The following is a 69,628-nucleotide window of genomic DNA, read 5'->3' as shown; positions in this document are numbered from 1 at the left end:
CACATCTGAAAATTTTCCAATCTTTTCCACTTAATTTACATTTCTTACTTTCACTATTACATTTAAATATCATAACTAACATCTCTCTTCTTTGCAATATTGCATATATTCCTCCTTACAAAACTTCTTGCAGTCCCACTAGCGTAATTTGCTGATTACAGTTGCTCTTCAAATAATTCTTATATTTCTTCCAATCTTCTGTAAATCTCGGGTCCTGCAGATTTCGAATCCTTCCAGTCATTTTGTCCAATTCTGCGTAGTCCATTAATTTCGCCTGCCATTCTTCTTTCGTCGGTATTTCTTCTTGCTTCCATCTCTGGGCCAACAATTCTCTTGCCGCTGTTGTTGCGTATGAGCAATAAACAGTGTCTTGGGGGGGGGGGCGTTGAGAGGTTTTCCACAACCTGATTCCATTCAGCTTCCCTGCGTGGTAATCCAAACATCTGTTCGCAGGAAGTAGCACCAAGCCGTGCCGTTTCGAAGGTGGCGCGAGCACTGTTTTCCTGGGACTTAAAAAATCCATGGGATTTCTTTCTCGAGAGCCGTGCGCATGCGATATATTCCCAATGCTCTGCAAGAACCTGCCATGTGGGTGTGGAACATGTGGCCCTCCATTTACTTATTTTTAAACTAATATTATTCACACCGCACCTTGCAGGATACAAGCTTATAAGAAACACATTATGCAACTTTTTTTCTTTTGCAAACTATGCCTGCCTTGGCTTATAAGGAACAATGAGGACCCTTAACATAGGTAATAATAATAATAATTTTTATTTATACCCCGCCCTCCCCAGCCAAGACCAGGCTCAGGGCGGCTAACAAGCAATAATAAAAACAAGTTGAATGAATACAACTTAAAAACAAGATTAAAATACAACAATTAAAATACTGAAATATTAAAATGCAGCCTCATCACAGGAGGAGAAAGAAAAAAGAAAGAGGGGGAGGGAATCAAATTGGATCCAAGCCAAAGGCCAGGCGGAACAACTCTGTCTTACAGGCCCTGCGGAAATAAATCAGATCCTGCAGGGTCCTGGTCTCATGAGGCAGAGCGTTCCACCAGGACGGAACCAGTGTTGAAAAGGCCCTGGCTCTGGTTGAGGCTTCCTTAGGGCCCAGGACCTCTAGGGTGTTGCTATACGTGGACCTTGAGGCTCTCCGTGGGGCATAGCGGGAGAGGCGGTCCCGTAGGTTCGAGGTTCCTAGGCCATGAAGGGCTTTAAAGGTCAAAACCAGCACCTTGAATCTGATCCTGTACTCCACCGGGTGCCAGTGCAGCTGGTAAAGCACTGGGTGAATATGCTCCCATGGCAGAGACCCCGTGAGGAGCCTCGCTGCAGCATTCTGCACCCGCTGGAGTTTCTGGGACAGCTTCAAGGGCAGCCCTGCGTGGAGCGAATTACAGTAGTCAAGCCTGGAGGTGGCCGTCGCATGGATCACTGTGGCCAGTGATCTGACCTTCCATAAGAAAGGTCGGTTGGATCAGGCCAATGGCCCCTGTTCTCATCATGGCCAAACAGATGCTCTTCATTCATTCATTCATTCATTCATTCATTCATTTCCTAGCTTTTCCCCAACAGGAACTCAAGGCAGCTTACAAATAAAAATAAGAACAGCTAAAACCATGGGAAACCAGCGAGTGGAACCAAGCACAAGCTCCCTCTCTGCACCTGCAGTTTCCAGCACCTGGGATTCAGAAACATTGCTAGCTCCAGCCGCAGAGTCCGACCACGGCCATCCTAGCTAGCAGCCAATGATAGCCCCCTCTCCTCCCCCGTGGATTTGTCTAGCCCTCTTTTAAAACCATCTGATTGGCCACCCCTCCCTCCTGTGGCAGCGAGTTCCGCAGTTGAACTCTGCACTGCTGGAAGAAGCGCTTTCTTTCTTCTTCTTTTTTATACATTTTAATTAATTTTTTAACATATCATTTCCAACAATCATTTAACATACATTCTTATCTTATATCATATTTTAGACTTCCGTCAACTACCTCTGAAGATTTTTCCATTCTTTATCACTTAATCTGCATTTCTTAATTTCTCTATTACTTTTAATTGTCCTTAACAAATAATTCTCTTCATAGTCTTCCTTGCAATAATTTGCATAATCCTCCTTACAAAACTTCTTGCAGTCCTACTAGCGTAATCTGTTTATTACAATTGCTTTCTAAATAGTTCAAATATTTACTCCAGTCCTCTAAGAATCTCTGGTCCCGGAGGTTTCGAATCCTTCCTGTCAGTTTGTCTAATTCTGCATAGCCCATTAATTTCATTTGCCACTCTTCTTTCGTCGGTAATTCTTCTTGTTTCCATTTTTGTCCCAATAATATTCTTGCTGCTGTTGTTGCATATAAAAACAATCTACAATCCTGTCTATTAATATCCTCCCCTACAATGCCAAGTAAAAATGCTTCTGGTTTTTTTAAATAAATGTATATTTCAACATCTTTTTCATCTCATTATATATCATTTCCCGTAAGTTTTTTACTTTCTTACATTCCCACCACATGTGATAAAAAGTTCCTTCTTTTTCTTTACATTTCCAACATTTTATTACTTATTTTGTACATTTTAGCTAATTTCACTGGTGTGATGTACCATCTATAGAAGAAACGCTTTCTTTCAACTGGCCACAAATCTTCCAGCATTCAGCTCCGTTACCCTTGCCATGGGGCAGCTGCTCAGAAGGAAAGGGGGGGCAAGGGGACCAGCCTCGCCCTCCAGTGGCATAGCGTGGGGGGTGCAGGGAGGGCCGGCCGCACCGGGCGCAACATCGGGGGGGGCGCTCGCCACCTCCGGAGTCGCCGAAGAGCCTCAGGTGCAGGCTGTAGCAGAGCCCCATGTCTCGCGGAACCAATGAGCTGTGCGTGCGTCCGGGCTGAAGGCGTCCGGCAGGCAGCGGCTCTCAGCGCTGGCCGCGGAGGACGCACCAGGCAGCCCCTCCTCACAGCCCCGCCGCCGCCGCTGCAGCTGCTGGGCCATGTTGCATTTTCCTCGCCTCTCTGCCCTCCTCCTCCGGGCAGGCGTCGTCGTTTGGGCGGCAGCGCCAGTGGCAACTCGCCTCAGATCACCTGACACGGACCCGCCGCCGCCACCGTGGCTACCTTACCATAAATACCCCAGCCCAGGCAGCAACAAGAAGAAGCTGGCAGCGGCGGCAGGTTAGGGGTTAGGGGCGCAAATTACTTGCCTTGCCCCGGGTTAAGGTAAAGGTAAAGGTACCCCTGCCCGTACGGGCCAGTCTTGACAGACTCTGGGGTTGTGCGCCCATCTCACTTAAGAGGCCAGGGGCCAGCGCTGTCAGGAGACACTTCCGGGTCACGTGGCCAGCGTGACATCGCTGCTCTGGCGAGCCAGAGCCGCACACGGAAATGCCGTTTACCTTCCCGCTGGTAAGCGGTCCCTATTTATCTACTTGCACCCGGAGGTGCTTTCGAACTGCTAGGTTGGCAGGCGCTGGGACCGAGCAGCGGGAGCGCACCCCGCCGCAGGGATTCGAACCGCCGACCTTTCGATCGGCAAGCCCTAGGCGCTGAGGCTTTAACCCACAGCGCCACCTGCGTCCCCTTGCCCCGGGTTAGGGGGCGCAAATTACTTGCCTTGCCCCGGGTGCTGACAACCCACGCTACACCGCTGTCGCCCTCTCTCTCTGGGAATCCTTCCCATGGGACCGTGGCCGGTGCATGACTCTTGAGGGGGCAGCATGTGTGTATGTGGGGGGGGGGTCCTGTTGTCACACCCCATCTCCCATCAGCTCCAGGCTGTCTGCAATAAAATGTCAAAATCCCACATAACTGGACCCTGTGTGCTCTGTTGCTTACCTTGCGGCTAACCCCGGAGGAACAGAAAAAGGTGCTACAAGTAAGAATTAGGATCAGAGTTGTCCACAAGGGCCCTTCTCTCTCTCTCTGGCTGAAGTGCTGTTCTGTGGGCGCCATTCTTCCTTGCAAATCGTCCATGACAAGTAATGCGCTGGCCGTTGAGAGGTGGTGTTGACAGCTGCTTTCCTGCTGCGTGCAAGGATTCCACCCTGGCTCGCTCCGCTGTTGTCGACGTTGCCACTTCTGGCAGAGCCACTGGTGCTGCCCAACTCCACTTCCGACAGGCCGTATGAGAGATGGAGTGGGTGGCGGCAGCAGGAATATCAGGCTTCTTGCTCAGAGCGAAGCCTCTCCCTTCCTCCCCTAATTAGCAGAATCCTTTATCATGACTTTCCAAACAAGGACACCTGAAAAACTGCTATTTACGCTTAGTTTACGCGCACAGCAGGTGCGCCTCTCCCTTGGGGCGGTTTCCTTGAAAACGGGGTGGAAGCATTCCTTTGAAACAGGTGTCATGGTGGGGGTCTCTTTCACCAAGGCAAGGCGACTGATGCTGGGTGTGTTCCTCCAAGGTGGCAGAGGAACGAGGCCAGGGAAAGATATCACCAGAAGCAAGCCAGGGTTTCATTTGCTCTCAATTAGCCAGATACCTGGGACGCGGGGGGCACTGTGGGTTAAACCACAGAGCCTAGGACTTGACCACCAGAAGGTTGGTGGTTCAAATCCCCGCGACAGAGTGAGCTCCCGTTGCTCTGTCCCTGCTCCTGCCAACCTAGCAGTTCGAAAGCACTTCAAAGTGCAATTAGATAAATAGGTACCACTCCAGCAGGAAGGTAAACGGCGTTTCCATGCGCTGCTCTGGTTCGCCAGAGGCGGCTTAGTCATGCTGGCCACATGACCCGGAAGCTGTACGCCGGCTCCCTCGGCCAATAAAGCGAGATGAGTGCCGCAACCCCAGAGTTGGCCACGACTGGACCTAATGGTCAGGGGTCCCTTTACCTTTAGCCGGCTACCTGGTTCCCTGTCCATGACATCATCATGGAAGGTTACAAGGAAGGAGATTCTGACTCAACATCAGGAAGACCTTTATGATGGTAAGAAGAGGTGTTAGACAGTGGGACGGTCTCCCTCGGGAGACGATGGACTCTCCTTCCTGAGAAGTTTTTAAGCAGAGGTTAGATGACAGCCTGCCAGGGGTTCTCTACCTGAGATTCCTGCATGGGAAACCTGCTGCTGCTGCTAATATTTAGAAGACTGTGCATGCACTTCCAAACTTCAGCGTGTTGTAAATTATAGCATAGACACTGAGGTAGGGGTCTTCCCTCCTGCGCTCCCCCCTCCCAGTTGACATCCATCACCAGGGCCTGCCCCCAGGTCTCAGGTTTGGGCCCTGAAATGGCAGGATCTGGGATACTCCTTAACTGGCTCCACTGGGGAGCAGGCGATGAGGCCGACAGGGAGTGGCTTGCTTTAAGGCTGCCTGGCGAGTTCTCTGCAGAGTTGAAATTCCTAGTCATGGTGCGTGATGGAGTAGAGAGTCAATCTCTTAACTGCTTTTCACCCCCCCCCCCTCATTCTAGGAGAACAACTTCCATCAGCCTGCATCTCTCAAACGTCGTCTTCCCTCTTGTTTCTGCAGAGCTCTCAGCGCTTGGGTTTGCGACGAGAGGGAGGGGTGATGTCTTGGGATCTGCCTTGCAGAAAAGCATCCTGTGTAAAACTACCTGTCATTATTGCCTTGACAGGGAGATATCGCCTAATGCTTGTTCTCAAATGAATGCTGCTGCTGCTGTTTTGCGTAGTGCAGGGGGACCAGCCTCTGCCCGAAGGAGGCTACAATCTAAGATTCCACCCAGGGAAAGCAACAAGAAGGGAGGGACACAGATACAGGTGAAAGTAAACAGCTGGCAGATACGCTGGCGGATTTACAGGTATTTTGGCTCAGGACTGAGCATACCTTGGTGCTGATTTGTTTAAATGCAAATTGCATCAGCTGATGGGTGGGGCAGGCTTGGTAAACATGGAGATGGGGGCGTAACCTTTCCCCTATCTGAGAAAGATCCTTCCTCTGAACCTGCTGTTTGCACTGGGAGGAAATCCCCCGCTGGTGCCTGATCCTGTTAATTATCGGAGCGGAGCTGATGCAATTTGCATTTAAACAAATGTGCAGGTTTGATGCAAAGATGCCTTGGAAAGTCAGGCCAAGTCTAATTTGGCCCCAAACGTCCCTAGAGGATGAGGATTAACGAGTTGTGCCAAAGACTTCCTGAAAACCGCCTGATCTGTAAGCATGCTTTTACTTCCAGCACCCCGGGTTTACAGGAAGTACCGAACTGCCCTGTTGAGAAAAGGGCCTCAGAAATCAGCAATGAGATCTAGCGACTCCCCTGTGAAGGAAGGCTGCAACATTTGGGATATCCCCCTTCCTGGTGTCATAACACTGGAACTTGTAGGCCTCCAATGGAGTTGCATGTTGGATGGACACAAGGAAGTATTTATTCACAGTGTAAACGATGCAATTCACTTCCAGAAGAGGTAGCAATGCTCAAGTTGGATGGCTTTGAAAGGGGATTGGTCCCTTACCTTTCCTGCCCCAACCTGGCCACTGTGATCCACGCGACGGTCACCTCCAGGCTTGATTACTGTAATTTGCTCTATGCGGAGCTGCCCTTGAAGCTGTCCCAGGAACTCCAGCGGGTGCAAAATGCTGCAGTGAGGTTCCTTACGGGGTTCCTGCCATGGGAGCATATTCACCCAGTGCTTTTCCAGCTGCACTGGCACATGGTGGAGTACAGGATCAGGTGCTGGTTTTGACCTTTAAAGCCCTTCATGGCCTAGGACCCTTGTACCTACGGGACCGCCTCACCCAGTATGCCCCACGGAGAGCCTCAAGGTCCAGAAATAGCAACACCCTAGAGGTCCCGGGCCCTAAGGAAGTCAGATAAGCCTCAGCCAGAGCCAGGGCCTTTTCAACACTGGCTCCGGCCTGGTGGAACGCTCTGTCTCATGAGACCAGGGCCCTGAGGGATCTGATTTATTTCCGCAGGGCCTGTAAGACAGAGTTGTTCCGCCTGGCCTTTGGCTTGGAATCAACTTGATTCCCTTCCCCTTTCCTTTCTCCTGCTGTGATGGAACTCCTATTTGGGGACTTCCCTGGCTTTTTTTCTGGCCCACGCAGGACCAGTCTGGATAGTTGGCCTTGGAGAAGATTTGATGTTTTCATCCCCAAAAAGTTTTTTGATTTGAGTTTCTACTGAAATGAGGCTGCATTTTAATGTTTTATTTTAATTTTAAGTTGCATTTTAATCAATTGTTGTTATACTTGGTTTTAGCCGCCCTGAGCCCGGTCTTGGCTGAGGAGGGCGGGGTATAAATAAATTTATTTATTTATTATTCTTCTTCTTCCTCCATCATCTGAGGCAGAAGACCAGGGGCTGGAAGTCGCAGGAGGCGGGCAGGATCCTGCCTGCAGGTTTCCCACAGGTGTCTGCAAACCCCCGACCATGAGCCTCAAATCCTATGCCAGCTGAGTTTGGCACATCTAAGCAACTCTGAATGGGAGAAGGGAAAACGTACTGGAAAATATTTTCAGAATTCATTCATTTTAGGCTTCGTAATGTATGTCCCCTAGCTGAATTTAGGAATCTAGGAAAGGCCCTGCGTAGGTCAACCCAAAGGACCATCTATCTCGAACCTAGTTTCTCGAGTTGGGATGGGGTAGATTCAGTTCCTGTTTATAGCCAAATGCATCAAATCCACACATTCCCAAACAAGAACCAAGATACAGTCGCCCTTCGAGATTTCGCAATGCAAAATTGTGTATGTCGGGGGGGGGGATGCACATGAAATATATTGTCGAAAGTAACATACCAAACCGCATTGTCTTACGGAAACCTGCTTGCAGAAATGTGGGCCTTCGTCAAAACTGCATGCAGAAATGTGTTTATTAGGTGCACAAGGTCTGACGAATCTTCACGAGGATGTTAAAAAAATAATACCCACATTCTGCTTCAAAAATGTGGAGAACTGAATTTTAAGATTGGAAAAACTAGAAACTGGGAGCAGTGAAACTGGCTCCCTACTCACGAGCAGCCTTTGGCCGCATGCCAGAGGTGGGTGGGACCAGCGTCAGAAGCAGGTGGAGCAAGGGATGGAGGAAGCTTCCCTTTCTTTAGCCGGCCCATGCAAAAATGCCAGAGGGTCATGCCATGCACAGAGCCCTTCATGCAGGCAAGAGGGATCATAATATTATCAGAGTTCACATCCTGGGCAGGCCAGGGCGAAGGAGGGTCGTAACCACCTAAGAAAGGAGCCTGCTGGATCAGGCCAGTGGCTGGATCTCGTCCACATCCTGTTCTCACAGGGGCTGAAGGAGCCCACATGCAGGGCTGGCGTCTCCTCCCCTCCTGCGCTTCCCAGACCCTGGCATTCAGAAGCCGGGCAGAGCAAGGCCATCATCGTAGCTGGTAGCCACCAATAGCATCACCTTCCCAGCCTCTTCCATCCCTACATCTTGTGGCAGCCAGTTCCGTAGGTTAACTTTGTGCTGTGTGATTTGGGCAGGGGGTCCAGGTGCCCTGTACAGAACAAAGGAGCGTCTTTAAGGCGGCCCCTGCCTACAACCTAGCCGCTGTGTGTATGTGTGGTTTCCATTAAATTTAGCAGTTGCTTCTGCCCCAGCATGCATAGATACAGTACTTCTTGCACCGTCCTTAAAATGTGGACCCTGCTGTGGGTCCAGTATGGGTCCAGGGCCTTCCTTGCAAAGTTTTGACCCATTGGCCTGATCTCTGAGTGGGCACCTGAGACGTTTGTGGGTCAGTTTGATGGGTTTTTACTGGGAAGTCAATCCTATTCTGTGTGTATGTGAATATGTGAGGAGCAGGGTGGTGTACAGGTCAGAGTGCCAAACTGGGGCCTGGGAGAGACCAGAGTTCAAATCCGGTCTTGAAAGACCTACATTGGCTCCCAGTATGTTTCCGAGCACAATTCAAAATGTTGGTGCTGACCTTTAAAGCCCTAAACGGCCTCGGTCCAGTATATCTGAAGGAGCGTCTCCACCCCCATCATTCTGCCCGGACGCTGAGGTCCAGCGCCGAGGGCCTTCTGGCGGTTCCCTCATTGCGAGAAGCAAAGCTACAGGGAACCAGGCAGAGGGCCTTCTCGGTAGTGGCGCCCGCCCTGTGGAACGCCCTTCCAGCAGATGTCAAAGCGATAAACAACTACCTGACATTCAGAAGACATCTTAAGGCAGCCCTGTTCAGGGAAGTTTTTAACGTGTGATATTTTAGTGTATTTTTGGTTTCTGTGGAAGCCGCCCAGAGTGGCTGGGGAAACCCAGCCAGATGGGCGGGGTACAAATAATAAATTATTAATTAATTATTATTATTATTATTATTATTATTATTATTATTATTATCCCCCGCTGGGTCCAGAAGCTGGTAGCAATGACAGGCATCACCTCTCAACCTAACCTACGTGGCCCCGTTGTTGTGGGGGTTAAATGAAGCTTAGGACCTTGGAAAGGCCCAGGGTTCAAATGCTGCTCAGCCATAAAACTCACCGGGTGACCTTATTAGCTGCCTCTCCCGGCCTAGCCTACCTCACAGGGCTGTTGTGGGGATGGAGTAGCAGGGGGAGATGAACCACGCCGGCCACCTTGAGCCCCTTGGGAGACAAAAACGTGGGATCTATTAAGGCAACAAATACAAAGACTCAGCCAGGCATCCCTCCACGCCACGCAGGCTTTGCACCCAAAGGAGGCGCACAGGGTCCCCGGTTCAGGTTCTGCAACCTCCCAGTGCCAAGCTGGGGTCCCCAATAACCCGCGCGTCCCTTTGGGGTGGGGGGGGTGGGGGTCCGCTTCTCCGGAGGCCGGCAGACCCGGGCAAAGGGTGTGCAGGCGCGCCGCTTGCTCTTTCCGAAGCCCGAGGCCCCCCCGTGCCGCCATCCCGTTGCAAGACCCATTGCCCCAAGGGGCGCGCTTGCAAAGGGAGGCTCGGCGGTGCAATGCTGCGCGGGAGCCCCTGCGCGAGGGAAGCAGGCGTGCAAGCGGCCCGCGCAGAAGCCGCGCATCTCTGCCCCCTCCCGGGCTTGCATTCTCCCCCCCCCCCCTTCTCCTTTTCGCTTTGCAAGAGAGAGAGAGAGAGAGAGAGAGAGAATTGCTGCAATGTGCACCGAGGAGCCTCGTGAGTGAGGGAGGGCGGCGCAGCCAATCCCAGGCGCCCGCTCCGAAAGTTGCCTTTTATGGCGAGAGCGCCGCCGCGCTGCCCGTATAAAACCCGGCGAGGCGGCGCGGGCCGGGCAGCCGTTAAGCTCTCTCTCCGCCGCGCGGGTCTCTCTTGCGTGCTGGGTGCTCCGCCGCCGCCAAGCTCCCCTTTTTGCCGCCCCCGCCGCTCCTTTTGAAAAAGCCATCTGCCCCCCTCTTCTCCAGCAAGCAACCTTGCCACTAGCAAAAAGGTAAGCGACTCTGGTTGATTTTATTTTAATTTTTTTGCATTTGCAAAAAAAAAAAAAAAATTGAAATCTAAAGAAGCAAGGGGGTTGGGTGGGATCTTGGCATTTGCAAAGAGTAAGTGAACGTGCATGGGTTAAAACGCTTCGGGGGGGGGCGCTTCGGGGGGCTTTGGCACTCGGTTGCGTAAAGTTGCGCGTTGTTGGTGGCTCTTGGTGGCTCGCCCGAGAAAGGCGCGCGCCGGGTTTGGGTTGCTTTTCTTGGGAAGGAAGCCCTTTTTGGGGGGGGGGTCTGAGATGGAGGCTTGCTCTGCAAAAGGGGAGCCGGGTTGCATCTCTAGGAGTTGCAAAGGGCTTGGATTAATCGCATGCGCGTCAGCCTCTTTGCACGGAGTTCGGGATGGGTGGGGGTGGGGGCTGGAGGTTTCCGGGTAGGATCGCGCGCCCCCTTTCCGGAGCCCTTGGCGCCGGTGCCTTTGGACTCGGCGTTCCGGGCTGCGCAATGGGCTGCGCGCCTAAGCCGCGGCGCGCCCGGGATTTGCAACTCCGGAGTAAAGCGGGGTGTGTGTGTGTGTGTGCCGAGAAACGGGAGGTCTTTTGCCCAGCTTTTGTTAACGAAGGAAAGAGAAGGATCTCCTCTCCCCGGAGCTAAAAAGAAGGCAGCTGGGTTTGCGCGGGGTTTTTCCTGTTCGTCGGAACGCGTTGACGCGAGTCTCGCCTTGCGCCAGCCAACGGCCTGGCCCGAGTCGGGGGAGACCCGGTCGGAGCTTGGCGACTCTTCTTCCCAGGCATTCCCGGGCCTGGTAGGCTCAGTTTCCGGGCTGGGAGTCGGTTTTTCGTGGGGCCTTTTTCTCCCCCGCCCCCCCCCCCCAAAAGGGGGGGATTTATTGCAAAGTGCAAAGATGGTGGGCTTGACTTGCTTGGGTAAGATTGGCCATGCTGGCAGGCAGTTGGCTTTAAGGGAGGGGGGTTGTGGGAGTGCTGTCCCCCCCCCCTTTTTCCTGAGCCGCCCCCCAAGAGGGAGGTGGGGGCAGCCCCCAAACGGGCCAGGGTGTGCCTCGAGAAGGAGGGGGGTTGTTTCCGGGGGTTGGAGCCGGCATGTCTATTGTATTGGTGGAGCACATGGGGGGGGGAGGGAGGTGCCTTTTGGGGAGGGGAAGCCGATCAATCATTCACGGAGGGGCTGCCCCACCCATGTGGGTGATGGGCGCTCTTTTGTCTCCTTGGAGCAGCTCTAGATCCTTCGGTGGGGGAAGGAGGAGCAGGAAGACTTGTCTGTGTGTTATTTCTTGGGGGGGGGGGACACTGGCTGCCCTAGAGGGCTGCCCTCCCCCCCCCCCCCCAATAAAGAACATTTACTTCTTTGCTCAAGTATCCAAAAGTCCCCCCTCTCTTCTTTCAGCTCTTTGGCCTTTTTCTTTTAAGCTTCCTGGCGCAGAGTGGCATGGCGCTAGTCCACATGGAGAACCTTCCATTGTGTTTTATCTTTATAATAAAAGACTTCAGCGGCCGGCTGCTCTGGAGAGGGGTGGGGTCCTGCTAGGGCCAACTGGGGAAGTAGTACAGGGCTTGCAGCTCCTGAGTGGAAATTCCCCATTTTTTAAAGCACTGCTGAATTATTTGCGCCTTACTCCGACAGAAGTGGGGAGTTGAGGAGCTGCTGAATTATTTGTGGGTGGGAAAGCAGAAATAGCATCTTAATCTTCGGCCGGGGACAAAGGGCCCTGGTCATGCCTGCCTCCCCTTGCAGGATGGCGAGGCAGACGGTGCCCCCCTTCTCTTAAAAATCACTGGGAGGAATATTGTTGCTCCTTCCTCGCTTTTTAGCCGCATCTTGGCTTGCGAGACTAGCAGGGCGAACAGGTTGGCGAGCCTCTGTTCTGAGCTGGGTGCGGATGCGAGAGCCCTTGCGTTTTTTGAAAAATAACCTATAGGGTGTAACTTGCCCTAGTTTCAGGGCAAGACCGTTAAGGTCTTATCTTGCCTGAAAGGGGTGTTGAGATGAGCTGCCTGCGCCACTCCTGGGAGTGGCCCTCAGACATACGCTCCGCTCTGGGGACGGTGGGGGGGGAAGGCGTGGCCTCCCTCCCCATCCAGCCCTCCGAAATCTGGCTGCACAGCTCGCCTTTCTCCCAACCATTGCCTTTTATGGTAATAATGCGAGACGGGGAGCAGAGGACTTCCTTTGTCCCAAATCTGCACAGAGGAGGCGGGGTGGGGCCCCCTGGCGGCAGCGGGCGGCAAGCGCCGCGCGATGACAAAACAGGAAGCTGGGTAGGAAGTAGGGGTGGGCGGGTGCCTGCCCGCGCCATTAAATCCCCAGAAGGAGAAGTGGGTGGGGTGGTTGCGCAGGTGGCGCCGAGTGCGAAACCAGCACCCTGCGGAAGAGACGGTCCTCGGATCCAGCTGCCTCCTTGCCAACTCTTCCTTTTTGTTTCCTCCTTTTAAAGATCGCCATGGATGATGATATCGCTGCCCTCGTGGTTGACAACGGCTCCGGAATGTGCAAAGCCGGTTTTGCCGGGGACGACGCCCCTCGCGCAGTGTTCCCCTCCATCGTTGGTCGCCCCAGACACCAGGTATGTCGCTTGCCAGGGCCTCCTAGGCTCAAAAGTGAGTTTAAACGCATTGCAGGTCTCTAACAAAGTATAGTTGGTAGGTCTCTAAATCGGATGCTGCTGCTGCAGCTGCCAACTTGTGCCTGGCGCAGATAGTTTTAAGTGCCCTTTCACTACCAACACCAAGTCCACTTCGATCCAAGTCATCTGCTAATTTCTCTTTCTCCCCCCCCCCCCCAGCCTTGCAGCTGGAGGTACAAGGAGGGGTTGAACCCAGGGGCCAAGTGTGTACAAAAGCAAACCAGGGCCCTTCCTCACAATGATCTCTGCCCCCTTTTGAAAAAGCTTGGAATAAATTAGTAGCCTCGAAATAAATTTCAGCAGTGGACGGCTCTCTAGGTGGGCAAGCACTTTTAGCTGGGAGTTTTTCTCCTCTGTGCCAGCAAGTGAAATTTAATACTCCCTTCCTCGCTTGGTGTTTTCCAAAGCCTTTATACAGAAAAGAGGCAATGATGAAGGGGCCGCCCCAGGCGTGGAAATGGCACCCCACCCTGGGCTCCTTCACAATCGAGTCTCCTTGAGCACCAGAAACTTTAAAGACAAGCCACGCCTGCTGCTTTTTGTGCCCGGTGCTGGGCTTCTGCTAAAGGCTGGCTCTGGTGCCTGCTTGTGTTCTGATGCCTCTCTTCTCTCCTCCCAGGGTGTGATGGTTGGCATGGGCCAGAAGGACAGCTATGTTGGTGACGAGGCACAGAGTAAAAGAGGCATTCTGACCCTGAAGTACCCCATTGAACACGGCATTGTCACCAACTGGGATGACATGGAGAAGATCTGGCACCACACCTTCTACAATGAGCTGAGAGTCGCCCCAGAAGAGCACCCTGTGTTGCTGACAGAAGCTCCCCTCAACCCCAAAGCCAACAGAGAAAAGATGACGCAGGTACGTGCCGGCAGAGCCCCGCTTCCGCGCACCTTTCTTCCCCCTCCCCTGCCAACGTGCAAGAAGGCTACCTGTCAACATTCCCATTTTCTTTTTGCTCATCTTTCTCCTCTTTTGCCCATCTCTGCAGGGGTTTCCTTTCCGGCTCTGAATTTCTCTTGCTGGATCTTGAAAGGTTTTTATCTCTCCTGAATTGGCTTTTCTTTTCTCCTCCCGACTTGCTCGCACCACTTAAAAGCCACTGCTCTTTTCCACTAACCCTTTTGACTTTGTTTTTGAGTGACTTCTGTAACATTTCCTGTGTTGTGAAATCGGGGTGGCGCGGGCAGAGTTTGCCACTATGCAAGCTGGTTGCATCAATTGTGTGGGGGCCCATGGCTGCCTAAGCGTGGGCTGACCATCTGGGTGGTACAGGCTGTGACCCGTTGAGCATGAGTTTTGGGTGCCCCTTGGGCTTCCAGGTTTTGACAGTCTCCCCTGTGCTCTTCCAGATCATGTTCGAGACTTTCAACACCCCAGCCATGTACGTAGCCATCCAGGCCGTGCTGTCCCTGTACGCCTCCGGCCGCACGACAGGCATCGTGATGGACTCTGGCGACGGCGTCACCCACACTGTGCCCATCTATGAAGGCTACGCCCTGCCCCACGCCATCCTCCGTCTGGACCTGGCGGGCCGCGACTTGACCGACTACCTCATGAAGATCTTGACCGAGAGAGGCTACAGCTTCACCACCACGGCCGAGAGGGAAATCGTGCGCGACATCAAAGAGAAGCTCTGCTACGTTGCGCTGGACTTCGAGCAGGAGATGGCGACCGCAGCGTCCAGTTCCTCCCTGGAGAAGAGCTATGAGCTTCCTGACGGCCAAGTGATCACCATCGGCAACGAGAGATTCAGATGCCCAGAAGCCCTCTTCCAGCCCTCTTTCCTGGGTAATTTTTTTTTTGCAAAGCTGTTCTCTCAAAACATAGCCTCCAAGAGTGGTAGCTGTAGTCTAGCAGAACGTGGAGGCTGTGGGTAAAATCAAGGTTTCGGTTGTGTGGTGGGGGAACTTTGTCCTGGGTCCGAGGCATTAAAAGCTTTTTTTCCACCTTCCGGCAGGTATGGAATCCTGCGGCATCCACGAAACCACCTTCAATTCCATCATGAAGTGCGACGTGGACATCCGTAAAGACCTGTATGCCAACACCGTCCTGTCTGGCGGCACCACCATGTACCCAGGCATCGCTGACAGAATGCAGAAGGAGATCACAGCCCTGGCACCCAGCACAATGAAAATCAAGGTGAGCTTTCTGTTTTCAGCTGACACTCTCTTCAGCCAGTGGAGCCACAGGAGACTTGGCGTTGCTTTTAAGCAGGTCCTTCTGTAGCTAACTCTGCTGCCTGGAGGACTCTGGTTTAAAAGTGTGCATGGCAGCCACTGAAAGATTGTGTTTGGCCCATCTCGTCGTGAAGCTTGTGTGCATAAATCACATCCTTGGGATTTGGGGCCTGCGAAGAATCCTAGCAACTCTACAAAGAGCTGCCATGATCTCTGGCAGGGGTTGGGAGGAATGGCCAGTGGTTGGGAGTTTTAGTTCAGCAACTGCTTGTTTTATACCAGGGTATAGTCAGTGTTAGATTTTGTGAATGGGCAGCACCTGAGCACTCAGCTGAGCTTCTGTAGCCTTTTTCATGGCTGAAACCTTTTCACCCCCTGCCTGTGGAGTCTTAACAAGTTCTGCAACGCTTTCTCCCAACAGATCATTGCTCCACCAGAGCGCAAATACTCTGTCTGGATTGGTGGTTCCATCCTTGCCTCCCTGTCGACCTTCCAGCAGATGTGGATCAGCAAGCAGGAGTATGACGAATCTGGGCCCTCCATCGTCCACCGCAAATGCTTCTAAAACAGGACTTAGTTACCATGATAACAATTACCCCCCTTTTTTCACAAAAAAACCCATTACTGCGCGTTTAAAAAAAGTGAGAGTTGAGATTGGCATGGCTTTCTTTGTTTTGGCGCTTGACTCAGGATATAAAACTGGAACGATGAAAAGTTGACGGCAACAGTCTTTTAGAAAAATAATAATTGTGTTGGAGTGAACATCCCCCCCAAAGTTCTGCAATGCATCTGAGGACTTTGATTGTACATTTGTGTTCTTCCTCTTCCTTCCTTTTTTTTAAATAGTCATTCCAAATATTGTACCATGCATTGAGAGGAAGTTAAACCGGCCTCTGCGGAGGCAGCAGCCCAGCTTTTGAAGGAGCAGGAGTACTTTCTGGTGTTGCAGGAAAGTATTGCTTGTACTTAGAAACCTCCCCCCTCCCAAATGTAATCCAACAAGTGTCTTTTCTGTATCTTGCGCCTTAAAACGAAAAAAACACTTGGTCCTCTTCCAATTTTTGTTTACCTTTGGCCATGCAAAAAACCAATAATGAAATAGAAATGGGCTGTGTAGGTTTATCTTCTTCCCAATCTCTAGATGTGAAGGTTTACAGTGTACCCCCCTTCCCCCTCCCAGAGCTGGGGGAGCCCTTACCCAAATTTGGTGCCAGTATGTATACGGGGATAACGGTGGGGGTGAAAACTGTACACTGACTTTAAAATAAACAGTTCCAATAAAGATGCACATGATAGACTTTTGCCTCTTTGTGTCAAGTCTCTGGTTGGCGCAGCCTGGGTTTGGTTGGGGCAAAGAAGAGGGTCATACAAACAGAACTGCAGAGGTGGAAGGAACCCCAAGAGAATGTGGGGAGGGTGGGGGGAGTTTGTCCCCAGGGCTGGTTCTGATACCGGCAAGATCAATTGCCAATCTGGGAAGTGTTGCCAAACCAAGCTGCTAGTCTAGTTGGAGTAATGCATGGCCCAAGTCAGCCACAGGCTTCCATACATGAACTTCCTTCCCTTGCCGAGGTAGAAAGCTGTCTGACTACAACTTGGAACAAGCATGAAACTAGTACAAGAATGGGAAACCTGGGGCCGTCCCAATTCCTTTCAGCCGTAGCCTGTAGGATCTGTGGTTGGGGATGAGCAGCCTGGCACCATTTGGAAAGACCTGGCCTTGTGGCTCAAAAGTGCTCCTGGGGTGCAAGTTCTGCCTGCTTATAGGCCTGGGCTTTTTGAACCACTGCTGCAGAAACAACTCATGAAGCCTAAGGGCTGAGCAGAGTTGGAGGCAGGCAAGGCAGCCTTCTTACCCCTAACCTTTAAGCAAAAGCTCTTGGCATAGTTTCATTCATGCAGGCAGACTATGGTGCTGAATACTAATAACGTGCAGGGGCAGGATTAACTGGACAATGCCCTTTTTCCTTTTGACTTCATTTTCTGTATGGGCTTGAGGGCAGGTATATAAAGTATATGAACATGGTTCCACTTCAGGGTGAGTTCTGCCTTTTGATCTACTAAGATCTGCTGTTTCTAGGTGCATTCAAGGACAATTGGGTTGGCAATTCAAAGCAGCCAGAAGCCTTGGGAGCATGACCCAGGCGCTTTGCTCTGGTTTGTGCTGAAATGGTCCTCTTGGTACTGGAGGTTCCACTGAGCTGAGGGGCTGGGATGATGCACAGGATGGTAGAAACCAAAGAAAAGTAGCTTCTTCAGTTTGGCACCTTGAGTATAGAATTTAGAAGCATTTCTAATTATAAAAAGCCATTCAGCTCTCAGATGGCAGCCTGCAACCCCTGATACTGTACTGAGTTAGAACTGGTGAAAATGTCTAGAACTGACCAAAGCTCTTAATATTACTGTCTCCTTATGCAGAACCTTTTTAGTTGCAAACACAAGCAAATATGTATTAATCCCCTAGCACAGAGATTTCTCTTCTGAGACTTTTGGATTCCATCTGCTTGCCCAAGTTGGCCTTGCAACAGGAACAGGGGTCTGCAACCCTATCCAGTTTGGTCAGGAGGAGAATTTGCTGGTTCCTTCAGATGTTGGTCGTATGTGTGACCACTTAAAGGTAAAGGGACCCCTGATGATTTGGGTTGCGGCGCACATCTCGCCTTATTGGCCAAGGGAGCTTCTGGGTCATGTGGCCAGCATGACTAAGCTGCTTCTGGCGAACCAGAGCAGCGTACGGAAATGCCATTTGTTGTTGTTGTTTAGTCGTGTCCGACTCTTCGTGACCCCATGGACCAGAGAACGCCAGGCACTCCTGTCCTCCACTGCCCCCCGCAGCTTGGTCAGACTCATGCTGGTAACCTCGAAAACACTATCCAACCATCTCGTCCTCTGTCGCCCCCTTCTCCTTGTGCCCTCCATCTTTCCCAACATCAGGGTCTTCTCCAGGGAGTCTTCTCTTCTCATGAGGTGGCCAAAGTACTGGAGCCTCAGCTTCACAATCTGTCCTTCCAGTGAGCACTCAGGGCTGATTTCCTTCAGAATGGAGAGGTTTGATCTTCTTGCAGTCCATGGGACTCTCAAGAGTCTCCTCCAGCACCAGAATTCAAAAGCATCAATTCTTCGGCGATCAGCCTTCTTTATGGTCCAGCTCTCACTTCCATACATCACTACTGGGAAAACCATAGCTTTAACTATACGGACCTTTGTTGGCAAGGTGATGTCTCTACTTCTCAAGATGCTGTCTAGGCCTGTCATTGCCCTTCTCCCAAGAAGCAGGCGTCTTTTAATTTAGTGGCTGCTGTCACCATCTGCAGTGATCATGGAGCCCAAGAAAGTAAAATCTCTCACTGCCTCCATTTCTTCCCCTTCTATTTGCCAGGAGGTGATGGGACCAGTAGCCATGATCTTCGTTTTTTTGATGTTGAGCTTCAGACCATATTTTGCGCTCTCCTCTTTCACCCTCAATAAAAGGTTCTTTAATTCCTCCTCACTTTCTGCCATCAAGGTTGTGTCATCTGCATACCTATTTATCTACTTGCACTTTGACGTGCTTTCAAACTGCTAGGTTGGCAGGAGATGGGACCGAGCAACGGGAGCTCACCCCGTCAAATAGCCAAACTTCTGATTGGCAAGCCCAAGGCTCTGTGGTTTAACCCACAGCTCCACCCGTGTCCCTTAGTCCTTCCCTTAAAGATAGGCCCTCCTTGAGTGACGTCAACTGCCAATGGACATTTTGAGATGCAGCTGAGCAACCTTAGGGAAGCTTGGCAAACGGTGCCAGCCTGGCAATATGGGCCCCTCTGCAATGCCTGGAATCCAGGGTGCACTGCTTCTAACGGGAGTTGAAGAAATTAGTTAATGGAAAGCCATTGATCCGATTCCTTTCTAGCTGTCTTGAAGGAGCCTTTCCCACTTTACGTGTACCTTTTGCTGGAATCCTGTTCCTCCTTCCTTAGAGATGTGGGGCTGTTTTCAGTCAAGGTGTTTTGAATAGCAGGTGCTATTTAGAAGGGATCCAGTGGATTCATGGAGGAGAGGAGGTCTGTTGATGGTTACTAGTGAGGATGGCGCTCTAGAGATCTCCAGGTTCAGAAGCAGTGGATCTCTGGGCAAGGTCCCTGATACAGTAATGGGTTTTGCAGACAAGCTCCTGTGAGCGATGGGGTGCTGGAAGAGGAGACGGACCTTTGTTCTAGCAGGGCTGATCTTGCTCTCCTGAAAACTTCCAGTAGCGTTTACCTGAATGAATTGAACCGAGGAAATGGGGTGTGTGTCTTTCTCACTAGCAGTTCTGCGAAAAGGATTTACAGTACAGATGGTTCTTTAAAGCGAGCAGAGTGTTTCTCCCTTAATAATAATGTAACGCTAGAACTGATGGGCACCCAAAGAAGATGAATATTAGAAGGTTCAGGGCAGAGAAAAGGAAGTCATTTTTTACCTAGAGCAGAGTTAAAACTTTGGAACTCCCTCCCTCAGGAGACAGGGATGGCCACCAACTTAGAATCATAGAATCGTACCACTGGAAGCGACTCCCAGGATCCTCTAGTCCGATGCAGGAATTTCAACTAAAGCATCCATGACAGATGACTGTTTAAGGTAAAGGTAAAGGTACCCCTGCCCGTACGGGCCAGTCTTGACAGACTCTGGGGTTGTGCGCCCATCTCACTTAAGAGGCCAGGGGCCAGCGCTGTCCGGAGACACTTCCGGGTCACGTGGCCAGCGTGACATCGCTGCTCTGGCCAGAGCCAGAGCCGCACACGGAAACGCCGTTTACCTTCCCGCTGGTAAGCGGTCCCTATTTATCTACTTGCACCCGGAGGTGCTTTCGAACTGCTAGGTTGGCAGGCGCTGGGACCGAGCAGCGGGAGCGCACCCCGCCGCAGGGATTCGAACCGCCGACCTTTCGATCGGCAAGTCCTAGGCGCTGAGGCTTTAACCCACAGCGCCACCTGCTAAGGCTTGGCTGAGGCTTTAACCCACAGCGCCACCTCCTAAGGCTTGGCTTCCAGACCCTTGATCAACCTGGATGGCTTGAAGAGAGGTTTAGACAAAATCATGGAGGAGAGGGCTATGATGCCTATGTCCTGTGTCCACCGTCAAAGGCCGATATGCCTCTGAATACAGACAGCTCAGTTAATAATAATAATAATAATAATAATAAATTTTATTTATATCCCGCCCTCCCCAGCCGAAGCCGGGCTCAGGGCGGCTAACAACAATTTTGCGGGTTCAAAGTTGCGGGTTCGATTCCTATATGGAAGAGCTGCCTATTCCTGCATTGCAGGGGTTTGGGCTACATGATCCTGAGGGTCCCTTCAAACTCTAGGATCCTATGACCATATAAGCCTAGAGGAGGGATGCACTTGGCCGCCACACTACAGTTCCCATCCCTCTGGGAGAGGCAGGAAGCGCAGCCCTAGCCATGTCTGCTCAGAAGTCAACCCTGCTGAATTCTGAGCGGAGTTGGGATTTCAGCCTCTGCTGCTGTCCTTAATAATCCATATTTGCTGCAAGGAATTTAAGAGCCCTGCTGGAACAGGTGAAAGGTGTGCAATGCAGTGACCAACCAGAGTCCACAAGCACAATTGCACTCTTGCTGTTGCCCCACAGCAGCTGGTGTTTGGAGGCCCACAGTCTCTCATCTGGAGGTAGCAAACACAGCCATCATGACTTGCAGCCTTCCCAAAGAATCTGCCAAGTCCTCCTTTTAAAGCCACTGAGGTCCGGCACAGGCTCTTTCTTTCCTTGGAAGTTTTTAAGCAGATCTCCATCTGCCAGGGGATTCCTAGATTAGTAGAGGTGGAAGGGCTCTCGAGGGTCATCTAGTCCGACCCCCTGCAATGCAGGAATCTCAGCTAAAACGTCCAGGACAGATGGCCCCTCCAAGCTCTGCTTAAAAACCTCCCAGGAAGGAGAGGGAATCCATTCCGCTGTCAATCAGCTGCAATTCTTGAGCTGCAATTCCCGCATTGCAGAGGGTTGGGCTAGATGACCCCGCGGGGTCCCTCCCAACTCTACAGTTAGGAAGTCAGGCCTACCTCGCAGGGTTGTTGTGAGGACAAACGGGGAGAGGGAGAGCTATGGACGCCGCCTCGGGAGGAAGGTGGGACAAGTATGCCCTCAAATAAAAATAAATGCAAATAAAAGCAGGCATGTTTTGGATAGCAGCCTAAAATCAAGAAATCTGAGGGCCGGCTCTTTTTGGCCTGCCAATGCCACTCCCAAGATGGCGTCCGGGACACGATGGTCCCCCCACGAAAGACAGGGAGGCAGAGAGAGAGAAATAGACGGAGACATCACGAGGAACACAGAGGCAGAAACTCTATTCCCGCGCCAGCGCCGGACGGAGGCGGAGAAGCTGGAGAAGAGACGGCTCTGAGGGGGGGGGCGGACCTTCTCAAGATGGCGCTTCCGCTTTCTTCCGCCTCTCCCCAAATGGCGCCTCTGAGGCGGCCGGAGAGCGGAAGTGAGGTCAGGAGCGCGCCGGAAGCTGCTCCGTCCTGGTCTCCGCCGGCTGGGAGGCTGCGCGTGAGGAAGGGCCGGCGGCCGGGGCAGAGGCGGAGGCGGAGGCGCTTTCGGAGGCCGAGGCCCGCCGACCATGGCCTCCCCGGGAGAGGTAACCCCGCGGAACGAGGCGCGGCAGCATCAGCCAGGCCTGGGTCTCCATGGCAACCCCGGCTCCCTCGCGTGTCCATGGCAACCGCTCCCAGCAGCTCCTCCCGGGGGCGAACGTCTGAAGCGGCCCGGTCGCGTGTCAGGGGGGGAAGCGGCCCAGTCAGTGCCGCCTGCTGCTTGGCAGGGAGGGAAGGGGAGGGTTCGGCTCCTCGGCGCTTGCTAACTGCCCCCCCCCAGCCGGAGAGGCTGCACTTATTTCTGTATTTCATCTGTTTCATAAAAATCCAGAAAACATCGCAGGATCCCAAAGGGGAAGCTTCTATATGCGGGTGGTTGACCTTTATTAGCACGTTTGCAGCTCTCCCCGGCGTCCGATGTGGTGCCAGGCTGGGCTGATCCCCCGCCCCGAGGTGCCTGCTCGTCACTGCTGGCTTTTCCCTGCCTTGCTGCCTTTCGGGTCTGATTTGTATCACTTATTAGCATTTCCATGAATTAAAGTGAGAGCAGGTAGGACAGAGGTTTCAGCCTCTTGAATCTCAAAGTGCAGGCAGCAGCTGCTATAAGGTAAGGCTGCAGAGTTCATACCCCCCCCCCCAAGACAATTGCATGGGCCTTAACCTGGTGTCGAAAGTTGGGGGCAGCTGGGCCTGAGCACCTCTGTTTCGCTCTGACAGGCAGCTACTTTCCAGCAGGAGTGGGTGATCTCCAGATGTTATTGGGACTCCCATCAGCCCCAGCTGCGCATGGGAGGGGTGGGAGAGTTGCAATTCAGCAATATCTTGGGGGGGGGGGTCCCCCACAAATGTTCCCCTACCCCTGTTCCAAGGCTGAGGCTTCTGCAGCTCTGCTTCCTGAGGCAATTCTAATGGTCATTCAAAATGGGGCCTCTTCTATGCAGAGCAGCTGCACCACCCTCTCAGCTGTGCCCCCCCTCCCCGGTCTCTCCCAGCATTGTAACTTGAGATCTTGGAACTAGAGGTGCAGCCTGCACAGCCATCCATCATCCCCTGCTCAAATTTGTGGTAGTTGACCAATTCCCACCTCTCCTCCCCCCACCACTTATATTTCATTCTACTTTCTCTTCATCCACAGCTGTGGTCTTGCCCTAACTTCCTTCCTCACCACTCTTCTTCACCCCTCTACTTCAATTTCGAGCCTTTCCCCCTCTTCCCCAGCTTCTGGTCTCCATCCATCTCCTTCCTATGGGGCCTTTCCTTCTATCCACTGTCACCCTCCACACAGCAGACCCTCACCACTTTTGGTTCATAGCCCACCATTCTCTCACAGACCAGTTTTTAAGTGCCTTGAGTCAGGTGTGGTTTTGCACCCGGGAGGAACTGGAGGACACAATCCCCAAGGGCCCTAATTCAGGCCTGGTTCAAGCATACCTATGTGTCATTTGGCATCTCGAGGCCTGCTGGCTCACAGTGGGCCTGTGATCTTCACTCCCTTGGGAACTGTTGTATTCCATTCACATGTACAAGATGTTAACTTGACGACCTTTCATTCATATTTATCCACTCAACCGTAAGTCACCAAATATTGCAGCAGAGAAAACTTAAAAGATAACGTTCACACATTGTAGTCATCAGGTTATAAACATGCATGTGTGAACAAGTTTCCAGCATTTCCAAGTTGATTCCTGTATTGCTCTTTTCTCGATTTTGTTCTTTACTCTCCTGCTCTCTCCAAAATCCCTGCTTTTCTTTTTTAACTGGCTTGCAGGTTTCTTCACCAGAAAACCCGTCATTCCATATGCTCTCCTTCAGACACATTCTCGTCCCCAAAGGAATCTGATTTCTGTGTCCTGAGCTCTTTTGCTTTCTCTCTGTGTCTCTCTCTTCAGGAAGTGACGAGCGATGAGAGTGGAGAGGAGAGCAACGCTATGAACTTAATGGAGTTCTCGGATGAGATCCTTTTGCACATCCTGAGTTACACTCCGGTTTCAGACCTTGTCCTGAATGTCCGAAGAGTCTGCCGGAAGCTTTCTATTCTTAGTCTCGACAAAAGCCTTACCCACGCTGTGACCCTGCATAAGGACTATCAGGTGAGGAAGAGCCTTGAGGGAATCGCAGGATGTGGATGGAGGTGGGAGGGATACTTGTTCTCAGGGATACTGGGTTTCAGTGAAGGGATTCAGTCCCTAGTGTACATCAGGGTGGAGAAGGTGATTAGTATTTTAAGTGAAAAGGCACCATGGAGAAGGTGCTTCCTGGGTTTAGTGTAAGAAAATGCTTTCACTTGTCTTTATTCTGGCCTCAAACAGGGTAGGGGGTTTGCTATATGGCTCTCTCTAGCAGAGAGAGTGAGAGAACAGGCTCAGTCTGACACTTTTCAGGACTGCCCTTAACTTCACCATCAGTCTCTCTCCCAACCTTTCTTTCCCTCTGGCTGTTTCTTCAGTCTGAAGGTTAGCCTAGCTCTCTGAACACAGTGCAGGGTGATCTGGCCTTCCATGCTGAAAACACTGGAAGCTAACCCTAACCCTCAGCTGCTTTCAAAGAGAGCCCTGTAAAGAAAGAGGTCTCTGGAGTGTCTCTTCCTTCACATCGAAAGTGGTGCTGGCTCCTTTTACAGATCGCTAACGTATATTTTTGTTTCTGCCTGTTGCACACAGGTGGACAAGGACAAGGTGAAGCAGCTCATGCGGGAGATTGGCAAGGAGATTCAGGAGCTGAACATGAGCGGCTGCTATTGGCTGCCCGGCTCCACCATCGACCAGGTGACCCGCTGCAGGAACCTGGTGAAGCTGAACCTGTCCGGCTGCAACCTCACCTCCCTCCGCCTCTCCAAGATGCTGTCTGCCCTGCAGCACCTGCGCTCCCTGGCCATCGACGTGAACCCGGGCTTTGACGCCTCCCAGTTGAGCAGCGAGTGCAAAGCCACGCTGAGTCACGTGCTGGAGCTCAAGCAGACCCTGTACACGCCCTCCTACGGGGTGGTTCCTTGCTGCACCAGCCTCGAGAAGCTGCTCCTGTACTTTGAGATCCTGGATCGGTCGCGGGAGGGCTTGATTATCTCTGGCCAGCTCATGGTTGGCGAGAGCAACGTGCCTCACTACCAGAACCTTCGGGTCTTCTACGCTAGGCTGGCGCCCGGGCCGGTCAACCAGGAGGTGGTGAGGCTGTACTTGGCGGTGCTGAGCGACCGCACACCCGAGAAACTCCACGCCTTCCTCATTTCTGCCCCCGGCGGCTTCCCCCAGAGCTGCGCTGTGAAAAACCTCTTGGACTCCATGGCCCGGAACGTGACGCTGGATGCCTTGCAGCTGCCCGGGTCTTGGATGAATGGCTCCAGCCTCCTCCAGCACTTGAAGTTCAGCAACCCTGTCTACTTCAGCTTCAGCCGCTGCAGCTTGTCCGGCAGCCAGCTGGTCCAGAGGGTCCTCAATGGCAGCAAAGACCTCCGCAGCTTAGTCAGTCTGAACCTGAGCGGCTGCGTCCACTGCCTGTCTCCCGACTCCACGCTGCGGAAAGCGGAAGACGAAATTGACAGCAGCATCGCTGAGACCCTCGTCGCCTCCTGCTGCCACCTGAGGCACCTGAACTTGTCGTGCGCCCACCACCACAGCTCCGAAGACTTGGGCAGGCACCTGTGCCAGCTCCTTGCTCACCTGAAGTGCCTCCTCTCGCTGGCCTTGCCTGTCTGTTCCATCGCCGACGTGAGCCCTGTGCCCACCGACAAGCCGTCTGTGCAGCCGGCGACCAACGCCACCTCCCCGGGTTTTGGGAAGAAAGTCCGGATCGGGGTGCAGACGTATCCGCGGAACTGCTTGGAGCAGGGGAATTCCAGACCCCAGCCCTCCGTGTTTTGGACCCTGCTAGAAAGCCTTCCCTTTCTGCAGCAGCTGGAGCTGATTGGGTCCAGCTTTTCCTCCGCCATGCCGCGGAACGAGCCGGCCATTCGGAACTCGCTGCCTCCCTGTGGGCGGGCCCAGCACGTGGGGGATGCCGAAGTGGCCGCCATTGGCCAGCTGGCCTTCCTGCAGAGCCTCACGCTGGCCCAGCTGCCCAATATCCTCACAGGCTCTGGGCTCGTTCACATTGGGGCCCAGTGCCAGCACCTGCGGACTCTTTCCCTGGCCAACCTGGGCATGATGGGCAAAGTGATGTACATGCCAGCCCTCGTGGACACGTTGAAGCACTGCAGGTGTTTGCGAGATCTCAGGTGAGGGCCTCAGGTGAAGCAGAGGTGGGCCAGCTCCTGAATTAGCCCAGCACTGTTGCCTTCCCATCCCATCGCTGCAGGGAGAGATCTCTGGCACCTGGGGTTTCTTTTCTTCCTGGCAAATGAGGTTGTGTGCTGGGTCATTTTGGTTTTTAGCTAGGCGGAATTCCTAAAGAGGCAGAGGGCCTACGACTCAGGCAGCGTTAGAAACTCAGATACACAGTCATGGGAAAAAGAAAGCCTTTGAATTCTGTGGTTTTACATATCAGGCATCGTAACAATCCTCTGTTCCTTTGTTGTTGTTGTTGTTTAGTCGTTTAGTCGTGTCCGACTCTTCGTGACCCCCCTGGACCAGAGCATGCCAGGCACTTCTGTCTTCCACTGCCTCTGTTGGAAGGAAGTGATAATACTTGGCCCCTTTTGATGTGGGACATTGTTTTAAGAAAGTGAGGCACTGGGAGAGGTAGCTAATGAATAATCTGTACGTAGCTAGTAGCAGGCAGGCAGTCAGGCAAGCCACACAGGTTGTTGTTGTTGAGTTGCGTCCGACTCTTCGTGACCCCCTGGACCAGAGCACGCCAGGCACTCCTGTCTTCCACTGCCTGCCACAGTTTGGTCAAACTCATATTGGTAGCTTCGAGAACACTGTCCAACCATCTCGTCCTCCGTCGTCCCCTTCTCCTTGTGCCCTCCATCTTTCCCAACATCAGGGTCTTTTCCAGGGAGTCTTCTCTTCTCATGAGGTGGCCAAAATCTTGGAGCCTCAGCTTCAGGATCTGTCCTTCCAGTGAGCACTCGGGGCTGATTTCCTTCAGAATGGAGAGGTTTGATCTTCTCTTGTTGCAGTCCATGGGACTCTCAAGAGTCTCCTCCAGCACCATAGTTCAAAAGCATCAACTCTTTAGCAATCAGCCTTCTTTATGGTCCAGCTCTCACTTCCATACATTACTACTGGGAAACCCATGGCTTGAACTATACGGACCTTCTCTGTTCCTTAGCAGGTCTTAAAATTTGGTAAATACAACCTCAGAGGAACAACAACACATGACATATTACACCATGTCATGATTTATTTAACAGCAATAAAGCCAAATGTATGTATTTACCTACTTAATTTATACAGCAGAAGTATTCTAGGAAGCCAGCGTGGTGTAGAGTGTTGGACTAGGACCTGGGAGATCAGGTTTCAAATCCCAACTCGGTCAGGAAGCTAACTGGGTGACTTTGGAGTCAGTCACAGCCTTTTAGCCTACCTCACTGGGTCGTCGTAAGGATTAACTGATGAGTGGGGTGAACTGTGTACTACTTGGAGATAAAGGTGGGCTTCAAAGGCAGTGAATAAGCCCTTCTGCTTACCTGCTTAAGAAAGCTGGAGACCTCCGTGTGGTTGCAGTTGGACACAAAACATGCCTGGCACCTGGGGAATTTATAGCACTGGACTCGGGTAGAAGCTGCAGGTTCCCTCCCTGGTACATTGACTCTAAAGGCTCTTGGTCATTAGTCCTGGAGATTACCTTTGCCTGACGCCCTAGGAAATCGCGGCCAGGCAGAGTCGTTCGTTTGGGCTAGATTGGTATGCGCTAGATCAGGCATATCATATCCAACTCTATAGAGACTACGATCTACTCCCAGTGTAATAAAACTGGCAGTGATCTACCCATTGTCATTGCCCATAGTTGTTGAGCTTTTTTTGGGAAGGGTTGCATTAATTCGCTCACCAGTCCGTAGCCCTCCCTCTTTCCCCCACTCAGACGCCGGCAGCAGCAGCGATTGGGGTGGGTAGCGATCGCTCATGAACAGGGGTCAGCAACCTTTTTCAGCCATGGGCCAGTTCACTGTTCCTCAGACCATGTGCTGGGCCAGACTATATTTTGAAAAAACACACGAATGAATTTCTATGCCCCACAAATAACCTAGAGATGCATTTTAAATAAAAGGACACATTCTACTCAAGTAAAAACATGCTGATTCCCGGACCGTCCGCCGGCCAGATTGAAAAGGCGTTTGGTCCACATCCAGCCCCCGGGCCTTAGGTTGCCTACCCCTGCTCATGAAGAACCGGGCGAGCTCTTCTTTAACTCCCACGATCGACATGGAGAACCCTCGCGATCTACCTGTTGATCGCGGTCGATCGGTTGGACATTGCTGCGCTAGATCATGGGTGAAGGATGCAGTGGCCCTCCAGATGTTGTTGCCCAACTCAACACAGCTAGTCGTTGGACATTGCGATGGGATATGCAGCCTGTGAACATCTGGAGGAGGGAAGAGGCCAACAGGCTCACTTGGTATAAGTAGAAAGCCGCTTCGTGTGTTTGCAATATCAAGGGGGAAGGCTAGAGAAGGAAGCAATGGACGTTCACTATTCAATTTACAGTTAACATAAAAGGCTGTCAGCTCATTGATGAATTTGTAGTTGGTTGACCAACTGATTAAAATGCTGGTGAGTTTGCTTATCACCCAAATTGCAAGGTGGGTGCCTTCCGGAGACATGGAAAGGAGTTTAATGATCAAAGCATCCCTGCATTGTTTGTAGCAAAGGCCATTCCTTGTTTTATTCCCCTCCCCCTGCTTTCCCCCCCAACCTAATGAAACAGAAAGAAAAACCGAATGAACTCCCAGGCCCATTGATAATAGTTGGCCTTCGCTGATTAATACACCACAGAGCCAATGGACTCAGTGTTCTAAACAGAAAAAAAATATTTTGATACAAAAGAGGATAGTTTCAAAGCAACTCCCTGGGGGTGGTGTCTGTCTGTGATTCACCCTGATTCTCAACCCGTTTCTAACTCTGAACATTTAAACAGTGATATTGTCAGGGCTTGAAAACAAAAAAGCATATTCTGATGACAATAATATGGCAACAGTGTCACCTGGTGGACGGGATGCTGTACTGCAAAAATATTTTCTGACCATTTACTGTTGTGAGTAACTTAATGTCATGGAATGGTTGAGTTGGAAGGGGACCCTGAAGATCTTCTAGTCTAACCCCCTGAGGTGCAGGAATATGCAGCTGTCCCATATAGGGATTGAATCTGTCACCTTGCTGTTATCAGCACTATGTTCTAACCAGCTGAGCTTTGCTTGCTCACATGTTGCTTTGATCACGGAGCAACAGCGAAAACTGTTTATTTGCCCCTCCCCTACATTTCCATGGTACTTATCACACGAGGAGTCCTTCCTTTGCTTCCCTTTTATTTATTTGATTTACAGTGGTACCTCGCAAGACGAAATTAATTCGTTCTGCGAGCTTTTTCGTCTTGCGATTTTTTTCGTCTTGCGAAGCACGGATTTTGGAAAAGCTTCAAAAATCACCAAAGTCTTCAAAAACCTCAAAAAAGGCTACCACACCGCGTGCTATGAGTTGCTCCTCGAAGTCAAGTCGCAACTGCACCCCCTGAATGCACGGTTTCAAGAAAAAGGAAGCAAACTTGCAAGACGTTATTGTCTTGCGAAGCAAGCCCATAGGGAAATCCGTCTTGCGAAGCAACTCAAAAAATGAAAAACTCTTTCGTCTTGCGAGCTTTTCGTCTTACGAGGCATTCGTCTTGCGAGGTACCACTGTCTTTCATAAAACTTGTTTGCCGCTTGTTTGTAGGAAACCTCAAAGCGGGTTTCCTTACTTTGGATCTCAGTGGAGAAAACGGAAGATCAGCGTTTGACACCTGAGACACTATGCTGAGTATCAAATAAGTGAATTCTTATCCCTGTGGCAGAGAGATGTCCTGAGAGGAGGGTGGAGGAAGACACCCCCCCACCCCCACCCCACACCCTGCCAGCAGATCATTTTCAATAGTGTTTTCCTCCTTTGGATTCCTGGAGCTGATCCCACTCACTCCAGGCAACTGGGAAAACAGCAGTTTACAAGCTATGGCAATGATGAGACCATCTCAGGTTGCCCTGTAAATAGATAAAAGCTCAGAAGTCAGAGCGTTGCCACAGGTTTCACCTGTCCAAGAGTCACAAAAGGGAGAGGAGTGAGGCAGGAGCAGATGCAGCCCCGTTTACAATACGCCCAGCCTCTTAACTGGAGCTTTTTGTTGGGGAATTGTCTTTCTCCTTTAAAACCCACCGATGAGTTAACTCTCCAGCTAGTTCCTTCATAGAGGTTACATCAGAGGTTTCAACTAAAATCAAATGGATTCTGCCTTCCCAAAAGCTCTGCGCTGAGCTCCACTCTGCTAAAAGCAGGGGTGTTCTTTCCTCGTCCCCTCTGGCTTTGCAAACCCTTCCCCTCCTGGAATAATAATAATAATATAATAATTTATACCTCACCCATCTGGCTGGGTTTCCCCAGCCGCTCTGGGTGGCTCCCAATGGAATATTAAAAGCACAACAAAATGTCAATAATAATAATAATAATAATTTATTATTTATACCCTGCCCATCTGGCTGGGCCTCCTCAGCCACTCTGGGCAGCTTCCAACAAAATATTAAAATACAGTAATGCATCAAACATTAAAAACTTCCCCTAAACAGGGCTGCCTTCAGGTGTAGAGCCCCCCCCCCTTGCAAGAGTTGTCCCTCCAAGGCGTGTCATTTGGCTGACCCTTGTTTTGCCTCCGCAGGCTTGAGCAGCCCTACTTCAACGCCAACGCCCAGTTCTTCCAGGCCCTGAGCCACTGCTCGTCCCTCCAGCGCCTCTGCATCATCTCCCGGAGCGGATCTCTGCAGCCGGACGCCGTGATGGCCTTCATGACCGCTTGCCTCGAGGTCATCATGTGCCACATGTTTACGGGGGAGTCTCTCACAGTTTGCAAAACCTTGCAGCAGTCCTTGATAAAGAGGTGAGTTCAGGCAGGTGATACGTTCAGACCATACCGTTACTCTGGGCAGTCCTATGTTTTTGAGGCTTAAACAGGGAACTCCAGGCTCTCCCTCCTTGGCTCAGAATGCAAAGTAAAGACATGTGAGGCTGGAAGTGCACTGAGTGACGGCATAAGTGCAACCTCATTGCCTTTGCCCGAGCTGCTCACAAAAGGTGCCAAGAGTTATGTGCTGTGACACGTCTGCCATCAAGGGCTCCCCTGTCTTCCAAGCTTGGCAGGGCAACTGAGAACCTCCCGCAAGTTTGCAGGAGCGTGAGCAGAAGAGTGTTTTTTTGTTTTATTTTTAAACTTTATTCCAAAACTGAAAAAGAATTACAAACATCAAATTCAAAATCCATATTCGTTTTGTAACATAAGCCAATTACATAGTTGACTAGATTAAAATATATCTAATTGCTATAGACTTCCCTTTGCTATATATAAATGCAACGCAATTAGAAATACTACGGTGGTACCTCAGGTTACATACGCTTCAGGTTGCAGACTCCGCTAACCCAGAAATAGTACCTCAGGTTAAGAACTTTGCTTCAGGATGAGAACAGAAATCGTGCTCCGGCGGCGCAGCGGCAGCAGGAGGCCCCATTAGCTAAAGTGGTGCTTCAGGTTAAGAACAGTTTCAGGTTAAGAACGGACCTCCGGAACAAATTAAGTACTTAACCCGAGGTACCACAGTATATTAGAAATTTTTATAAGTTCCACTATACCCCCCACTCCCCTTCACCCATGTGTGATCTCAATATTTTTTTAACTTCTTCCATCTTGTTGTGTTGTTGTAGTTTAATAATTATTCAATTCATTCTTTTATTATTTGCTTGCTTACCCCTGCACATTTTACACATTATCTATTAATATTCCAGTTCCGGAACCATATTTTTTCATGTATTCCTTCTCTCCATCCCACTCTTTAATTATTCTCTGATTTGAATGGCCTCTAATGATTGCCGTCAATTTTGCCATTTCCACAAACTCACAGGGCTTGCTTTGCCATTCTAATAATGATGGTCTTTTCTCCCCCTTCCAATTCTTTGCGATCAATATTCTGGCCGCTGCTGTTGCATAAAAGAATAATTTTTTCTTATCTCTGGGTATGTCATTAGATATTGGGCCTAACAGAAGAGCCTCTGGCTTTTTGATAAACGAAATCTTAAATAGTTTTTTCAGCGGGTGAGCAGAACCGTGTTGTGGACCTGCTTCCGCCCTCAGGCTGCTAGTTGACCATCACTTGCAGCCTCTCCCAAGCTGCCTTCCTCCAGATCGGCCTCATCCTGACCAGAGCTCCTGGGGGTTGTGGAATGGGCTCTGATTTGGGCCAGGCCGATGTCTCGGCTAAGTGGTTAGGAGATTAACTCAAGCATTTTTCTGTGTTATTTTCCAGTATAGCTATGCATGCACATCATTATAGCTGGAAATGTCTGAATTTTACTTGGTTTTTCTTTGAAGTGACAACTTTCCAGCCCTGATGACAAAGAGAGAAATTTGAAAATGTGCCTGGGTGTATAGCATCAGCTTAAGGCTCAGGTACCAGCACAGGAAATAATAACAGTGCTGGGCTTCCTACGTCAGGGAGAGTTGACATCTTGTAGCTCTTCTCAGTTTCCTGATCTATATTCTTGATCCTTCAATAGCTGAGTTCTGAATGCATTTACATGTATGTTAGTCAAACTCGTGTGCTTTTTTGCTCGCTTCACCCTCCCCTCTTTATAGTTTTATAAGGAAACCACCATATTTCCCCAGTACATATCGCAACACTTTGGATTTAATCCCTGCTCATCCCAGTGGCAGGATAGAAACGGCGTCGGCTATGAGAAGAAGGTGAAGTTTGCAGCCTTGACAGAGGGAATAGGGCTATGGCTTGATTTAAAATATATCTTAGTTGAGTGAGTTTCATCATTTAATTGACTGATTAAAAGCATTCGCAAAGTTTTGCATATAAAATCCACAGTATTTTTATAGGGGAAAATAGGCCATGAAGGCCACACGGTCGAATTATGTGGGACCCACTTCTCAGTAGGCATGCAGAAGACTGTGCTGTTGCCCCTTAAATCAGAACTGGCTTGGATGATGCAGGCATGTTGTACAGGAGAAACTGTCCCCATTCTCTTCCAAGATTGTGCTCACCTTCTGTTTTTGCAAGTGCTTGGTTTTATTTAAAAACTTTCCCAGGTAACTGAAAGTGGCATTTTAATCTATTCACAGATTCACTGTTGAAAAGTTGCCGCCCTAGCAAGCTGTCATTGTAGGCTGCAATTCTTGGGGCCGCAATAACTCCTGTAGCATAGCTAGTAGACTGACCACCCCATACCCAACTTCTTTGAAGTACTGTAAGCCCTATTGAGTTCAGTACGACTTACTCCAAGGTAAGTGTGTCGAAGACGGCAGCCAGAGCTGGGGACCAAGAAGGCTTTTCCTCTGCTGTGAATTCTGTCAGTGGCTAGAGGGTGAGAGGCTCAGCTCCACAGTGGCGGCAATATTGGGGTGGTGAGATCATTCATGTAGTTGGTAGTCTTTTGGCTTTCCCAAACCCACAATCTTGTAACATGAAAAGCAGACGATGCAATAGCTGCTCAGCAAGTGTCTCCCGTGGCCGGTCTTGGCCACTTTTTCAGCCTTACCTTGCCAAATTCACATGCAGAGTTGTTGTAGGTTGAGGTGCAGCTCCAGATGTTGACATACTCCAGCCCCCCCCAGCATCGCCAGTCATCCCTAGTGATTCTCCAACAACACCTGGAATTGCCTAACCGCATATGTAGCCTTGGTAACACCTGGAGGGCCACAGATTCCCCATCCCTGCCGTTGAAGAATAGCTTCAGCCTTGAATTCACAGCGCTTTGAACCGTCAGGAAAAGTGCTGCACAACTTTGGAACTTTTCTATTACACCCAGAAAGAACTGTGGGGTGTCTTAAATCAGCTTCAGAGGAGACTTTTCTCTGTAGAGCTGCTGCCTTCACAACCATTCTGCTTTTGGCAGTGCGGCTTTTGGGAAGCCAGCCAAGACGTGGGCTGTTAAACTCCCCGTGGTGTCAGGGGTTTCTTTTCAACAGAACCTTCTCCTGTGTCATAATTGAATTCATCTATGGGGATTTTTTCTCTCTCCCTGTAAGAACCAGAAATTCTTTCTCCAGTCTTATCGTTCTTTGCCTGTCCTATAGCTCATAGCAGAGCTGATCTAAACTTTAATATCCTTTTTCCTGTGTTGGCTTATACTGCCCAGCAACCAGATTGCAGCTGTTTTCTTCCATTTCATACAGACTTCTTCTTTTTTTAAATTTTTATTATTTACAGCACCAATACAAACAACACAACAATTTCCCTGTTGGCCTTACTTTATTCCCCTTCACTTTTTGCCATTCTGTTCTCAAAGAGGGAGAGAGAGCCCTGCTAGATCAAACCGATCCACTTGCCCTGTATTCTGTCTCCCAAATGCAGCCACCCAGATCTCTCGATGAGCTTTCAAAACTTTCAGTGTTGGTGACACACTTTTTAGACATGCATCATTTCGCGACACAGTAATTCAGTTTTACTAGCAAACCGAAGGTTAAATGAACGCCTTTCCAGCCTGCGGAGCACGGGGAGAATTTGTGCGACACACCTACACACTGCAGCCGACACACTAACGTGTCGTCACACACAGTTTGGAAAGCCCTCCTCTAGGGAGCTCACGGACAGGGTGTGATGGTGATGCTAGCTGCCCTTGTGTGTGTTTGGTCTTCTGAGGCTTTGCTGACATCCTCCTTTTCATCATCAGTACTAATTACAACACCAATTCTCCCTTGCTTGTGTTTCCAAAATGGCACCACCTATTCACAAGAGGCAGGTATCCGCAGCCTTCGGGGAACCCTCAGGTTTGCCGAAGCGTCAGAAATATTCAGGGGGCAAAGCCCTAAAGAGAGGGAAACGGCTCACTCGCCCCCTTCCAAAGGTTCCTTCTTCTGTATTCTGATCATCACCATGAGACACAACTGGCAGCTCCCAGGGGCGGGGCCTTTTCTGCGGTGGCCTCCCCCTTGGCCAACGCCCTTCTTCGTGAGATCTGCCAGGCTTTGGCACTGTGCTGTTAGGCAACTGGATAGAACAAGGAAGGTGTTTGGCTGAGTCTTTGTTATGTCAGTGCTGCTCTAGGTAGTTGTTTTAGGAATTAATTTCATTTGTTGGTTTTTGCGTGGGTCAGTTTTCTGTAGTGCATGATGTGGGAATCAGGATACTGGAGGAGGAAGGCCTTATGGTCTGAGCTGTAAGGACTCCTGCTGACTTGGTGCCCTGACTGAGTCCTCGGAAGAGAGACCCCACAGGTCCTCAAGGACCTTGAGATGCAGGTGGTTGTCTTCCAGAACCTGGGCTGAGGGTCCTCTGGCATGAGACCTTCTGAAGACCCTTGGAGCTGTCAGAGGAGAAGGTGGAGCCTCCGCTCCTCAATAACCCTGCTGGCTCCAAGAGGGCCCAGGCCAAAGAGCAAAGGCATGGCAAATGTCCAGAGACCCAGAGTCCTTGCGCTGCTTGTGCGTAAGGGATCTACTCCCGAGTAAGCGATCCCTGGAATTCCTTTCCTACCAGCAGCTGGGCTTAGGGTGTGGCATAGAGGGCTCTTGAGCCTTTTAGTTGCTGGAAATAGCACCGGCCTCCGGCTCCTTCTCCTTGCAGAACTCCCTGTGATACAGACCCTGGACAGTTTCCTGACCTTGCTTCTGCATCCCGTTGTTGTGAGCAGTGTTAGAAACTCGGATATATAAGCTAGGTGCCAAACCCTCCTTAAACCAGGGTTACAGTGGCCACAATGGAATGCCTAGCTGCAATTTTGGGGCCGGATGGCTCGAAAGTAGCATTTTCCAATGCAATTTCTGGTTCTTGAATTTCATTCTGATTGTGCAGATACAATAGAGCGGATAGAATTCTACAGGATGCGTTGTTATATTGTGAAAACAGGCAAGACCCACAGATCCCCAGGCATCTTCACTTGGTTGCAAGTGGCCGATAACCAGGTGCAGAATGGTTCACTGGGGCTCTGCTACACCTTGGGTCCCACTCTCCTGGATAAACGCTTTTACCTCCTTGGACAGAGGCCCTGGCTCTGCAGGGAACCTCCTGCAGACGCAGCCACGAAGCGAGCCTGAGAGCGCAGCCCTGCACACCTTCCTACTAGAGGCTTGAGGGGCTCTCCATTAATTTCCCCCTAGATGGAGCTGTGGCTTCGTGTTAAAAACTCCAGAACGCCTCTCCGCCCCCCCCACCCGCTAATTCTGCAGGGTATGTATTTTTCTCCACCAGCATCAGCAGCCCCTGTCGCCGCCGCTCGTTCTCCACTGCAGAAGTCACGCCAAGCAAAGAATCCCAATGACTTGCGATAACGGCACTTGCTGCACGGTGCGTTGAGCACAAGTGTTTGCAGAGGCGGCCCTCTCCCCGCCCCTCCTGCCAAACTGCTGGGAGCTGGAGGGCGGCGTTAAAAGAAACGTTTGTGTTGCAGCAAGTGTCCTTTAGGACCCCCTGCCCCCCCCACCCCCCGCCCCCAGGTACCTGTTTTATTCAGCAGAAGCACTGCAGAGACTTGTCTTTTCAAGGGCAGGGTGTTTGTGGGAGAAAGAGAGCGTGCAAGCTAGTTACACCCATGAACAATTAGCAACCGCAGCAGGCATGCCTTTAAGAAGCAGCTGACGCAGGAGAAGCTGCGGGGGGGGGGCGGCGGCTCTGACATGCCAAACGCTGGCCGTGTGAGTGTCGACTCGTGGCAAGTCATACGTGTGCATTCTGCAGAGAAGGGAAGGCAGGAGCGCTGAGAGGGCGAGCGGGATCAGCAGTCCAAATAGCGTGCCCGGTTCAATTTAACAACCTGATCTCATTATTGGGACTTGCGCTTCATTCCGCATCAGCCGAAAGGGGGGCAGCCAGCGTGGACGGCGAGGTTTTCTGTTGTAAATGGCTGGAGACCTGGGGGTGGGGTGGGGGGCTGGCTGGCTGGCTGGCTGGGACTGGATGTGGACAAGCAGGGAGGTCTAGGAAGTGGGGGGTGCTGTGGGGCTTGGAGAAAGGATAGGGAATTGGGAAGAGTGGGGTGTCAGAAGGATGTCATCAGAGCCCCTGTTGGAGCAGAGGAAAATATTTGTTTTTATTTCTTTTTGTTGTTATTTGTCTGGAAAAGATTTATAGGCTGCCTTTAAGAGCACGCTCTCTCAAGATGGTTTCCATCATGAAATATTAAAAGCGCAATATGACACAATCTAAATTATCATGCACAAGCGAAACCTTCAGTAGCAAAACACATTCCTGCTTCTCCCGCCGGAAAAAGCCCCACCTAAAATAAAGTCGCTATCCATGACCCCAGACCCTCGGCAGAGAGGGGAGGCAACCTGTAGGTAGGGCAGGATGATTGCCAATCCTGGAGAATTTGCCTGGAATGCTGGAGGACCGCTGCCAGACAGTGTAGATAAGACTGACGTAAATGGGGACTCTGTACCAGGCAGCTTCCCATTCCTAAGGGAGGGAGGGAATGTATTCATCTCCATGCATTATTCTCCTGCACCTCTGTCGGATCCCTCTGTCACCTCTCTCCAAGCCCCTAAACATCTTGGCTTTCCCTCGCAGGAGAGATTATGAGAGAGGAAGAAAAACTTTCTCCATGCCTTGAATTTCCTTCATATTCCTACCACATGGTGCAAAAGGTTTCCTCCAGTCGTGTTTTCAGGAATATTTATCCTCAGCTGGTGGGTTGAGGCCAGTCTTTCACATACTTAAAGGTGGAGTCACACAAGCACACTCACAAACACCTCCGCCTTTTTCCCCTTCATGACTTTTGTTTTAAGAGAAGGCAGAAGCTGAGACAGAAGGAATTAAATGTGGGCCTTAGAAACCTGGAGTATCCCTAAGTACCCCAAAAGCAGCAGGCGCCGCCTTTGTTTTTCAAGCTTCTCCCTGAAACCAAGAGAGCGGAGAACTTGGCCGTTTTCAAAATGAAATCTTTGCCAGGGAACTGCTGGATGTGCCATTTTAACCTTGTTGGAAATCAGATTCCACAACTTGCACTGGGATTTTAACCAGAGAGTAAACGATTCCTTTCCTTGGCATGATGGAAGCAAGAGAATCTGAGCCTAACCCCAGAGGATTGCAGCCCAGCCCTGTGATTCCAATAAACAAGGGCTGAAATCTCGCCAAGCCAGATCCAGTGTGCTTGTTCCAGGAACATATAACACTCACAGGGCATCCCCTCCAGGCTTTTGTGGCCTGCCCATCATTTCCCTATTGCTGCCTGCCATCATTCCTTGCATTTGCTGGCCTGGCAACACATAGCTGGTGTGTGTGCATGTGTGTAAGAGAGAGAGAGAGAGAGAGAGAGAGAGACTTTGGGCTGTCTTGGGGCCTGTTTTGTACAGATTTGAGGAAACGTCAGCCAGCATAAACAGATCACTAAAGGAAGTTGGTCTTGGTACGCTCCCAGGAGGTTGAAGGGCTCCTTGCTTTGCTCTGTTGTGATTGGTCCCTTGTCCTGTGGAACTCACTGCCACCGGAGGCTGTGACAGCCACCAACTTGGGTGGCCTTAAAGAGAATTAGACAACGGAGGAGAGACCTATTGATGGCTATTAGCCAGGATGGCTGTGTTCTGTCTCCATATTTGGTGGAAGTGATGCTTCTGAAGACCAGTTGCTGGAAACTGCAGAGGGGAGAGCAATACTCTTGTGCTCAAAGGCTGCTTGCAGGTTCCCCACAGGCATCTGGTCAGCTGCTGGGAGGACAGGATGCTAATCCACCTCTTTGTGGCTTACATCAGGTCAGCCTATTTCTCTGCCTTGCCCACTCTGACCGGCAGAGGCTTTCCTGGGCTTCAGGAAGAGAAGAACCTTTCTCATCGCCTGCCAAACTGGAGATGCCGGACACCAGACCTGGAAACTCCTGACTGCAAAACCAGGCGCTCAGCCATGGAGCCAAGTTCTCCCCGCTTGTGCTTGGCTCGCCTGCTGCTCTCCCGGGGTTGGCCTGAGCCTTCCTCTCTGAGCAATTATTCTGCCTTGCCCTTTGGTTGGATGCCTTGGGCAAGCCGCCGGGCCCTTCAGACTGCACGGTCATGTGGCTTTCCTTGCTCAAGGGCGGCCGAGGGAGCTGCTGGGTAAGAGCAGAGTGGAATTGCCTTCGGGTCTTTTTGCTTTCCCCTGACATGGCTGCCCTTCGTGTGCCCAGTAGTGCCATCTTTGGGGCTTCCCTGGTCTGAGTCCCAGCATGCTTGGCGAGCTCATTCTGCAGTTCCCCTGCATGCACACTGGAGAGAGAGAGAGAGAGAGAGATTATTTTTGCCATGGCATCTGAGAACCCAAGGTGGAAAGCTGTCTGCTCTTGCCTCAGCACAAGAACCAAGATCTTCCGGTTTCCAGGCCCATCCCTGTCACCGATGAGCTCTAGGATGGTCACACACCTGCTGCTTCCTGGTCTCTGTCAGAGTTGAGATACGGGAACCTGCCAAAGGAGAGCCAAGAGCCTAGACCAGGGCTAGGCAACCTGAGGCCCGGGGGCCAGATGTGGCCCAATCACCTTCTCAATCCGGCCCTCAGACGGTCCGGGAATCAGTTTGTTTTTACATGAGTTGAATGTGTGCTTTTATATAAAATGCATCTCTGGGTTATTTGTGGGGCACAGGAATTTGTTCATTTCCCCCCCCCCCCCAAAAAAAAATATAGTTCAGCCCACAGCATGGTCTGAGGGACGGTGGACCGGCCCACGGCTGAAAAAGGTTGCTGACCCTTGCTTTAGGCCATGGGTAGGCAACCTGAGGCCCGGGGGCCGGATGCGGCCCAATCGCCTTCTCAATGCGGCCCGCGGACGGTCCAGGAATCAGTGTCTTTTTACAAGAGTACAATGTGTCCGTTTATTTAAAATGCATCTCTGGGTTATTTGTGGGGCCTGCCTGATGTTTTACATGAGTAGAATGTGTGCTTTTATTTAAAATGCATCTCTGGGTTATTTGTGGGGCTTGCCTGATGTTTTACATGAGTAGAATGTGTGCTTTCATTTAAAATGCATTTGTGGGTTATTTGTGGGGCATAGGAATCCGTTCATTTTTTTTCTTTTCCAAAATATAGTCCGGGTCACCACATGGTCTGAGGGACAGTGGACCGGCCCATGACTGAAAAAGGTTGCTGAACCCTGGCCTAGACGGTCAAACCAAGAATTGGAGGTGCTCAGAGAGCATAAGAAGGGCTGCTGGATCAGGCCAATGGCCCATCTTTAGTCGAGCAGCCTGTTCTCCCAGTGGCCAACCAGGTGCCGTGGGAAACCTGCAAGCAGGATGGATCCAAGCACCAGAGCCGCTCTCCCCTCCTATGGTTTCTAGCCACTGGCATTCAGAAGCATGGCTGCCTTCAGTTGGGGAGACAGGACATAGTCATCATGGCCAGTAGCCATCCATAGCCCCCTTCTCCTCCATGAATTTGTCCAATCCTCTTTTAAAGCCATCTAAGTTGGTGACCTGTTGTTATTGTCCATGGAGTTTTTGAGTCGGCAGCTCAAAAAGCAGAGACATCACCTTGCCAACAAAGGTCCGTATAGTTAAAGCTATGGTTTTCCCAGTAGTGATGTATGGAAGTGGGAGCTGGACCATAAAGAAGGCTGATCGCCGAAGAATTGATGCTTTTGAATTCTGGTGCTGGAGGAGACTCTTGAGAGTCCCATGGACTGCAAGAAGATCAAACCTCTCCATTCTGAAGGAAATCAGCCCTGAGTGCTCACTGGAAGGACAGATCCTGAAGCTGAGGCTCCAAGACTTTAGCCACCTCAGGAGAAGAGAAGACTCCCTGGAAAAGACCCTGATGTTGGGAAAGATGGAGGGCACAAGGAGAAGGGGACGACAGAGGACGAGATGGTTGGACAGCGTTCTTGAAGCTACCAACATGAGTCTGACCAAACTGCGGGAGGCAGCGGAAGACAGGAGTGACTGGCGTGCTCTGGTCCAGGGGGTCACGAAGAGTCGGACATGACTAATCTACTAAACAACAACAAGTTGATGACCATCACTGTCTCCATCTCTGTGGAGGGAGTTCCACAGTTTACATGCTGCATGAAGAGCCTGGAGGTGAAGCTCAAGCTAGAGGAAGGTCTATTTTCCCACCGGCCAAGTCCTGACGTGGCCATGGGAGGCTACTTTACACTGAGCCAGACCACTGGTCCACCTCACTTATTGACCGCACCAGCCTTCTAGAAGTTTTGGACTACAACTCCCATCAGCCCCAGCCAGAAGGTTGACACCTCCAGGGTGGGATCTTTCTCAGCCCGACTGGGAAACACCAGAGATTGGACCTGGGATATCATGCATACAAAGTGGTGTGTTCTACCATGGAGTAACGGTCCCTCTCCAAAGGAAGGGGGAACTCTTTGCAGCCCAGGGAGATGAGTGCAGCATGGAGTTTGCCCACTCCAGCCATGGCAGTCTCTTTTGAGAGAGCTCTAGAAGCAGGGCGGACTTTGGGTCCGGACTCTGTCCCAAAGAATAGATGGAAAGTGCCTCTGGGGCAGGTGCAGAGTGCAGTTCCTCCATTGCTAGGTCAGTCATGAGAACTGCCCACGTAGCAGGGATGATGAGGCGTAGTTTTCAAATCTGGTGAAGGATATTTCCTAGGACCCTCGTACCTATGGGACCGCCTAACCCAGTATGCCCCACGGAGAGCCTCAAGGTCCAGAAATAGCAACACCCTAGAGGTCCCGGGCCCTAAGGAAGTCAGATTACCCTCAACCAGAGCCAGGGCCTTTTCAACACTGGCCCCGGCCTGGTGGAACGCTCTGCCTCATGAGACCAGGGCCCTGCAGGATCTGATTTCTTTCTGCGGGGCCTGTAAGACAAGAGTTGTTCCGCCTGGCCTTTGGCTTGGAATCAATTTTATTCCCTTCACCTCTTTCCTTTTTCCTTTCTCCTGTGATGGAACTCCTATTTGGGGACTTCCCTGGCTTTTTTCTGGCCCATGTAGGACCAGTCTGGAAAGTTAGCCTTGGTGAAGACTTGACGTTTTCATCGCCCCAAAAGCTTTTGATTTGTGTTTCCATTGAAATGAGGCTGTATTTTAATGTTTTAATGTTGTATTTTAATCTTGTTTTTAAGTTGTATTTCATTCAATTTGTTTTATATCAGGTATTAGCCGCCCTGAGCCTGGTCTTGGCTGGGGAGGGTGGGGTATGAGTAAAATTTATCATCATCATCATCATCATCATCATCATGGAAATACCAGTTTCTGGAAGCCACAGGGAGGGAGAGGGCTCTTGCGCACGGATCCTGATTGGGGCACCTGGTTGGTCACAGTGAGAACAGTGGACTAGATGGGCGTGATCCAGAAGGCTCTGCTTATGTGCTTACGTTTTCTAGACGTGCAGGCTCTGCCCATTAGCCTTTGCAATGTGGGCGCACTGGCCTGCAGAGTGAAGGGGGGCGGGCTCCCTCCTGCCTCCCCAGGTTCTCTCCTAGCTCCATCTCCTTCGCTTGCCCTCGGCAGCTCTTCCCTCCCCTCCCTGCTCCGGTGATCGCACCCTTAAAATATTTATCTTCTCTCTTCTGTCCCCCACTCCCTTTAATTGTCGTTTAGTCAAGCTGTAAATATTTAATTCTCATCTCTCTCCCCCCACCCCCAGACGGGCCTGCAGCTCATTAAGCATCGCCATCCTCTCCTCCTCCTCTTCTCTGAAATGCCCCCTCTTGTCCTGCAGCTTGTATGTAAGTCGGCCTTTTATTCCGTGGCATTTGGCCTTGGACGCCAAAGCACAGGTGTGAGAGTCTCTGGATTTGGCGTGATTTCCAATCTGAGCAGGCAGGTGGGGACTTCTGCCTCTTCTCTGCAGATCCTGGAGAAAACTGGATAGTGGTTTTGCGCTCACGCAAAACATGTCCCGGGACTTGTGCATTCCTCGCTGCTTGCTCCTGAGTAGGTCCAAGTGTGGCTGCAGCTGAAGTCAGCGGGCATCTGGGCCGCTGGAAGCATTTGCTGGAGTTGGCGGGTGGTTGAGTGGGGGAAGCAAGAGGTCCATGCTCACTTCCTGGGAGTCTTGTTAGTTCTGTGCTTTTTGCTGACCATTCTTGGGGCACCAGAGGATTTGCCAGAAGTCATGCCCGCAGCCAGAGAAGGATCCAGGGCTGGCCAAGGTCACAGTCTAAGCCGGCTGGGTGAGGAGAGAGGCAAGTCAGAGCAGTCCAGGGTCAAGGTTGGCAGAGGAAGTGCCCAGAGCCTAGGCTTCGCTCCAGCCGCTCTTTGGGGGGATTTTGAGTGGGAATTGATGGAGCCACACCCCAGCTGACCCCCACCCCTGGAGGTCTCCTTGAGAGGAGGGTCTTACTCCTGAGGCATCCTTGCAGTGGTGAAAGCAGCTCGGGCTTCTGGGGCAGCGTGGATCTGGGCCCATGACCTTATTGTTATGATGTGTCCGGGGAGACGGGGGCAATTGGCAGGCCCCCAGCTGGCTCCAGCCCACCGGCCGGCAGCCGGGCGAACTCCTGTTCTCGGAACAGCATCTAAACTGCGACTCAAGCCTCAGAGACCTTTAGGGACTGAGCACGCAAGCCAGCAGAGATAAGAACGCTTTGCAACAGAAGTAGCGGACAGAGGCATATGTAAGCGTATTTACAAGCATTTGGAGCCTCTGGAGTCTGCTTGCCTCCCCCCGCTCTGCCGCCCTACAGCTGGGGGGGGGAGGCAGCGAGTGGACCATTTGGGCAGCACGGAGCCTGCGCGCACACAATCCACCACGTCTCTCCCAGGAGAGACGCATGGCTTGGGTGCAGTGCAGGTGCCACGGTGAGTGGTGGATTGTGCAGTGGCACGCGGGGCGGACTGCACCTATCACACCCGCCTTCCTCTGGCCCCTGCAGCCTGGCCTGGAGAGCCCTTCTCTAGATGGGCTGGCTTCCCAGCTGGCATTGACAGCACCAGCCTGGGCAGCCTCGATGCCAGGGGCTTGCCCTGGGTGTGGGAAGCCCCTCCTCAGCCTTTTTGCAGGATCCGGGCTCCTCAGTCCTGGACAGAGCCAGACAAGGCTTGGTGTGAGTCCCATGCCTGAAATGTGCCTGACACTGTGCCTGTGGTCTTAGGGATGTTGTCAGACTCCTTCTCCCATCACCCCTTTTCCCTGTCCACTTTGACTTTTTATATATATAAATTTTTATTAGTTTCTTTAACATAACATTTTCAGCAGTAATTAAACATATTTTTACATCTTATTCCATTTTTTTTACTTCCATCAGTCCTGTCTGAAAATTTTCCAATCTAATCTCTTAGTATGCATTTCTTATTTTCCCTGTTACATTTAAAACTCATAACCAATATCTCTATCTTTTTCTACTTTGTAGCACTTCATATTTCCTCCTTACAAAACTTCTTGTAGTCCCACTAGCGTAATTTGTTGGTTACAGTTGCTCTTCAAATAATTCATATACTTCTTCCAGTCTTCTGTGAATCTCTGGTCCCGCAGGTTTCGAATCCTTCCTGTCATTTTGTCCAATTCCGCATAGTCCATTATTTTCGTCTGCCATTCTTCTTTCATTGGAATTTCTTCTTGCTTCCATTTCTGGGCTACCAATACTCTTGCCGCTGTTGTTGCATATAAAAACAATTTAACATCTTGCCAGGAGGCAGGTTTCCAATCCCTTTTCTATCCAGTGGCAGACCTTGTGCTGGTTCTGTTTGAAACATGCGTGCCTTGTGTTAGGTGAAATAAGTGTTATGTGTATGTTTTTTAAAGGGCGGTGGTGGGGAGATGAAAGGGCTGCCTTCCTGGCGCTCGGGGGAGGTTGGCAGTTTGGGGGTGCAGCATCAGCCTTGGCGGCCCCCCTCCACAACCAGCTTCCCAGACGGAGAGAAGAAGAAGAAGAAGAGTTTGGATTTGATATCCCGCCTTTCACTCCCTTTAAGGAGTCTCAAAGCAGCTAACATTCTCCTTTCCCTTCCTCCCCCACAACAAACACTCTGTGAGGTGAGTGGGGCTGAGAGACTTCAAAGAAGTGTGACTGTCCCAAGGTCACCCAGCAGCTGCATGTGGAGGAGCAGGGAAGCGAATCCGGTTCCCCAGATCACGAGGCTACCGCTCTTAACCACTACACCACGCTGGCAGGAACTGTAGCACACCCTTCAGCGTCAGAGCAGGCAGCTGCTCTCTGGACTCAGCTGATTCCCAGGGCCAAGAGGATTCTGGGATGCAGCGCAGCCTTCCCAGGGCAGCCGGCTGTTCTGTTTTCACCCGGGGAGCAGGGAAAGGATCCTGGTCCGCCAGGCTTGCGGCTGCATCACTGCGAGGCCTGAGAGCAGCCGTAGCTCAGCTGCAGAGCATCGGCCTTGCAAGCAGAAGGTCCCGGGTTCCAAACCCGACCAGTTAGGGCCGGGACAGACACTCTCCCTGAAGCCCCAGAAGTTTAGGCAGGGCTGCACTAGGTGGACCAAAGGGTTGTGTAACGCAGGAGCATCTTGTGTTCTTCCAGGGTAAACAATGGTCCTTGAACAGTATTTCATTTAAAACTTACTTCTCTGCTGTGCCCCCCTTTCCCTTGCCTGCCTCCACCCTCCTTTCCCCCCCCCTTCCTGACCTTGAGAAGGCTCCTGCCCTCCTCCTCCTCCTCCTCCTCCTCGGTCGCTGCTTGCTTGCCGTGTGCCAGCGGCTGATGCGGCTGCCAAACCCCTCTTTGCTAGCCTAAGCATGTCTGCTGGCTGGGTCCCCGCCTCCGATTGCGGAAGGCTTAATGTATCGCTGGTGTAGTGAATCATTTAAGATCTCGTTCCAGCTTTCATTGTCTGTTTGGCTTCCTGCTCTCTTGGAACCCTCGAGTAAGGCTGTCACTTTGAATTAATAATAAAGGCTGGCGGGGGGGGGGAGAGGGCTCCTCCTTGGCTTGCGTTACTCGAGAGCGCAGACGGGCACTTGTTGAACTGCGGCTGTTGGGGGTGCGGTGGGGGCCGGTACTTGCTAACTTCCACTTTCAGTAGTGGGGAGGGCGACACACACACACACACACACACACACACAGCAGGTTGTTAGGTAATCAAAGGGTCCTGCAGAGGGAGTCACCTGCCTTATTTAATTTGCTTGGCTCATTTATTTATTTGATTTTTACCCTGCCGCTCATCTCCAGAGAGCTCCAGGGTGGTGCAAGGGGTTCACTGCTCCAGAATATAGCCGCAATGGGGGGCGGAAACTGCGCATAATTTGAGATTTCGACAAGGGCGGGAGCCTCCAGACACTTTTTATATCATTTTGGCATTCCTTTATTACATACACAACGGAACAGTCATGTTCATGACATGCCGTGCCACAAGCCTGGCAGATCTGGAACGATGCCTGATAACCAGATAGCGCTAATATCCTTCACTTGGACTTTTGTTATTTTAACCCACGTGTGACGGCACTCGTTCTGTGTGCCTATTTTAGGGTTGTTGTCATTATTATTATCTTATTATGTATTAAATTTGCATGCTGCCCTTCATCCGTAGGTCTCAGGGCAGTTCACAACATAAAAATACAGGATAAAAATTTTAAAATTCCTTCCAGTAGCACCTTTGAGACCAGCTAAGTTTGTTACTGGTATGAGCTTTTGTGTGCATGCACACTTCTTCAGATACACTGAAACAGAAGTCACCGGACCCTTATATATAGAGAGAGGGTGGGGAGGGGTATTACTCAGAAGGGTGGTGGGAGATGGGTGATTGGCTGATAGGTGTGGTAAACTTGTTCACGACTGTTAACAACTGCAATTGGTCTTACAGGAAAAAGCAAGGGGTGAGATGGCTAAAAATGTCTCTATTCAGACCAGTTCTCTTCATGGTTTTAAGTTTGGTAATAAGTTGCAATTCAGCAACTTTTCTTTCCCGTCTATTTCTGAAATTCTTTTGTAGTAAGACAGCTACTTTGAGATCTTGTATAGAATGTCCTGGGAGATTGAAGTGTTCTCCTGCTGGTTTCTCTGTCTTGTGATTCCTGATGTCAGATTTATGTCCATTTATCCTTTGGCATGGGGTTGGGCCTGTTTGTCCAATATAGAGAGCTGAAGGGCACTGTTGGCATGTAACTAGGATAAAAAAAGAAACAAATGCATAATAAAAACAGGAGCAGGCCCAATTTCATATTTTTGTTTTCATTTGTTGTTATAACTGTTCTCTCTGTTTTATATAAATTGAAACTGAAACATTTTACAAGGAAAAAAAACGAGAGGCAGTGAGTGGCCCAAGGTCGCCCCAGCGCATTTCATGGCCAAGTTGGGATCTGAATCCTCGTCTCTCCCAGGTCCTAGGCTGGCACTCAAACCACTTCACCACCGAGGGCTTATCTATTCAGGTGTGTTTCTAAAGCAGGCATAGGCAAACTCCAGCCCTCCAGATGTTTTGGGACTACAACGCCCATCATCCCTAGCTAACAGGACCAGTGGTCAGGGATGATGGGAGTTGTAGTCCCAAAACAGCTGGAGGGCCGAGTTTGCCTATGCCTGGTCTAAAGCTTCTGTATTCATCATGCTCTCGTGTATGGCCCTTGTCTAATAATAATAATAATAATAATAATAATAATAATAATAATAATACTTTATTATTTATACTCCACCCATGTAGCTGGGTTTCCCCAGCCACTCTGGTCGGCTTCCAGCACAATATTAAAGTACAGTAATGCATCAAACATTAAAAGTTTCCCTAAACAGGGCTGCCTTCAGATGTCTTGTAAAAGTCAGATAGTTGTTTATTTCCTTGACATCTGATGGGAGGGTGTTCCACAGGGCGGGTGCCACCACCGAGAAGGCCCTCTGCCTGGTTCCCTGTAGCCTCACTTCTCGCAGGGAAGGAACTGCCAGAAGGCCCTTGGCGCTGGACCTTAATGTCTGGGCTGAACGATGGGGGTGGAGATGCTCCTTCGGGTATACTGGGCCGAGGCCATTTAGGGCTTTAAATGTCAGCACCAACACTTTGAATTGTGGTCCGAAAGGGGGCACAAGGTGCCTGCCTCTAGCAGGGCAAAACATTTGCTGGAGCAGGTGAGTGTGAATGGTTAAAGAGCCACCCCTGGCTCCATCCCTCATCCACAGCTCCAGTTTTAAGGACTGCTGAAGAGAGCAGCTGCTGCAGCTCCCCTGACTGGAAGACGTCTCCAAAAGGTCTAGCACCCCCTTGCTCTGCGCATATGCCTGCGCTGTGTCGTGGCCGAGGGTTGCCATGATATGCGTTCCAATCCCAGTTTGGCCATGAAGCGCAGCAGCTCACTGGGGGCCAGTCTTGTGTCCACTACCCAGTGGGGCGGCTTTGAGGATAAACTGCAAAGTTGCAGGGGGAAAGCCGTGTGCATCTCTTGCAAGAAGGGCAGGCGGGTAGCTTTTTTTAAGGAAAACCCTCAAATTTCACACTGGTGTACAGAAACCCAGATTCTGCAACCGATGCCTTGAAGCTGCATTTCAGGTTTTTGCAAATACTTCTGATCGAGACTGTGGCGGACGACAGGAAGTGTTTTAGAGAGTGACCTCTGCCATTTGTACTGGATCGGTTTCGGTTGTTGTGATCCAAGGGCGCAGACAAGCTGCGTGAAGAAGCGCAGTGTTTGTTTTTAAATGCGTGTCATCCATCTTGAAGAGGTGGCGCTGCACCCCCTCCTTAAGAGGACCTCCCTGGACCCAGAAGCATCAAACAGCTTCCACGCAGTGGCAGATATCCCCCTCTTGGGGCAAGGGGCTTGAGAGGATGGGGCAGTCTGGCTTCAGGCATACTTTGAAGAAACTGAATGTCTGGCTCCATTGCAATCTGACTTCAGGCAATGAAACTGCCTTAGTTGCCCTGGTTCATGGCTTTTGTCAGAAGTGAGATAGTTAGAGAGTGGCCCTGCCCTTTCTGCTTGGCCTTTCAATGGCTTTTGATACCATTGACTATGGCGTCCTCTTGGAGCAGCTCAAGGAGTTTGGTGTTTGTGCTTCTGTGGTCTTTCCCCCACCTTCAGGGCTCTTCCCTTGCAGTAGATGTGGGAAGCCACTACTTGGCGCCGTGGGAGCTTCTCCATGGTGTCCCACAGAATTCCTTCTTGCTCCCCACGCTATTTAACATCTACAAGAAGCCTCCGGGAGCTGTCACCAAGAGATTTGGAGGTAGGTGTCACCCATATGCAGATGACATCCAGCTCTGTGTGATGGCCTGGGACTGGGGCTCAGACTCGGAACCAGAGGAGACTCATTCTGCACCGGATCCTTTGCCTCAGGCATCATCTGAACCAAGTCTAGGCCCTGATCCTGAGGAGTCCCAGTCTGCACAGGTTCCCCTGCAGCAAACCCCAGCTGGGCCGAGTCAGGGGCCTGAGCCTGCCCTGGCTCCAGATGCGGGGATTCCTTCGTTGCCTCCAGCTGGGCCATCACTTACAGCTGCTTCACTACCGGTTGGGTCAGGGGAGGCTGAGGCGGCCTCTGGGTCTAGTAACCCACCGACGTCTCCCAAGCTGCAGAGACTCAGGTCTGAGAGAAGGAGAGACTTGAGTTCTCGCAGGAGGAGTGCTCGCCTTTGGGTGAGACAGGGAGGTGAGTCACCGGGGGATCAGGACCGGCCGCTACCCCGACAAAGATAAAAGGCTTTCGGACCCTGCCCCAGGTTGCGGGAGCAACGTTGCTGTTTATAATAATAATAATAATAATAATAATAATAATAATAATAATAATAATAATTTATTATTTATACCCCGCCCATCTGGCTGGGCCTCCCCAGCCACTCTGGGCGGCTTCCATAAAAACCAAAAATACAGTAAAATATCACACGTTAAAAACTTCCCTGAACAGGGCTGCCTTAAGATGTCTTCTGAATGTCAGGTAGTTGTTTATCGCTTTGACATCTGCTGGAAGAGCATTCCACAGGGCGGGCGCCACTACCGAGAAGGCCCTCTGCCTGGTTCCCTGTAGCTTTACTTCTCACAATGAGGGAACCGCCAGAAGGCCCTCGGCGCTGGACCTCAGTGTCCGGGCAGAATGATGGGGGTGGAGACGCTCCTTCAGGTCTACTGGACCGAGGCCGTTTAGGGCTTTAAAGGTCAGCACCAACACTTTGAATTGTGCTCGGAAACGTACTGGGAGCCAATGTAGGTCTTTCAAGACCGGTGTTATATGGTCTCGGCGGCTGCCCCCAGTCACCAGTCTAGCTGCCGCATTCTGGATTAATTGTAGTTTCAATTGTAGTTTGCTAGATCCTGCCTGAGACCCTGTCCTTGTCCTTGCCTGGTTTCCTGCCTCGTGTCCGGCCTTGGCCCTGTCAGACTGACTCCTTTGGGGCACAGATGGCTTGGCTATGGTTCGCCCACACTGCTGACTTCCAGACTGGATTATTGCAACATGCTCTGTGTGGGGCTGCCCTTGAAGACAACTGCCTCCTCCTTCCCTGTAGACCTTCTTGGATGTTAAGATTAGCAGAGGGGAGGCCGTCTTGGTAATTCAGAAATTGGGGGGGGGGGAATCTGGGATGCTTAGTTAAGTGTGCAGCCTTGCCAGGCCTCTAGTCTGCTCCTGGGTGTTTCTGAGCCCTCTGCACATGACACCCACCTGTTAGCAAGCTTTTCTCCACAACCGTAGCATAGAGAGTGTTTCGAAAGTGATGCAGATGCCTTTGACAATCCCCAACAGGAACGAGAGATCAAAACTTGATGCAGTTCTCAAAGCACTGCATCTGTGCTGTCCTCAGAAACATGCCAAGGGCACTTCCAAACCCCCACCTTCCTCCCCTTAGCTTCTCTGTGGCCAGCCCAAAGCTCCCATCCCCTGCCATATGCTCGGGGGGTGATACTTTGGGTGGTGCCAGTTGCAGGGCACAGCGGGCATTTGCTAGTTCCTCTCCTCTCCCCCTCTCTTTCTGAAGTCTGGTTCAGGGCAGCCCCTCTGCGCCCGGGAGCTTTGCCACGGCACCCTGTTTTTGTTAACGTTCCCCACTATGTATGCAGGAGGGGGAAGGCAGAACAAGAGGCATCAACCGTCGCCGTAATGTGTTTCCCAAGTAGAAATTAAGCTTAATTGGCCAATTATTGAAATAACTTCTTAATTTGCGGAAGATGTTGGAAAACAACTTCCCAGTCTGTTTGAGCTTGTTGTGGCAGCGCCTGGCCTTGAGATTTGATAAGGTTGCTCTGGCTGCTTCCCTTTGATCCTTGCCACCCCCAGCTGCCCGCTCCCATTTTCCTTTTTTAGGAAGTGGCTTTTTGGGTATCATTCTTGGCGCACGTCCAACGCCATCTATTCTGAGACCACAAAGCTTTCTGATTGTAAGAATTCACCTCGACAGCATAGCTCACTGTCAGAGGAGAGTTGTGGGAGGAGAGAGAGAGAGAGAGAGAGAGAGAGAGAGAAAGAAAGAGAACAATGCACTTCTGCATCCACAGAGGCCGCCTTGCAGCTGTGGGCATTCATGTGTGCCCAGGTGGCAGCTCCCCATGCTTGGAGGCTTGGCACCTATGCGCCAAACAGGTGCCATATCTAGTCATCTCTGCACCCAGGGACGGCTCCCATTTCTCTGCTCCCTGATGCCCAGAAGCAGCACTGGGGTGAGTTGAGTGTGGTTGTCGTGCTCCAAAGATCCTGCTGCTGCCACTTCAATTTCTTGACCAGCCGGGCTGATCTTGTTGGTTTGGGCAATGTGCACGTTTACGTTTGTCCTCGTATCTTTTAGTGGTGTCTGTTCTTCTTTCTGCTGTCGATAAATCACTTGATAGAGAGAATCCTTGGAAAGGGTTTTAACCGGTGCTGTCACCTGGCTGGGGAAATCGGTCAATTTGATTGCATGAGCTTTTAAGTTGACTCTGGAGGATTACAATAATGTGCTAGAGTAATAAGATTCGGGAGAACCCGCTTGTGCTGCTTGGAACTCTTGTGATATTAATTTATTGTATTTGATTTGGGTATGGAAATCCGTTCTTATATGTTTAGTTCTAGATATATATTTATATGGAAGATTAGACAAATTTGTGGTGGATAAGGCTACTTGCTATGATGGCTCTGCTTTGCCTCCAATGCTTCTGAGTACCAGTCGCTGGGAACCACAGGAGGGGAGAGTTGCTCTTGTGCCCAGGACCTCTTTGATCCCCGGCATCTTCAGGTAGGTTTGGAAAACCTTCTCTCTCTTTGGTGATCCCTCGTAGCCGAGTAAGATTGTCTTCCATGAACATGGTCTTAACAGTGAGTCCGTAAGTGACTGTGGAGGCCAATTCTGGATCCACGTGTCCTTCCACAGTGGGGACATTGGTTTCTGGGCAGGAGTTGATCACGGTGTGGATGTGCCAAGCGTGCCTTCCTCTTAGCACATTTCTCTCTTGCGTCCTGAGTTTGAGCGTCTTCAAAGCCCATGACACCTTTGGGAAAGGCTGTTCTCCAACTGGAGCGCTCGCAGGCCAATGTTTCCCAGTTGTCAGTGTTTATACTACATTTTTTTAGATTTGCCTTGAGTTAGTCTTTAAACCTCTTTTGTTGACCACCAGCACTACGCTTTCCATTTTTAAGTTTGGAATAGAGTAGTTGCTTTGGAAGACGATCATCAGGCATCCGCACAACAGGACCAGTCCAACGAAGTTGATGTTGAAGAATCATTGCTTCAACACTGGCGATCTTTGCTTCTTCCAGGAAACTGGCATTAGTTTACCTGCCTTCCCAAGTGATGCGTAAAACTTTTCGGAGACACCGATGATGGAATATTTCGATAAGTTGGAGATGGCGTTTTTAAGTGGTCCATGTTTCACAAGCAGACAGTAAGGTTTGGAAAATACTCCCTGCCTGGCAAAATGGTGCTTTTCCACGTGGGAAGGTAGCCCAACTAGGAGGAAGAAAACTCTGATCCTAAACCTCCACTGCCTTGCAGGACATATTTGGGAGAAGAAAAGGCTAAGGAGTAAGCCCTACAGAAATATGGAGTCCCTAAGGCAGTTGGATGGCATTTTGTATGCCTCCCTCTGACAACTCCAAGCTGGTGTTAAACAAATGGCTGTGCTTTCCTTTGGAGGCCGGGGGGGGGGCCCTCTTGTCGTCTGGGCAGCTCAGGACCTCCAGACACACGGCCCAGGCTTGCGCCCCAAGGAGGCCACTTTGTGGGTGCTGCAAGCACAGCTCTTTAACTTCACCTCCGGAGGTGCACTCCATTGTCTCTCGAGACAGACGGGTGCCAAACAAAGCTGGGTACTTCTGTGGACATATTTGCAAGTCTTGATTAGGACATACCTTCAGTTTTAGGGCTTGTACTTGCTGGAGGTGATATGATCGCGTTTTCCTCCTTACCCAGTAAAGACAAATAGTCCCTGCGTATAGAAAACTACTGTATTAAGGGAGAAGGCAGGGCTAGACGTTTTGTCCCTGACATGCTACATGTCTCTATGCAGCAGACATTTTGGTACAAAGAACCTTACCCCTGATACTCATAAGCATGAGTTTGTTGAATATGTTTAATGAATCTGGCATATTTATCAATGTATGTGGCCATCTGTCAAGGATTCTTTTGTTGTGATTCCTGCATTGTGGGGGGCTGGACTAGAGGACCCCCAGGGTCCCTTCCAACTCTACAACTCTGTGATTCTATTGATTTTTGTCCTTTACTCTCCCCGTGAGCTGCTTTGAGAGCGATTATGCATATAAGTAAAAGAACAACAGTGAAAATGAAATGCAAGCGACCCCTTGAAAGCATGCTATAGAAGAAGGACCAGGCCTTTCCTGGCCCCTGTCATCTCTGTATTTCCCAGCAAGCTTATGGTGTCTTTTGGCCATTGTTATTCTGTGTGCATTAATCCCGAGTAACGGCACAGCTGGGTTCTGTCCTTGCAGTCACCGAGTCGGATTTGAGAGAGTCCTCATTCCACACCCTGCCAGGTGCCGCGACAGAGTAGAAATAAACCACCTCCTTGCCTTGTGCTAAAGTGGGCATGGAATTTAAAGAGTGACGAGCGTACCTGTTGAACAGAACTGCTGCGACCATCCCACCGGTGGCTGGGGGGGCGGGCAAGGACAGCTCCCCACATAACAGGGCAAGGACCAGTATGGGCGGCAATAATTCCAGTTAAGGTGTGGACATCCTGCACTTGCAGCCCTGTGGTCAAATATCCACCTCCACACCTCTGGGGGCTCACCTTTTTTTTTGAGCCAAGGGGCAGCCGTGCCTCCCAGTTGCCCGCAAACTGGGGGTGGAAAATGTCATCTCCCCCAGAACCCGACCTTTTGATGGCTCCTGCTCTCAGAGGAGGAGGCTGCCCGCCGTGTCCCTGCATGAGCAGCTCCTCTGAACGTGCCTCTTTTCTGAGCAGGCAGTTTCCCCTTTCTGCTGCGTTCCCCGAGAGCCCCCCTTTTGTAGAGCTGCCCACATTCCTGGGATTGATTTTGGGGGGAGAAGGACTGTGCAGCCAACTCTCCCGGGGTTTGAAAAGTGCACAGTTCAAGGATCAAACCCTGGGCAAGGGCAAAAGGGTCCTGGGCCCCCTCAATTGATTCCGTGGCCTCGGCTTAAGGCTCCGGTTGCCCCCCACTTCGCGGAGATAGCCAATCAATGCCAAATATTTTGTTCTGTGCGTGCGTGGGCTTCCTTCCTCCCTCCCCGGTTTCCCAGCATGCCTTATCTTTTCCCTCCTGCTGTGTGTCCTATTGCCTCCCTATGTGGCTATCATCATATAGGGCTTTCTGCCTAAGCCAGCTTTAAATGATTTCTCCCTCCACCCCTTTTGGTAAACATTGTGTACGGGGCTTAACTGCAGCAGCCCTTTTCTCTGCAATTACAGCCCTGCTGGCGCAGTCCTTTCTCTCCGTGCATTAATTCCACTTCCAAAGTCCAGGGGAGGGGAGATTTATGGTGGTCTACTTTTTCCCCCTTTTTCCAATGCAGCAAAATTAGCGGCATGGCAGAAAATCAAGGACAGGAGGTATTAGAGTTGTGGAAGTGAGCCAGAGTTGAGGGGCAGTGAATGAAGTGTCCGGGGGGGCGGGGGGCGGGAGCCACAAACCAAGGCCAGGATCCAAGCAGAGAGGCATAGGCTGAGAGGTAGAGCATCTGGTTTGACCCCTAACTTTCTATGCTTAGGAGTGGAAGTATTCTCTGTACAGTGGTACCTCGGGTTACATATGCTTCAGGTTACATACGCTTTAGGTTACAGACTCCACTAACCCAGAAATAGTGCTTCAGGTTAAGAACTTTGCTTCAGGATGAGAACAGAAATCGTGCTCCAGCGGCGCGGCAGCAGCAGGAGGCCCCATTAGCTAAAGTGGTGCTTCAGGTTAAGAATAGTTTCTGGTTAAGAACGGACCTCCGGAACGAATTAAGTACGTAACCCGAGGTACCACTGTATATGGGCCTGACTGTAGTCGCACTTGGAACCGCGGCTCTTGCAATAAAGCCACAGGGAGGCCTCCTCTGAGAGAGGCCACTTCTTATTTCACAGGTTCTAGGAGGGGGTTGGGGAACCTGTGGCCCTCCAGATGTTGCTGGACTCCAGCTGTTACCATCCCCGACCTCTGCGCTGGGTGGGAATTTGGAGCTGTTAGGTTACAGGTTCCTTGTCCCTGTTACAAAAGCTGAGAAGTCCGCCTAGCATATTGGAAGCGCTTCTTACATGTTGAGGGTCCCATTCCCTCCGGGGTGATAATGTCAAGGGTTCCAGGATGGGCACTGCCAGCGCTCTCACTTAGACCCGCCCTGCTTCTGTTTCCACTATGCCTGTCTCAGATCGGAATTCCAAATCCTAGGCAGGTTTAATTGTAAGCAAGATTCTTTGGACTTGATGGACAAACTCTGAAATAAATACAGTGGTACCTCGGGTTAAGAACTTAACTCGTTCCGGAGGTCTGTTCTTAACCTGAAACTGTTCTTAACCTGAAGCACCACTTTAGCTAATGGGGCCGCCTCCTGCTGCTGCTGCGCCACCGCTGCATGATTTCTGTTCTCATCCTGAAGCAAAGTTCTTAACCCGAGGTACTATTTCTGGGTTAGCAGAGTCTGTAACCTGAAGCGTCTGTAACCCGAGGTACCGCTGTACCCAGGGGATGATTTCTTAGCATGAAAGACCAACGCTCTTCTGGAAAGCAAGTGAAAGGCTTTTCTTCTTTGGCGATCCCTCCTAGCCGAGTAAGATGGTCTTCCACGAACACGGCCTTAACAGTGAGTCCGTAAGTGACTGTGGAGGCCAATTCTGGATCCACGTGTCCTTCCACAGTGGGGACATAGGTTTCCGGGCAGGAGTTGACCACGGTGTGGATTTGCATGGGAAAGTGGTTCCTTTCTGACTAAGGAAGGGAGATGGGGGTGGCTTTGGGGAGCATTGGGGGCCCCACGTCACGTAAGGCGGCTGCTCTCCCATGCTGTGGACTCTGACACCCACCCCAGCTCCCCTTCCTTCCGCCCTGACCCCCTAACCTCTTCTGTGTCTGGTTTAGCTTTCAGGCCAGCCGACCCGCCTTGAACGTTGTCATTTTCCCTCTCCTGCATGAGGACTTGACGGAGGTCATCCGGGACGTTCCCATGATGCACTTGGACGAAATCACCTTGTTCAAAAGCCGGGTGGCCGAGGAGCCGCCCAACCTGTGGGGGTGATGGCGGCGCAGCGGAGTGGGAGGCTCGGCATGAGCGCGAAACAGCTGCTGCTTCTCCTTTGCCAGGCGGTCCGGCCCCTGAGCCTCGCGGGGCCACCGTATTCCAGTGTTCTGCAACTCAGATGCCGCTTCGAGGGCAAGCTTGCCAGGGTGCCAGGCAGGCCTTGTGTATCCCGTTTGGGCAAAATTTGCCCCCAAAGAAAAATCTTAATATTTATTGGTTTTAATTAGCAGCCCGCCCCACCCCTGAGGGACTCAGGCTGGGCCACAATGAGCTGGTGATTCCTTGCTATTTAATACATGAATTCTCATGCCGCTTTAAATGTAGTTAAAGGGGAGAGGAATTTAACTTGAAAGAATGTGCTCCCTTTTCTTCCTCCTCCCGTTACTTATTCTCGGAGATGGTTGGCTCTTGTGCTTTTTTTGGGGGGGGGTCTTCACTCGAATGTCTTAAGGGACTTTGTAGGTTGACGCAGAGAGTGGACGTTCCTGAGCTTTTATTTATTGGGGGGGGGGTTGGTGTGCATATGTCGTACAGCTGATCCTGCCCCCTTATCTTGAGGGGGAGGGATAGTTTGTGCCGCTAGGACCTGCTGTGCTGGATACAATTCCATTTTCCATCTTTTTAGCCAGAGAGACCTGGGATGTTTGTACACGTGCCTGCTGGGGTGCAGCCAGTTGCCAGGCCAGAGTATCCTCCAAGTTTCATATACATCTAAATAAAAATATCCCACACAAAATTTACAGGCTGCCAAGTGCCAGGAAGTTCTCCTGCACAAGCCCCAATGAAATGAATGGATGCTGTGCAGGAACACTCCCGGGTCACTGCACAGGTCACCCTCATTGAGCTGGGAGCTGCTCTGAAAGGCCCACAGCACAAAGTCTTGTGTCCTTTAGCTTTTACAACCTTGTAGCCGTTTATGGCGCTAAAGAAAAGCAAGCACACCTTGTAAGCAGTGGCTGGCATTGAGCTCCAATCCCAAATTGCTGTTGTGAGCATAAACACACACACACACACACACACACACACACACACACACACACACACACCTCTCTCTTTAAAGCTCCCCAAATAACCAACCCTTCCTAACAGCTTTTTTGAAAGCAGGCTTTGCCTTTATCAGGCTAGTTCTGCTGGAGGTGCTAGCTTTGACTGACAGAATTTTATCGAAACTGTGCCAAAACGCTCCTTTGCCAAGGCCCTCTTCTTGGGGGGGGCTGCAGCTGTTTTGCCATGGGGCGTAACCTGGCCCTGGCCCTTCCCTCCATCGTACCGCAGGGCCCTTCCCACTCCCATTTTTGCATTCTCCTAAAACACGAGTGGGGAGCCCGGTGCCCCCTCCAGACATCGTTGGGACCCCCAGCTCCCCGAGAGCCAGCTTGGTCGCATTGGTCGGGGGGCGATGGGAGCTGCAAGGCCACAAACATCTTGGAGGGGGGCACAGAGGGTTCCCCACTCCTTTATTAAAAGGCCCTTCGCTTTCCACTTGGGGGGACGACAGTGGCAACGCTGCAGCTTCTTCTGGGTGCAGATTTAGGTGTTCCGGAAGCAACGCTGCATTGTTTGCAATGGGGGGGGGGCATGGAAGGAGGGAGTAGAACCGTCTCCCTCAGTTGCTGTTTCTCAGCTTCTGCTGCTCTTCGCTTGAAGTTGTGGGCCAGCTTGAGTATCCGTAGCAATGTGTCTGTTCCAATGTGATGCTGGTATCTGTGTTAATTGGATCAACAGTGGATTTACCTGTCAAATATGGCATATAAACACTTCTGTACTCACCTTTGCTATCTTAGTATGCTCTTTTTGTGTGTGCAGGGGGGGATGATGACAAAAAAACTGCCTTCTATCAGATCAGACTCTCTCTCTCTCTTTTGTCCAGCTTCAAAGGTTTTTGACTGCAACTTCCATCAGCCTCAGCCAGCTTAAACCAATCTCCTCTTCTCTGGCACTGGGTCTCCACGGTATGTTTAGCCTGGAGGAAGAGGGGATCAAGAGGTGGTGTGAGAGCCATCTTCAAATATCTAAAAAGTTGTCATGCGGAAGAGGGAGCAAGCTCGTTTTCTCCCGATCTGGAAGGTGGGACCCGAACCCAGGGCTTCCCATTAACAGGAAGGAGATTCCGACTCAACATCAGGAAGAAATTTCTGACCATTAAGAGCTGTTCGACAGTGGAATGGACCCCTTCAGAAGGTGGTGGGCTTTTCTTTTTTGTATTTAGAATTTTACTGAGATTATTAGAGTAAGTTTAAGTGAATTGGAAGGAAGAAAAAAATTAGAAAAAGAGGGTGAGGAGAGTACATTAGAAAGCAGTTTAAAAAGCAAAGGGAAACAGCAATAACAAAATAACCATAAAATATAATTAAGGATACAAAACTATATAGTATGTTAGTAGATGGATAAACTTGTCTCCCTCAAGCGTATGCTAATCCATGTGTCACTATGGTTTAGACCAGTGTTTCCCAACCTTGGGCCTCCAGCTGTTTTTGGACTACAACTCCCATCATCCCTAGATAGCAAGACCAGTGGTCAGGGATGATGGGAATTGTAGTTCAAAAACAGCTGGAGGCCCAAGGTTGGGAAACACTGGTTTAGACAAATACATTCCAAATATCATTAAATTCATTGGAGGCTGTTAAAGAAAGGTGGGGGGGGGGGGGGCAATCTGTCAGGGATGCTTCAGCTGTGATTCCTGCATCGCAGGGGGTTGGACTAGAGGACCTCTGGGGTTCCCTCCCAAATATATGATTCTCTAGGACCTACTCCTCCACCTCTCTCTATCTGGAGCTGCTTCCAGGGATTGAACCAGGAATCCTCTGCAGGCAAAGCAGAGACTCCGCACCCCGGAACGATGGAAAGGTGGGGAGAGAAGCGCAGTTGGCTTTGCCTAGGTTCTCGTTTGCAACCTTCTCTGAGGACTGGGGCAGATCTTTGCTGTCCCCTGGTGCTGAGGAGCTACAAAGGCCATATCCGCCCCATACAGCGAGAACCCTGTGATACCGCATTGAAGAGCCAAGCCTTCCCACAGAGAAGCTGCCGCTTGTTAAAGGCGCTGCCAGTGGTTACGAGCCGCCGCCGCCTCTTCCTCTCCCAGAGCTACAATTCCCAGAGCGGTTTAATCACCAGTCCCTCTTCACGGCGGGTGGAATCTGGAACTGCAGCCCTATGCAGGGAAGAAAGGTTTCTCTGCGGTTAAGTGGGGATTCGAACCCTGATCTCCTCCCAGGCCTGAGTCCGAAGCTCTGGCCATTACGCCACACTGCTCTCTGGCTCCACAACCCAAGTCCCGGCCACAAATCCTCCTAACTCGAAGCTGGATTTGAGTTGTTGTTGCTGCTGCCGCCGCTGCTCCAGGCAGGATGCAGCAGATGTTAATAATGTGCTTATTTTCTCTCTAAGTGCCATTTTGGCATTGGTGTTAATTACAATTTATATTCGGCAGCGTTTATGTTGGGAAAAGAAACCCACCTTAATGGTCCCCAACTGACGGGGGTGGGGGGTGGGCAAAGGGCTGTTAAACGGAGCTCCATATGTTTGATGGGGTGCCAGGCAGAGAGGCAGGGAGGTGTGTCCCTGGACCCTCTCTCTCCTTTCCTTCCAGGTTTCATTTCAGCCCAGAGCAACTCTGGAGGTTTCTATACAGAGGTTGGGTGGCCATCTGTCAGAGACGCATTTGTTGCAATTCCTGCATTGCAGGGGCCTGGACTAGATGACCGCTGGGGGTCCCGCTCGACTTTACAATTCTGTGACCTCCTCCCCTTCATCTGCCGATGTTCAGCGGCTTCATATGCTCCCTGCGGACGGCTTGAATGAGTTCATATTTAATACATGGAACTGCTTTTAGCATCACCTTTTGGAAGAGAAAGGAATGGCTCAGGGGTGGGGACCTAAGAGTCTCCCCCCCCAACAAAACCTCAGTCTAATGAGCGTTGAGTGCATTCTCATTGAATTCTCCATCCACCTCTCCCACAATCCCTTTGAACATCCACCCCCAGAGCACGGGGCAGCCCCAGGCTACCTTTTGCCTGTTTGGTTTGTTTGAAAGGGTTTCTGAACAACTCAGCATCTGAAATCTAAGCGGCGTTCTTGCATGTGGAGTGCCCAGCCCTTGCAAGAGAGGTCAGGCCCAGGACCGCCTTGCTCCACCCAGGGCCTGATCCCTTCTACACACAAAGCCAGGGAGCTCTTCACTGCTTCTGGCAGTTCTAAGGGCCTGAACCCCCAGCCCAGCCCAGCCCAGCAGGAGCAAACCCAGGGTGACCAGAACAGCCTTATCACAGGACCTGGGAGCAGGAAGGAGCTGTTTCCATGAGGTCCCTGAGGATGTTCCAGGTCGTTTGGGTGGGAGGCCATAGCCTTCCAGAGGTGGAATGGAGGACCAGTGACCCTCTCGCCCCAGATAATAATAATCCGTTCCAGAAGTTCGTTCGACTTCCAAAATGTTCGGAAACCAAAGTGTGACTTCTGATTGGCTGCGGGAAGCTCCTGCAGCCAATCGGAAGGCGCGCTGGACGTTCGGCTTCCGGAAACCGGAACAGCCACTTCCGGGTTATGATCGTTTGGCAGCTGATTTGTTCGGGAGCCAAAGTGTTTGAGATCTAAGGTACGACACTAACACAAAGCTCTTCCTGATGTTTAATCCGAATCTCCTCACTGGATCCCTCTGGATCAAGCCAGCAGCCCAGGATCCTGTTCTCATAGATGTCCAGACAGATGCCCACGATGGGAAACTCGCGAGCAGGATTCACGCGCAAGACCCCTTTCCCCCTTCTGTGGTTCCCAGTGTCTGCTACTCAGAAGCACTGCAGCCATGGCCGGGACAGTGACCGGTAGCCTTGCCTCTGCTTCAGAGCCACTGGCCCCCCTTCTGCCTCTGGCCTGTTTCCAGGGCTCTTCTCGGCCCTGAGGAGGTCTTGTCATAGAAGTCGTGGGCTCATTGGTGCTGAGCTCTGGAGGGAGGGCAGGGGTTCGCTTTGCCAACCCTCACCGATCCATATTCATCGCGCACCGTCCACAGGTCGGGGCAGCTGCCCACCGACACCTTTCCACCCCTCCCTGAAGCCTGTCAAAGGAGCAATATTCTCTGCGCCTACTGGGGAAGCTGCCCTCCATCGCGAGGTCCACGAGATGCTCAATTGGATGTCGTAGGCGCACCCCACCGGCTCTCCGGCAAAAGCCTCATTTCCATAGAAACCGGACAGGATGTGGGAGAAGGGGCTGTGATTAATAGCCAAGGGAGGCTGCCTTGGGCCCTCTTCAATTTTTTAGGGGGCAGAGAGGGCCAGAGGCAGACATGGGGGGGGGGAGGGGAGAGGCAGGTGCCCATAAAGCTAATGAAAACCATTTTGCCTGCGAATTCCGCAGGCAGCCTATTCCCTAGCACGTTTTCCATCCTGCTTCACCCTCCTCTTTTTAGCAAAGCAACTAGCTCTCTTCCGAAGGTTTCCTTGCCCTCCCTCCCAGCAGCGACCCCCATGGCTCAAATTAATAAGGGTTTCTAAAAGGACAAGCAAAGTCCTCGCCGCTGTCGCTGGTTAGTAGTGGGGGGTGGAGTAGGATAGGCTGGTCGTCTAGCAATAAGGCGAGACCCCGACATTTGCCGTTTGAGCTAAAAGAGCGTTAAAAAGGTAAAGTGACCCCCCTGACCATTAGGTCCAGTCGTCGCCGACTCTGGGGTTGCGGCGCTCATCTCGCTTTACTGGCCGAGGGAGCCGGCGTACAGCTTCCAGGTCATGTGGCCAGCATGACTAGGCCGCTTCTGGAGAACCAGAGCAGCGCACAGAAACGCCGTTTACCTTCCCGCCAGAGTGGTACCTATTTATCTACTTGCACTTTGACGTGCTTTCAAACTGCTAGGTTGGAAGGAGCAGGGACCGAGCAACGGGAGCTCACCCCGTCATGGGGATTTGAACCGCCGACCTTCTGATCAGCAAGCCCTAGCCTCTGTGGTTTAACCCACAGTGCCACCCACGTCCCAAAAAAGAGGGTTAGGGATGGGTATTTTCCCCCAGCAGCCTTGACCCAGGGGTAGAAACTCAAATCTCTCAGCTAACCACCAAAAGGTACCTTAAACCAAGGTTATGGTTGCTGAAACAAAATGTCTAGATGCCCATTTGTTTCCCGTGAATTTATTACTATCCTCGTCATTTTCAATATCACTTTATATTTTAAAGGAAAGAATCTCCAATATTTAGCTGGCCGAGCCAGCTTCCTCCTCCTGCCTAACGGCAGAGCTGGCCTTGAAGAGATAGAGCAGAGGTGTCCGCGTTTGCTTCTGATGTTCCCTAACCAAAGAGAGAGAGAAAGATTTGCAGTGCGTCTCCTTCCAAAGTCACATTTAAGCCCCATGAAAATATTCCGTATGGCTAGATCTGAAGGCAGGCAGAGGGATTTCAGTTTAATTGCTGTGCGTCCTCCCTCCTCCCGCTTTTCTCTTTTAGCTTTCAAAATGCTCACGAGTGTAGCGTTTTTATGCTAATTCTGCGGAAGCCGGCATGCCTTTGTCTTAAATTATTTATTTTAGTTAATCCCCTTTTTTTGCCTTAAAAAGGGAGGGGAAGGGGGGGCTCCTGAACTCCCATCTCTACACACTGAGAATGTTAAATTGGGCATTGCTAATTAGCCATTTGACAATTAAGGAACATAGAGCAAAAAAACACACCATTAGGACATTGGGGTTTGGGGTTTTTTTTTGCTTTCTTTATGTATTTGTGAAGTTCTCCTCCACCCCATGTGCTCCCTTTGAAGTAAAAGCTGCGCTCAGTTCTTGCCCGTGGCTGTGGGATAAATGTGTCCTTAAAAAAAAAAATTTCCTTGTGAAAACTTTAAAAACTGCTGTGAGAGATTTAAAAACTGTGTGTGAGTGTGTAGGAAGCAATTTTATTAAATTTGTAAGCCATAATGCTCATAAATGGGAGTATTTGAAAAAAACAGTGGATTTTTACAAAAGTAGTGAAAGGGATAGCTGGTCTGCGCAGGGAGGGCTTCCTTTCCCCCCTTTCAGTTTTTAGTAGCTAAAATTCGTTATATATGTATGGAACACTGTCCAGGCAGCTTGCAAGCTACAGCCCTGGCTGCAAATTATAGCATATACAACCAGCAGAGGGTCTGCCCTCCTCTGCTCCCTTCTTCCTTCGCCAGAGTGGTGCATGCTCTGGTTATCTCCCACTTGGACTACTGCCATGCACTCTACGTGGGGCTACCTTTGAGGGTGACCCGGAAACTACAACTAATCCAGAATGCGGCAGCTAGACTGGTGACTGGGAACGGCCGCTGAGACCACATAACACCGGTCTTGAAAGACCTACACTGGCTCCCAATACGTTTCCGAGCAAAATTCAAAGTGTTGGTGCTGAGCTTTAAAGCCCTAAATGGCCTTGGTCCTGTATACCTGAAGGAGCGTCTCCACCCCCATCGTTCTTCCCTGACCTTGAGGTCCAGCTCTGAGGGCCTTCTGGCAGTTCCCTCCCTGCAAGAAGCCAAGTTACAGGCAGAGGGCCTTCTCGGTGGTGGCGCCCACCCTGTGGAACGCCCTCTTATCCGTCAAAGGAAAAAACAACTACCAGACTTTTAGAAGACATCTGAAGTCAGCCCTGTTTAGGGAAGCTTTTAATATCTGAAGGACTATTGTAGTTTAATCTTTTGTTGGAAGCCACCCAGAGTGGCTGGGGAAACCCAGCCAGATGGGCAGGGTATAAATAAATTCTTCTTTTTCTTCTTCTTCTTCTTCTTCTTCTTCTTCTTCTTCTTCTTCTTCTTCTTCTTCTTCTTCTTCTTCTTCTCCTCCTCCTCCTCCTCCTCCTCCTCCTCCTCCTCCTCCTCCTCCTCCTCCCAATTAACCTCCATCTCCAAGGCCTGCTCTTGTGTAGGGTTGCCATAAGTCCGGAATTTCCCTGACAAAGCCAGTATTCGACCCTCGTGAACAGCATCCAGGTGGAAAACTGGACGTATGGCAGCCCACGTCGAAAATGTAGGATATGATGAAAATCATTAGCTCAAAAACTCATTTTTTGTTGTTGAGATTTAGCAAAAAAAAAAAAAAGCTTACCAACTTTGGGCAAAACTTTAAAAAGCTGAAAAACTTTGCCCAAAAAGCTCAACAACTTTTGTTTCTGTGTTTTCACTTTTTGAAATTTGGCATCACCAGGGCCCTCCCCTAGGTTGAGGGTCTCCTGACCTGGCAACCCCATGTCCTTCTGATGTTTTGGCCTCTGGTGCCCATCAGCTGCAGCTAGCAGGTTCATTGGTCAGGCATGATGGTGTTAAATTGTTATAAGAAAAAAAACTGCTCCTTTTCCCCTTATGGGGTACCCAGGAGCCCGTTTAGAGTCCTTATGTAGGTTCTCTTATCGGTAGGAGAAAATAACAGAGACCAAGCAGAGAATATTGAGAAGCAAAGCAGCTAGTAAGCCTGATCTTTATTGATCTGTTGCAACAGGGTCCTCACTCACCCCACGCAGGAGGGAGGAGGAACTCAGAACAATGGCGCGCAAGGCCTTATATAGACTTTTGAAATTGCCCACCCTGTAGTCCAAGACCACCCCCCAAAACATCATACATACATCACAGAAGGAGGCGGTCTACAGCAGAAATCCTGTCTGCCAAGAAACCTGTTGATGGTTTACCTGGCTATTAATGGGTTTATCTGGAGAGCCTGGCCATTCTTTTGAGATGATAAATACTTAATTCCTGAGTCAGGGTCACAGGCTCACCCTGTTCATACCCAAATGTGCCCTTAAGGCAGGATTTGGGAGCACAGAGACAATGGGGAGGCTTTTCCCATTTGCATCCAAACTGCAGAGGAATATTTGAGGTCACTGAAAGAGTCAAAATGGCTTTAGGACTTTTCCTGTACTGTTTCAGACATGTGGTTTATATATTTGTGTATGTGTATGTTTGATTTTAATTAATTTTTATAACGAAAGGTTTTTAGAATGTTGGATTATTTTGATTGTTGTTAGCCGCTGGGGAGGGCGGGGTATAAATAAAATTTATTATTATTATTATTATTATTATTATTATTATTATTATTATTATTGTGTTTGCCTGGTACATTTATGAACATTTATTTTATATCTTAGACCGTATAATTCTCATAACAATGGGAATTGTAGCCCAACGGATCTGGAAGGCACTAGGATTGGGGAAGGGGCTCACTTCTGAGTAGACCTGCCTAGGTTTGTGGTTGTGAATCAAGTCTCGCCCAAGTATTCCAGCAATTGCTGTGTGACGCAGAAAGTGCCCCCCGTTCAAGTCTCGCTGGTGTAGATCAATGATGTCAGAGCTGCCTCCAGGTCCCAGCTCACAGAGGACCAACGCTAGGCTGTAGTTATGTACAAAAGTCTTTATTGAGGTTCAGTTTACATTTTAAAGCCGCAGCACGCAGCTCTACGTCTCAACCCTAGACCGGCGAAGTCCCGTCTGAGTCTCCACCCCTTCCACACCAGTTTAAGACTCTCGCCTTGCTCCACCTCTTCCTAAGTTGCTTTCTCCTCTGGGCCCTCCTGCCCGCTAGGGTTTCATCCTTCCTGGACTCCTCTGACGCTGACCCTGATGATTCTTCCCCCTCCTTCCGGCGGGCTTTAGGACCTGGTTCCCTATCCGGGCTACCTTCTGTGCCGCTCGCCTGTACATTTGAACTTGGCGCGCGCGCCCAGCCTGCAACTTTCCTCTTGACCGTTCCCTCGCTCTCTGATGGAGGCGTGGCCACCCCTGACTCCTCTTCTCTCGCTGGTGGTGCATATGTGGGCTCTGATACCTGGGACTCCTCCCCCCCCCACTACGCTCTGGTGGGGAAGCTGGTCCTGATTTCCAACTGCTGCTCTGGGAGTCCCCGCTGGCCCCTTGTTTCTGGGGTGTCCCCCTTGGGTCCCCCCTTGCCCTGCCCATCGGCGCCCCCTTCTGTGAATCTTCCGATTCGCTGGAGAGGCTCACGGAATCTATTGGGCTGCTGTCATCCTCTCCTACGCTGCCCTCGGATTGCTCCCCCTCGCTCTCCATCTCCTCTCCTCCCTGCGCTCCCGCTGAGTCCCTGACAAATGAAGATGGTTCAGAACTGTTTGAGATCTGGATCTTACCACTCTGGATCTTACCACTCAATATCCATGGTCAAAGTGACAAGCTGGGTCTGAGATTCGAACAAAACAAGCAACCCCTCCTTTTCAACCAACCCGGCATAGTTTAATTTGTTACCCAGCGGAACATGGCTCTAGGCCTGCGTGGCAACTTTGGAATTATAGCTTTGTTTAAAAACCAAAATGACTTAAAAGTTAAATGTCATCAAATTGACATTTACTGCTTGTGTGAGCAAAGGAGAGGGAGCTGGTAGATGGTTTAATAATGAAATATTTGGGAGAAAACGGAGGAGGTTGGACGAGGAGATGCATGGGCAAAGAGCATGGGCACTTGTATCCTGTTATCGCTCGCTCATCACTCACCTCTGAGCAAATCTATGCAAGCTTCAAAGTATCTCTGTCATCGCCATCGTCCCTTAACATTGCCTTCACACCTTCATAAAACCATAGCGTAGTGTGTGCATGCTCAGAGGATGACCTCCAAACCATCCTAAATATCTTTGCAGAAGCTTACAAAAAGCTTGGCCTGTCACTCACCATCTAAAAAAACCAAATTGCTTCACCAACAAGTACAAAATAACCCCTCTGCAGCGCCACAAATCCAACTCAATGGGGTAACGTTGGAAAATGTTGATCACTTCTCCTAACTGGGCAGTTATTTTTCCACAAGGGCCGACACTTATGCTGAAATCTAGCATCACCTGAGCTCTGCGAGTGTGGCTTTCTTCCGATTGAAGTGCAGAGTGTTTGAGGACCGGGACATTCGCAGGGAAACCAAAATGCTTGCTTACAAAGCTATTGTACTACCAACCTTACTGTCTGATGGTGAAACATGGACCCCTTAAAAACGCCATCTCCAACTTCTCGAAAGATTCCATCAACAGTGTCTCTGAAAAATCTTACATATCACTTGGGAAGACAGGTGAACTAGTATCAGTGTACTGGCAGAAGCAAAGATCACCAGTGTCAAGGCAATGATTCTTCAACATCAACTTTGTCGGACTGGTCATGTGCTGATGCCGGATTATCATCTTCCAAAGCAACTACTCTATTCCCAACTTGAAAATGGAAAGCATAATGCTGGTGGTCAACAAAAGAGGTTTAAAGACTGTCTCAGGGCAAATTTTAAAAAATGTAGTATAAACACCGACAACTGGGAAACACTTGCCTGCGAGCGCCCCAGTTGGAGAACAGCCTTGACCAAAGGTGTCCTGGGCTTTGATGACACTCAAACTCAGGACGCAAGGGAGAAACGTGCGAAGAGGAAGGCACGCTTGGCAAATCCACACTGTGATCAACTCCCACCCGAAAACCAATGTCCCGACTGTGGAAGGACGTGTGGATCCAGAATTGGCCTCCACAGTCACTTATGGACTCATTGTTAAAACCGTGTTTAGGGAAGACAATCTTACTCGGCTACGAGCGATCGCCAAAGAAGAAGAAGAAGAAGAGGAGGAGGAGGAAGAAGAAGAAGAAGAAGAAGAAGAAGAAGAAGAAGTTACCCCCTGGGGTAATCTAGTCCAACCCCCTGCAACGCAAGAATCTCAACTAGATCATCCTTGACAGATGGCCATCCACCCTCTGCTTAAAACGAAGGAGAGTCCACCACCGTTCCCACCGTCAAATGGCCTTTTACTGTCAGATAAAATAAATAAAGAAAAGCTATCCTTAAAAAAATCCTTTAAAAACAGAACAAAACAAAACCAAACCACCTGCAGAACAAATGCTTTGAAAAGAGGACATGCAGGGCATTTATGAAAAAAGGACCTGGGTGCTTGTTATTACTGTGGGGCGGGGCGGGGGGGGGCACATTATTTCACAGTGCAGATAAAAGGAAGTACTGAAAGCTCTGCATTTATAGGCATGGAGACCGGGTTTCTTGCTAAGCCGCTATTATCAAATTAATGTCAAAATGCATCAAACAGGCCTGAGTGTTCTGGAGGCTTCTGCAAAAGTGCTTTGCAAATTGGCGACAAAAACAGTTTTTTGTTTACAGGGTACCAAGCAAGAAACCGACTAATTAGCCATTGTAATAAAAGGGGGTGGGGGAAGGAAATGGGCAATTATACAAACAAGCTGTTTTGAAGTATAAATACATGCTATTCTATGGGCCCTGCTTTAAATGTACACAGGCATATATATGTGTGTGTATAAAATCTATTGCGGCAGCGCCTCGGATGCCAACTTCCCAGGGAATGTGAAATTTGCAGAAAGGCGGAGCGCTTTGAATGGGAAAAGCAGGGTTTTGTTCTGAAGGGATGTTGAAACAAAATGAAGCAGGCCAGCTGAGAATCTGATGATGAGTTTTTAATGAGGATTGAAGCCTCGTTCCAGTGCTGCAGGCAGCTTGCCGGAACTCGCATTTGTGGAACCGCGGGCGCACTTTTTGTATGCGGGAGCTCTCTTGGCTCATTCTGGACAGGTGCGGCCACGGGGTGCCCCCAAATCCTGAGCATTTTTGGTTTCGAAAGCAGTGCGATTGCGAGCTCCCTTCTGCTGCCTTTCCTTCTACCGGGTGGCTGCATTGGCAATAGGTACAGGATTGACCAGACCCTCCAAGCGCCCCCGTTTTCCTTTTATATTTATACACACGCACACACACATTTTTATTGGTTTTTTAAATATATCATTTCCAACAATCATATAACATAACTTCTTATCTTCTACAATGTTTGAGACTTCTGTCGACATCTCTGATGATTTTTCGTACTTTATCACTTAATCTGCATTTCTTAATTTCTCTATTACTCTTAATTATCATTAACTAATAATTCTCCTCATAGTCTTTCCTGCAATATTTCAGATAGTCCTTCTTACAAAACGTCTTGCAGTCCTACTGGCGTAATCTGTTCATCACAGTTGCTTTTCAAATAGTTCGTATATTTTCTCCAGTCTTCTAAGAATCTCTGGTCCCGCAGGTTTCGAATCCTTCCTGTTAATTTATCCAGTTCTGCCTAGTCCATCAATTTCATCCACCATTCTTCTTTCATCAGTAATTCTTCTTGCTTCCATTTTTGTGCCAATAATATTCTTGCTGCTGTCATTGCATATAAAAACAACGTTTTCCAGGGACCATCTTGGATTTGCAGAAGCAGTACCTGTTTCTGATTTGATCCCAGAGTGTCCCTCTCTTCCTTAGGACGTCCCTATTTTCATCGGAGAAATGTTGATGGGTATGTGTGTCTTACTTTAGGGAGGACAGTCCTATATCCAGTGGCATAGCTTGGGGGCGACATAGGGGGTCACGAAGAGTCGGACACGACTAAAAGACTAAAGAACAACAACAAATTAGCAGATTTGCACCCATGCATATACCTAAATCAGCAAATGCAAAATTGGCAAGAGGCTGGTGGACAAGCAGGTTGGAAGTGTAAAAG

The 69,628-nt window shown here is 50.5% G+C and overlaps 2 protein-coding genes and 2 long non-coding RNA genes across 4 annotated transcripts; 3 read left to right on the top strand and 1 right to left on the bottom strand.

The window, feature by feature from the left end:
• Positions 1–10,118: 10,118 nt before the first annotated feature.
• On the top strand, positions 10,119–16,390 carry ACTB (actin beta). The gene is made up of 6 exons (XM_079952725.1): positions 10,119–10,282; positions 12,727–12,855; positions 13,535–13,774; positions 14,266–14,704; positions 14,874–15,055; positions 15,515–16,390. Exons 2-6 carry the CDS (start codon positions 12,733–12,735, stop codon positions 15,656–15,658), a joined length of 1,128 nt encoding a protein of 375 aa, XP_079808851.1. The 5' UTR covers positions 10,119–10,282; positions 12,727–12,732; the 3' UTR covers positions 15,659–16,390.
• Positions 16,391–21,567: 5,177 nt separating this feature from the next.
• Positions 21,568–57,960, top strand: FBXL18 (F-box and leucine rich repeat protein 18). Its single transcript, XM_079953796.1, has 5 exons — positions 21,568–21,709; positions 23,555–23,755; positions 24,326–25,875; positions 30,441–30,659; positions 56,031–57,960. Exons 1-5 carry the CDS (start codon positions 21,692–21,694, stop codon positions 56,185–56,187), a joined length of 2,145 nt encoding a protein of 714 aa, XP_079809922.1. The 5' UTR covers positions 21,568–21,691; the 3' UTR covers positions 56,188–57,960.
• On the bottom strand, positions 31,453–34,941 carry LOC307203369. Its single transcript, XR_013833199.1, has 2 exons — positions 34,463–34,941; positions 31,453–34,411 (listed from the first exon to the last, which is right to left on the bottom strand). It is a non-coding gene; the product is annotated as an uncharacterized lncRNA (long non-coding RNA).
• Positions 57,961–63,886: 5,926 nt separating the features above from the next.
• LOC307203371 lies at positions 63,887–67,099 on the top strand. Its single transcript, XR_013833201.1, has 3 exons — positions 63,887–64,189; positions 65,375–65,439; positions 66,206–67,099. It is a non-coding gene; the product is annotated as an uncharacterized lncRNA (long non-coding RNA).
• The last annotated feature ends 2,529 nt before the right edge of the window (positions 67,100–69,628 follow it).

The sequence above is a fragment of the Podarcis cretensis genome, assembly GCF_951804945.1.
Source record: "Podarcis cretensis genome assembly, chromosome: 14".
NCBI lineage: Eukaryota > Metazoa > Chordata > Lepidosauria > Squamata > Lacertidae > Podarcis > Podarcis cretensis.
This window is presented reverse-complemented; position numbering and strand designations above follow the sequence as displayed.

What these genes read in the sequence shown, in the direction of transcription:
- FBXL18 (XM_079953796.1), top strand. An exon ending in CCCTGCATAAGGACTATCAG is followed by an intron (nt 23,756 to 24,325) that starts GTGAGGAAGAGC and finishes TGTTGCACACAG; the next exon opens with GTGGACAAGGACAAGGTGAA. An exon ending in AGGTGTTTGCGAGATCTCAG is followed by an intron (nt 25,876 to 30,440) that starts GTGAGGGCCTCA and finishes TTGCCTCCGCAG; the next exon opens with GCTTGAGCAGCCCTACTTCA.
- ACTB (XM_079952725.1), top strand. Translation starts at nt 12,733, where the DNA reads ATGGATGATGATATCGCTGCCCTCGTGGTTGACAACGGCTCCGGAATG. An exon ending in TTGGTCGCCCCAGACACCAG is followed by an intron (nt 12,856 to 13,534) that starts GTATGTCGCTTG and finishes CTCTCCTCCCAG; the next exon opens with GGTGTGATGGTTGGCATGGG. An exon ending in ACAGAGAAAAGATGACGCAG is followed by an intron (nt 13,775 to 14,265) that starts GTACGTGCCGGC and finishes GTGCTCTTCCAG; the next exon opens with ATCATGTTCGAGACTTTCAA.